The sequence below is a fragment of the Xiphias gladius genome, chromosome 10 (genome assembly GCF_016859285.1).
Source record: "Xiphias gladius isolate SHS-SW01 ecotype Sanya breed wild chromosome 10, ASM1685928v1, whole genome shotgun sequence".
Lineage (NCBI taxonomy): Eukaryota > Metazoa > Chordata > Actinopteri > Istiophoriformes > Xiphiidae > Xiphias > Xiphias gladius.
The window spans coordinates 6071286-6140149 of record NC_053409.1 but is presented as its reverse complement, the minus strand read 5'-3'; the positions used below and the strand labels follow the sequence as shown (position 1 = coordinate 6140149).

At 39.0% G+C, this 68864-nt stretch overlaps 4 protein-coding genes across 9 annotated transcripts; 2 read left to right on the top strand and 2 right to left on the bottom strand.

The window, feature by feature from the left end:
- Window positions 1-8159: 8159 nt before the first annotated feature.
- On the bottom strand, window positions 8160-27445 carry wdr43 (WD repeat domain 43). The gene is made up of 18 exons (XM_040137899.1): window positions 27149-27445; window positions 26110-26244; window positions 25457-25578; window positions 22591-22711; window positions 22196-22314; window positions 21959-22061; window positions 21506-21570; window positions 19626-19785; window positions 15956-16042; window positions 15660-15785; window positions 14908-15057; window positions 14432-14518; window positions 14233-14264; window positions 13967-14030; window positions 12835-12948; window positions 11473-11542; window positions 9267-9325; window positions 8160-9073 (listed from the first exon to the last, which is right to left on the bottom strand). The coding sequence occupies exons 1-18, from the start codon at window positions 27353-27355 to the stop codon at window positions 8918-8920; spliced, it is 1977 nt and encodes a 658-aa protein (XP_039993833.1). The 5' UTR covers window positions 27356-27445; the 3' UTR covers window positions 8160-8917.
- Window positions 27446-28487: 1042 nt separating this feature from the next.
- On the top strand, window positions 28488-33433 carry trmt61b (tRNA methyltransferase 61B). 2 transcript variants are annotated; one of them, XM_040137218.1, is made up of 7 exons: window positions 28488-29423; window positions 29541-29643; window positions 30697-30887; window positions 31058-31149; window positions 32793-33013; window positions 33118-33198; window positions 33293-33433. In XM_040137218.1, the coding sequence occupies exons 1-7, from the start codon at window positions 28695-28697 to the stop codon at window positions 33325-33327; spliced, it is 1452 nt and encodes a 483-aa protein (XP_039993152.1). In that variant the 5' UTR covers window positions 28488-28694; the 3' UTR covers window positions 33328-33433. The 2 variants fall into 2 exon arrangements, with proteins under 2 accessions (XP_039993152.1, XP_039993151.1); XM_040137217.1 differs by having other exon boundaries at window positions 33115-33198.
- A 66-nt stretch (window positions 33434-33499) lies between these two features.
- Window positions 33500-38322, bottom strand: spdya (speedy/RINGO cell cycle regulator family member A). Of its 3 annotated transcripts, none has more exons than XM_040137220.1 (6): window positions 38054-38322; window positions 37884-37942; window positions 37703-37788; window positions 37390-37561; window positions 35929-36305; window positions 33500-34204 (listed from the first exon to the last, which is right to left on the bottom strand). In XM_040137220.1, exons 1-5 carry the CDS (start codon window positions 38301-38303, stop codon window positions 35934-35936), a joined length of 939 nt encoding a protein of 312 aa, XP_039993154.1. In that variant the 5' UTR covers window positions 38304-38322; the 3' UTR covers window positions 33500-34204; window positions 35929-35933. The 3 variants fall into 3 exon arrangements, with proteins under 3 accessions (XP_039993154.1, XP_039993155.1, XP_039993153.1); XM_040137221.1 differs by having other exon boundaries at window positions 33500-34208; window positions 35948-36305; XM_040137219.1 differs by having other exon boundaries at window positions 35948-36305.
- pcare1 (photoreceptor cilium actin regulator 1) lies at window positions 38304-47167 on the top strand. 3 transcript variants are annotated; one of them, XM_040137214.1, is made up of 3 exons: window positions 38304-38369; window positions 41225-44770; window positions 46159-47167. In XM_040137214.1, exons 2-3 carry the CDS (start codon window positions 41388-41390, stop codon window positions 46280-46282), a joined length of 3507 nt encoding a protein of 1168 aa, XP_039993148.1. In that variant the 5' UTR covers window positions 38304-38369; window positions 41225-41387; the 3' UTR covers window positions 46283-47167. The 3 variants fall into 3 exon arrangements, with proteins under 3 accessions (XP_039993148.1, XP_039993150.1, XP_039993149.1); XM_040137216.1 differs by lacking the exon at window positions 38304-38369 and adding an exon at window positions 38971-39155; XM_040137215.1 differs by lacking the exon at window positions 38304-38369 and adding an exon at window positions 41052-41105.
- The last annotated feature ends 21697 nt before the right edge of the window (window positions 47168-68864 follow it).

Below are 68864 nucleotides of genomic sequence, written 5' to 3'. Positions count from 1 at the left end.
ACACAGAAATGCTTTAATATTTTCACATTTGTTTCTAAGAGATGATGTATTTTCCATCTGTTTGGCATGGCTGCTGGCACTAAGTCCTACAATACACATGAACCTTGGCTGTTGTTGCTATGGAGAGGAAGCCAGTCAGAGGCACAAATCGGAGCTGTAGAGAATTCAAAATGCTTCATCACTGCAGTTGGGACAAACTGCCACATTTGTCAAATTCATCCAAAATGTCAATACATTTGTAGCTGCAGATTGTTAAATTAGTCTTTCAACAGTGTAATCTTTACCTTGTGTCTGCCATTTCTGGCACACGTAACAGAATTTTAAACTCTGTGAATGGATGTCCTACCAAAATTCACCTTGCTTGTGGTTGTAGTTATTTGTAGAGTTGTCGTTAACTTCTCGTCTCGCATTTTTATGTCCTGAGGCTTGTATATTTGTCTTTTTTTCTTTATCTGACACATTTATTCAGCTTTTGTGCTGATGATTCAATCAAGAGAGCTTTGTGCCAGTCCAAACTGCACAAGTGATTAAACTGTGAGTCATCTAAAATTGTCAATGGAGAAAATGAATAGGACTTTTACGTCTGGAACCCAAAATGGCTCCTCCGACTTTGCAACTCTACTCTTACTCCTAGCAGTTTAATTCAGCCGTGGCTACGGTGTGTCTGAAAAAACAAATCAATAAGAAATCTGGTGTCAACAATGTAATCATGGAATAGTCAATACAGCCAGAGCATATATGGCCTAAAGCAAGAAACCTTTGAGGCACCGGGGGATCATTTCTCCTCTTTTGTTGCAAGTTTTGCAACAACAAATTTATTTCTTTGAAAGTCGGATAACAATTTCATTTCATATTGTCATTTTTTGCTTTTATATTCCCAGGCTTTTTTTTTCTCCTTTTCCTCAGAGTTTTACTCAGTATTTTTCACAGTTTCATTCAATACTCTCAAACTTTCCCTCCATATCTGCATGCAGTGTAACAGTTCAAGTGTTTCTCTAACCTCTCAGCTGTTGCCTTGTTAGAAGGGTGGTGGATGTAACTCATCCAGATGCACCACTGTGGGCGGACTGATACTTTTCCTCTCTGATTACGCAGACTTAATGCATAACATCATCATCGTGTCAAGAGCCAGGTCTCCAGGCCAGCTCACATAGTGCTTCTAAAAGTTTCTGGTTTTTTTCCACAGAGAGCGTCAAGAGCTGTTCTCAGTCCACCTTTCCTGCAATCAGTGACAGAAAATGTACAGGCACAACACATCCTGCCTGTGTTTTTTCATGCTTTATATTGTTGTACTGTTAAAAAGTTTGAACTATTGTAGCTGTGCACTGAGTTATGCATGCCATTAATTATTCATGCGAACTCATAAATGCATTATTCAATACGTGAAAAGTCTTGTGTTCATTCATAAAATTATAGCTTTAGTGGAACACTTACATTTTATATATCAGTTCATGAATGGTTAACCACCAATACTGGCGGCTCCGGGTAACCAGTCACCACCAATCATTTGGAAAATTACACAGTTTTCTGTTCCTTCGGCTGAGTTTGTCTAACCAGAGTTCAACCACAACTTCTGTTAATGAGCTAACATCTCCTCTATCCATTATCCACAGTTATGGCCCAGGAAGTGGTGCGAATAGCATGACAGGAAGACATCTGTCTTGGGGACTGTAATAAGTGCTTTGGACAGCTGTCCCTCCTCTTAGCAACACTGAGGGCAAATCCAAAGACAAATAAAATGTGGCTTTTAGCCACTAAATCTGACAACAGTTAAGCCCCATGGTTGTTTCCATTGAGATGAATTTATTGCCATTTACTCCAAAACTGTGCCCCTGCAGGCTTGAACTAAGCCAGTGAAGGGTTATGGGTTATGACTCTTGTTGTGCATAAAGGAGGCTCAGTAAAGTGAAGCTTAGTGTAGCAAACCAAACCAGGATTAGACTGCATCTTAAAGCCAACTCAGAGAACAGATCACATTGATTCACAGTAAAGAAAAACAGATAAAACTGATGTTACAGCTACAGAACAGCACAAATTAAAAATATAATTGGGAGAATAAAATAAGAAAACAAAAATTGGCAAAATCACTGCAATTAACAAAGCAAAACACAACTTTTGACACCATGTTGTAGAGCAACAGTATGCATAGACTTTGACACAAGTAGAGGTGAACTCAGACCTGCTGAACTTGTGTTAGCTCAGTTTGTTGCAATGCTCTGCGTGGAATCATGTCACTGTGGGTTCAAGCCCTACATGAGTAAGTGCTGAAAAGGAACGTACAAGATGTTTAAGATGCAACATGACATTAACTACTTTTAAATATAAAATAGGACCCCAGCCAGGTCATTTATTTCACCGCAAAAAAAAAAAATTAAAAAAAATTTACAGTTTCAAGGAAATCAGTTTCATACTTGTTCAGGTGAAAACACTGTTTAAATAGTGGCCTTTTTCTTTAAAGGGCACCCGATTGTAACGCTGGTTCAGCCTGAGGTGAGGCTGATCCGGAGGACGGCCAGACCAGGACCAGGTTAGTCCGGAGGGATAGCTTTCCATGGTAACTTAGGTCAGACTTGTTCAGTACTCCTTTATGACACAAAAATTCCAGAAAATGAGCCTTCAAATCACCCGATACTTCTTATAAACCTCAACTGCTGTGACGACGACTCAGATGAGCATTTTAACATGCTGATCAACTTAGAGCTTCTCCCATCTGGACTTTGGCAGTTGGGGAGTGTTGATCAACTTTACAGAGAATACATCTGTAGAAGCGTTGAGCACATCTTTGGCTGGAAAAACGTCTTCATCTTCTCATCGCCGTGGAGCCCCACTAGGGGAGCACTCATGCTCCATCATCTCCGTCATGGCTGACTCTCACTCAGTTGTTGTTTTGCACACATAAAGAGCTAGATTTGATTCATTCACTCAGGTTAAAGTTCCTCATATACTGTATCTCCCGGCTAAATCCAGTGCTACTTCCCTAAAAGAATGATACAAAACTATATCCAACCCAACACACGACTGCACTTTCCCATATTCTCTGTTTTACTAGTGCATTCATGACCTGAGATGGTTGGTCCACAGCCCAGGCTCCTGGGAGAAGAACAAAGAACAACACCAGGTGAATGCAGGATGGATATTCGTCCTATACTGTAGAAAATGACCAATACAAAAGAGGCACTTTGCCGGACATTAAGAGCACTGCACCTGTCCTGTCGGTGTAAATCACAGAGTGGTGCTGCAAAACAGGGGAGCATCCCTCTCCCCTCTGATTCAGACATCATAAATTCACTCCATTTTCCTGATTAAATTCCGATATTGTATACGAGCACTGACAGGTTAGTACACTTACAAGAAATAATGAAGAAAACTTTAGGGTTAAAAGAAAAGTAAGGGCAAAAACAGTCAACAACAACCAAGATAAAGATGATTTCTAGGTATATGTATTAACCCATATAAATTTTAGTCTGCCTGTGTATCTTTAGAGTCACCTTCAAACTCTTCACTTTTGATTCATTGGATGTCGTAATATACATTTGTTGAACAATAAGTAACATTCAGCAAGATCTTTACACATAAATCCTCAAACCGCATCCTTTTATTTCCTGTGAAATCTCTTTGTGTAATAGTACTAACTGTAAACCCCCAGCAACACTGGGCCTTTTTCAGAGCAGCGGGAAAAGCACAGATTGAAGCAGTAACAATAATGATGGCTCCGCACATAATGCACAATACAATGGAATGCAGCAGTTGATGTTCATAAGGCATGCGCAGCATCTACAGTAGATGTCCCTGTCTTAAAATAAAATAAAACTGCCCTCACCCATTGATGTCCTATAACCAGAAATACGTTATTTACAGTCTAACAGTTAAGGCTTTGCAATGTTTTATATTGGGTCAGTTTTTGAAACATCAGAAACTGCAGCTCAGGGGAGTGTCCTCATCCCCTCTGACCATGCAGTGAGTTCGGAAGTGACCAAAACTCTGGCGGTCACTCTGGCCGCACTCCAGAGATCCTGTGTGGACATGGGATAAAACTTCCCAGAGGACAGCCATCACTGCACCGATCTGGGCTTTATGGCAGAGTGGCCAGATGGAAGCTTCTCCATAGTGAAAGTTAGCAAAAGAGAAACAAAAGGATTCTCAGAATGTGAAGAACAAGATTCTTTGGTCTAATGAAACCAAGATTGCACTGTTTGCCCTCAATTTTAAGTGTCATGTCCAGTGGAAACCAGACATGATGCTTAGAATTGGTTGTCCCTCTGGAAGTTTCTCCCACCTCCACACAGGATCTCTGGATCTCAGTCTGAGTGAGCATCGGGTTCTTGGTCACCTCCCTTACCAAGGCCCTTCTCCCTCAATGCTCAGTTTGGCCGGGAGGCCATTTCTAGGAGAAGTCCTGGTTGTTCCGCACTTCTTCCATTTAAGAATTATCGAGGCCACTGTGGAAACTTCAATGTAGCAGAATTTTTTTTGTAGCCTTCCCCAGATCTGTACGTCGGCACTATCCTATCTCTGAGCTCTGGAGGCTGTTCCTTTGACCTCATGGCTTGGTTTTTGCTCTGATTTGCATTGTCAGGTGTGAGACCTTATATAGACAGTTGTGTGCCTTTCCAAATCATGTTCACCACATGTGGACTCCAATCAAGGTGTACAAACATTTGAAAGATGATCACGAGAAATAGGAGGCACCTGAGCTAAATTTCAAGTGTCATATCTTAGGTTCTGAATACTAATGTCAATGTGATATTTCCCTTTTTCCTTTTTAATACATTTGCAAAAATTTCTAAAATTCTGTTTTCGCTTTGTCATTATGGGGTATTGAGTGTAGACTGATGAAGGGAAATGATTTTTTTTATTTTAGCATAAGGCTGCAGAGAAACAAAATGTGAAAAAATTGAAGGGGTCTGAATACTTTCCAAATGCACTATTAATTTAGTCCTTTTTTTTTAAAAGAAATGTTGCTGATATTGTATGTAATCACTTGTTGGACAGTACACATCTTGGAAATAACAAAGTTAAATTCTTTATAGATTTTTTAAAGGAAAATCAAATATTTGATTTCTGAAAAACATCTGTAATAGTGGGCCATTACTGTAAACCCCTAAAAATACCAGACCTTTTTCACAAATGAAATTTAAGTTGTAATAGCAGGAAAAGCACAGAACTAATAATGCTAATGATGAATCTGCGTAAAATGCAACATTTAACGTCATTAATGACCCCTGTGGTTTAACAATGTCCGCTGTGAATAAGGTCGCTGTCTACTCAAAGCTGTCCAACTGGCCCTGGAGAGTGAGAATCAGCAACAGAATATCATCCTCACTAACCATCAGTGCCCTCCCCACAGGGCTGCTGCCTTAGTCCCTTGCTGTACGGCCTGTATACTGTACCTATGACTGTGTGGCGAGGTACCAGGCCAAGCCTGACCGTGATTGGTCTCGTCCCTCTCCAAATATCTCCAAGGACATGGAACGTGAAGGCCTCACATTGATACACAACAGCTCAATCTGGAATCCTGCTGTGCCTGATAGGTCCCAGATGACTCCCATCCGCAGGAGCCATGGTAACCAGTGTTCTGTAGATAAAATGCACTCAAAAAACAGGTGATCATTCACAAAGGATACACAGACTCATAATCATGCAACAACCTTAGTTAGTAAGCAATAAGTCAAGATGTGCGTAAGCAGGACTTATCTTTACGTATCCAATTTAATCCTCACTCATACATGTAAAATTGAACCACTGACCCTATTTGAAAATGGTACAAGAGATGTGTGCTCAACCATCTGATGCTGAGTATATACGCCCGGTTAGAAAGGACATCCTCAGAACTGGTGTGGCATTACTCCAGTTTACTTGCTTAACATTGTACTGATCATCCTTTTCTCCTTGACACGTCAAGCTTGCAATAAATATCTGAAGTCTCCTGGGGATCTCCTTCCTTCAGCTCACATGAATTCCCACTACAAACATGGTGCCAGGCCAACAACCTGTCTTTCAACATTGTTCAGACAAAAGAAACCAACTCACCAACTCCCTCTCCTGGTCCCTCAACTCCAGCTGCATCCTCAAGAAAGCTCAGCAAAGACTGTTCTTTCTGAGGACGCTGAAGGGCTTTGGGAACTTAGACTCTGGTGAACTTCTACTGCTGCACTGTAGAGAGCATACTGACTGGATGCATCTCAGTGCGGTTGGGTAACCTGTCTGGCAAGGACTACAATCTTCTGCATAGGACTGTCTGTACCGCCACTAAAATCACTGGTGCAGATTTCCCCTCCCCTCAGGACATTCAGGGAAGAACTAGGTCGAAAGTAACACAGGATATAAGGAACTCAGCGATTTTCTCAGAGCCCATACTCCACTTCCATTTAAAGTCAAATTATACTGAAGCCGTTTCACATTTTTAAAAAATAGCACCTGGTATTGATAAAACACGAGTTGTTGATCCCAGTTAAAATTAGTTTCTCTCTGTAAAATCCACTTTTAAAATGGCGTTTATCTGAAAAGCCATACTTTCGGCCCGCCACTTTGCCTGAAGAGAGCTGAGTCCATCAGACACACCAAGCACCCAGCTCATGCCGTCTTCTCATTACTGCCCTCGGGCAGCTGCTACAGGAGCTTCTTTATCCGTACCACCTGTTTAAGAGTTTTCTTTTTTTTTTTTTTTACACAAGCCATCAGGGCAATGGACAGCAAGTGATTAACAATCATAGCTCCTGGACTTGCACACTCCACTGAATTTTGGCACTCCAAGCTCATTTGCACAGCTTACATTTTTAACATTGGAATTGGTCTTCATTACACTACCTGCACATAAATTATATTTGTTATACCAGGATTACTTATGGTTTTCTTCTATTTTTAATTCTGTTTATTTTGAAATGTCTTCAGTCTTTTAACCCCTCCCTCCTCCTGTAACTGCAGCTTAAGAATTTCATTCTTTCTCACGTCACAACAAAAGACCTGCATTCATTGCACTCCTGCCGTCTTTATCGGAGACTTTACCAGACGTACACTTGCCAAACCAACAGAAAAATACTTTTAATACACTTTTGATGAAACATGGGTCTCAATGCGTCTGTTTCGCCTCATCCTGGTGCACCAACCCTCGAGGCCGGAAAACCTGCCGCCACCAGAGGGCTGTTGAAAACAGTGCAACTCATGGTGGGTGTTTCCCCCTTACAGCCACAGGGGGGCAACAATAAGCCCATTCCACATTGAAAACCTTAGTCTGACAAGCCACAAGAATGTGATATTCATGCTTTATCAGAAGTTGTTTTTACACAATATTTTCAGTTTTACATTAGAAAAGCATGAGGAGCAACTGGTTTCCTTCAAAAGGGCATTTACCTACTTTACAGCACAGCAGAAACCATTATTGATTTAAATTTTATGAGTCTCTGATCCTAAGTTTCTGATCCTAGATGCACTCTAAGTCTGAAAAAGAGTGGAGCGATATGACAACATATACTGAGACAACAAAGTTATCACCCATCAAGACATTGTCATTTATCCTTTAATATTTCTGGTTATATTAGGCCACCGTGGGTGTTGTTGCAAATCGCTTAGCAGAATTGCTTTGTGGCATTATTGGATTTTTATAGTTTTTCGTATCAGTGCAATTACGCACCTTTGCCAACAAACAGACATTATTGCCTGGTATTTTTTTCCATCAAATTTGTCAACTGATTTTTTTTTTTAATGTACTATAATCACACTATCTATCTATATCTATCACGATATGAATTAACATTCTATGTTAGACAATTTTATTCATATCACCTACTCCAGGCCTGAACCCATCAGACCTTAAACATTTTTAAGCTGCCTGGGAACACTTAAAATATGCCCATGACGTCAAAAGATACACATTTAACTGTGGTTATGTAATGCCTACATCAGGAAAAATTAAAAAGGACTTCTCACCCCCCACCACACACAGTAAGCCATTTTGAAAACCCATTTATTCACCTATTTGAGCAAAGTTCACATTTTCTCTCAGTTGCCCCTGTGACTATGGGTTCAAGGCAGTGGACATCCGGTCATGCCCAGAAACTAAACTCACAAAAAGAACAGTTAAAACAAGAAACAAGAGGGCTGCAGCAAATCTGGAAACAATTTAAAAAAAAAAAAAAAAAAAAAAAAAAAAGCATTCAGAAGACTTTACAGGAGTTCATTTAATCCCAAGGATTTCTGGGGGATAGCTGTAGAGGGAAGAGCTCATACAAACACTTCACTGTACATACAGATTTACATTGGGTGGGAACATGATGTATAGTCTTGCCTGGCAAGCCCACCTTCCGATCGAGTCTTCTGTACAACAAACAGCTGTGGGCCTTACATCCAATTCTACACCTGAGCTGTGTTTGCATCTGTGGGCTCTGTCTAAAAACAACGTGGAGTGTTCCAGATGGCATACAGAGTTGAGTTAGAGTAAACCGATTGCAGACAGAGTGCTGTCTCATCTACTGTTAAAGCTGGACATACAATATTCTCCAATACTATTTATTACATAATGACACAGAATTTGGAATGCAAACTGCATTGTAGGCAAACTGGAACACCACCAAATGATCTTTTCAGTCATTTTCAATGCAAACTCGGGCTATAGAGCTGTTATGCAGACCGATCTGACAAAGCAGGAGAACTTGCATCAGTTTCGTTTTGCCCTCCTCCCTAAAATGTTTCATCTGTTCCCCAGACGGGGGAAAGACGGGGAGCGTGACATCACCAACCTGGTGGCTGAATCAAGTTATGACGAGGCAGGGGGCCCAGCTGCCCACATTTCAGCGAGTGTCCCTTGATTTTGTAAAACCATACTTTGTTCTGATAATAAAATCAAAAGCATGAAAATAAAATGAAAGTATATATAACTCTTTCGGGGTCCATTTTATCTGAGACTGGCATTTTCTCTCATTCATTCTTCTTCACTCTCATTCTCATGCTCCATGTCTTCCTCTCCGTTTGCTTTGGATTCCGTTCTGCTTTCTAGATCCTCATCTTCCTCATCTGCTTGTGACTCCTTGTCTTCTTCCATCGTCTCCTCCATCACCTCCTCCTCCTCTTCCCAATTCTGAGGACACAAAAATGAACATCTCAGTGCTCAACTGAAATGGACAGTGTGTAAACATGCACTAATTTATTGTTGTAGCACTAGTAATCTATTGGTTAGCCAGTTCTTCCAAATCCTTTGCAATAATGTTGCTGACTCCTTCTAAATTTGAAGAGACAGTTTGATGACATCTTTCTGACAGTACCATACTTACATCAGAATCATCATCGGGAAGACCTTCATCACCAGAGGCTTCATCTTCATCAGATGATTCTGTAAGTGGCAAGTAAAGAAAAACAAATCCATCGGATGATGCTGCAAAACTGTTTTCATTACATCAATACCTGCTAGTGATGCGAAGGTCGACTCATTGAATGAGTTATAAATAACTTAGAGAAACACTGCGTGCAATAAGCGAGACTGATTACTAGACCACCTCCTCTCTTCCCGCCTCTCTGTGTCTGTCTCTCACATCGCAGGGTCCAGGTCCTCTTATGCCCTGGCTGTCAGTAATCTGTATTACCAAACTATAAAGTGTATCATACTGTGATGTTTGGTTACTGATACCCAAGTGGAGCTTTGTTGTGGTCAGATCTGTTTATTATACATCAGATGTGCTCACATGGGCCGAACATAGTTGTCGCTATGAATGTTTCTTTGCGACAAGAGTTACAGTCTGTCCTCCCGTTGAGGCATGTGCAAGGCTTGGTTTTCCTTCTCGCCTTTGTAAAACAAAATAAAATATTTGACCATTGTATGAACCGTAGCACTCAGGAATACAAAGGTCTGCTTATTCCACACAGGAGGGTGGATTAGTAAAATGGTATCCCTCCCTCTCTCTCAGCTATGAAGTGTAATCTACTACTGTTACTACTGAAATAAACTGTCTCTCTCTATCTCTGTGGTGGTGAAAGATGCACAGCAGGCAGCAGCAGCTACATTTCATCTGTTTTCTTATTCTTATAATTAAGATCTCATTAATAGGAATAATAATAAATAAAAGCTAAATCAAGCGCTCTATAAATGTTGTATGAAAAAGAGAGAGAGATAAAAGTTGGCAGTTTGCAGGTCGAGTTCGGGTGGCTGATTAATGTGTATCTTACATATATCTTAGCGGGCTAAATGACATTTAAAGGCCATTTTAGCAACAGCACATGTTACAACCATTTCAAGACAGGGGCAAATTGTTTTTAAAAGTGTTGCTGCATGTTGTGAAAAAGCAGCTTTTATGTAACAAATTGACAAAATTGTACATTTTTGAAACTGGCAGCACTATTACCGGCATCTCCCCTGGGTGACTGCTGTACACATAGAAGCCAAGATCTAATTCTATATTCTGACAGACATTTTTGCAGCTACTCTAATTCTACCAGCTCATGCTACAGAATTGTTAATGTATAATTAATGTTACCCATACAGGCAACAACCAGTTCACTTAGAGAGCACAACAATTGTTTGCAACTGAGAGATCAATTAACACCCATTCTAACTCTACAGCCTGTCCACACAACCTTACTAAACTATGATTCACTAACTAGTCTGACAACTCTGAAGCGTCCTGTCAGATTCCCATGTTGGATCCATAATAAGCCCAGTGCACAGCAGCATCTAGCAACCAACAACCTCCTGCTCATCTGCTACCTTTCTCAGCTTTTTTTCCACATCTTGGACCACTGACAGGGGTGTTGGAACTCAAGGCACAGCTTAATTATTTCATGAAACCCAATTTTCTACATGGTTCAATAAAGTGTTTTCTACCGTACGGTAATGAGAAATGAGAGTGAACAGAGTGGGGCCTTGTTGTTCTGTTCAAAGGGGACGATCTGAACACTGTCGGTCAGGTTGCCAGGCAACAGGAGTCATGTTTGCGTGCGGTGCATCGCCAAGAGTTGCTGCATGATAGACAACATTGCCTTCATAAAACATAACCAATTTAGTACAGTCTTCTTGAAGAGACCCAAATCAGTTAAGGTGACAAGATAATGAATGCAAGTCAAAATTGTGAAAAAACAATATTCTGGTGGGGGGTTTCAACAGAACGTGAGTGTGACCTGATGCACTACAGCATGTTTAAAGAGTCTCTACAGTTGATCATGCTTCTGAAAAGTGCAACTGATGAGTTAAGAGGCTGAAACAAGATCATTTTATTCCTGTCAGCTGCCAAACATGCTGCTCGTCACTGGGATTCAGAGACAGACCGAGGTTAAGATGCTACACATGCGATTTGAAGGGCTTAAGAAACTGTGACGTCACCAAGGGAGAAGGCCTTGAAGAACAAGGGCACACAAAACTAGTCAGAAAGCATGAGAAATCAGATGTCAATAAGACACTGTTTAACATGATAACTCAGTTTTTATTCAGTCTAAAAGGATATTAGTACTGATCATAAAGAGGGACACTACAAGAAGAACAACACTTACCCTCTTCATACACCAGCTTAGCTGTGTGGTCAACATCTTTAACTGTGTTACTGCTGTCACTTGTCGCCACCTTGTGGTAAAGAGGAAGACAGGCATTAGAGAGCCAAGTAGGGATTAGTGCAGATGATTTTTTCTTCTATTCAGTTTTTATCCAAAAGTTGCTCATTTATTAAATGCATCTTCACATAAAAAGGGGCTTGTGATACAATATGGAGCCATGTCTAGTTTTCGTCAGTCCTCTTGCTGCACAGCTGATCCAATTAGGGTTTAAACATTCAGATGAAACCTTTATTGGAGAACGCACATCCGGGCCTTTGCAAAAGTGGAGCAAAAGCTCTGATGTGCCATCTTTCTGAAATAAAGCTGAATAAAAGATCCTGTAATATCACATCCTGGCCAGAGATTCCTTTAATGGTGACTTTGTTCAAATAAATGGCAATTCCTTATTTACTTTAGAATGATCCATCACATTCATGAAGTTCTGTAGCGTTACACGGCTGGTTGAAATGATTCTCAAATTTCGTTGGGACAATTTACATCTGTGACTGAAATGTGTGGATGTCTCACACAGCCTATCTGACAATAAGAAAGCAGTGTGTGCACTAGCAGAGTGCCCTCTGACTACCTTAACCTCAAGGTCAGGAGTATGAACTTTGCATTTCTGTCACTGATAATCATACATGTTGGAAAATCTGTCGATACATTGCTGTCTGAATGTATTGTGTTACTGATGTCAGGAACGTAGCTGAAATCTGACAGAAAGAATCTCTGTTCACTTTCATGAGCAGATTAAAAAAAAAAAAAAACTTCTCTCCACAAGGTCAGTATCAACTTTGCCTTTTTTGAACTGATAATCGTCCCTGTAGGGTAGGTCCTTTTCAACTCAAGGTTAAAAATAAATACAAGTAGTTGACTTAAAAAATGTATCATTTTTCAAAGTTGAATTAAAATAAACTTTATGCAGTCAAGTCAAGAAATGTACCGCAAACATCTTGCGTAAACCATCACATTGTTTATTCAACATGCATTTCTCGCTGCAGCAGATTTGCACAAAACAACTCACTGCACTGTACCAGTGAATGTATACTGTACAAACAAATGCATTAGCCATTATAACGATCTCACAAAGACAGTTTTGATACTTTATACCCTTCCACAGTAAGCCACAAGTAATGATGCAACAGTGAGCTGGGCAACATTCTGTATTTTAAGGGTGCTAATGGGCTCTACATCTTAATCAGGGAGGGCGTCTAACCATTCCCTACCAGCCAATTCATACTTCTAACACTGCGGAGTCCAGCCATTTAAAAACACTTCAAGGCAAAGATACTGTGCATATTTTCTGTACATGATGATACCCACCTGTGTCATGAGGAGATACAGTTTCCCATGTAGCTTTGTTAGCTTGTGGAACATCTTCACTCTGCTTTCAATCATGTGATAAAGCATTCCTAGCTGGGTAACCAGGTCTGGCAGCTGTTGGATACACAGATGGATCAGTTGAAGGTAAAAACATTTCAGCAGCAGACTAGAATTACCGCCTTGCGGTTGTCTGCCAACCCAGACCCATATGTAGTGAAGACTTTGAAGGAATTTAATAAAAAGGTATAAAGTGCATTTTATGAGAATTAGGGTATGATTTCTTGAGTTATGGCCAGAATTCTTGAGTAATGTAATGATATTCCCTTCAGGTGTTCCTGAGATATCATGTTCAAGAGCATGGAAGGGGCAGATGGAGGGACAACACGAAAACGGAATGTCTCTGGCCACAGCTATCGCCAGGGCGGAGTCATAAAAAACACACAAACAAGAAAGCACTCGATAAGGAGACCTCTGCCAAGGACTCATCTCTCCAGTTTACCACTGCTTTCATATAGTATATGCATTCAGCTTTTAAGATTGTAATGGGTGAATGACAACAGTTACATAGATGGTTAAGGGGAAATGCTATGGGGTCACCAAAAATTTAGGTTCTCTCTGAAGATCAGTAACAGCAAATGGTCTGTCTGTATGTATGACATCACGGGTCATGGGATATGTCATTTGAAAATCAAAATATTAGTCGGTTGATGGTGCTATCAACAAAAATAATAAAATAAATAATTTTCTTCATCTTACGTGCATCAACTGCTGCTGGTTATGGAAATATTTTGGTTGTAGTCACACAAACAGGCAGACGCAATCATAATTTCTGCTGTGTGGAGGAGGTAATGTCTGTAGATCTAAATTAGATTAAACATGAATGTTGACAAAAGGAGGAGATCTGCCCAGATGGGTGCCATGTGTTTGTTTGCATGCTTGTGTTATTTTAAACTGCTGTGTGCGGTGCTTAGGGGTAATCGCAATATTGCATTGTTTGGATCATGGAGAGCCTAAAGTGTATGTCTGTACAGAAGTAAGTATAGCAGAAGTCAAACAAGCATTAACAAACTAGAGTTTGATGGCTTCGTATTAGCAGTACAGGCAGAATGTGATGTTGCTAAAGCAGACTCACCGATGCCAGGTATGACGTATGGTGCATAAGTACAGCCTTCAGCCACCGTACCATTAGAACTGCCCTGTAGGAAGGAACAAATGTATTTGCTGTCAAGTGGGAAACTTGCATGCTGATTGTATATATATATCCACAAGATACACTGTTTTTATACTGGATAGTAAAAAGCAGTGGAACTAACATAAGTATGTGCATTATCAATAGTTTTTAATCTGGTAAAAGACTGAACTTAAGCCAATCAAATGATCTGTCAATCTTTCACTTACGTAAAAGGGTGCCCTTGGAGCCTCTTTGTGATCTATAGGAAATAAGGGTTGATTGAAAAGGTGATTAAAAACTGCAATTAACACAACCTGACTGAGAAATCCTGACAGTGTGACAAAAATGTATGGGCAGACTGGTGTCTCAAAGACAAGCTACAACAAAAAAAAAAAAAAAACATTTACACAGAAAACTGACACTCACCTCTTCCACCAATGGTAAAACAGCAGGGAGGGGTAACCGAGCAACCGTTTTCTTTATTACCATGTCTTTGCGAGTCTGGAATACTTTCTGTGAGACAAAGGGGAAAAAAAAAAAAAAAAAAAAAAAAGTTATTAAGATTAGACAAATTTAAAGCCGAGGTTCACGTTACATCTAAATAACATGGATATTCAGGATATTTGGGTCAACTTGTTTAAATGTAAAAAACTGTCAAGGTTTGAGCTTTTGAAAGCTTAAACATTTAGACTTAATTTGAAAGATGTGTTGGGGATTGAGTTGAAATTTTCACACAAAAATCAGTTGAGATTTTGGCTGGTATTACATTTTGCTTTTAACTTTCTGAATGAAAAATGAGCAGAAGCTTTGGGCAAAACAAACTTAAGAAATTCCCTTCGATGAATAACCAAACTAAACTGAATGTTTTATTTCCGATATCGGATTCTGAGAAAAGAACTTACATTTAGGATGTTGGCGTCGTTGCTCTCCAGGCCCTGCACCAGCAGCACTGCAAAATTGTCAGTCTGTAAAAAGGCTGTCCCTTTAGGAGCTCCCTTCTCGGTGGAGACTGCAGACAGATCGATTTCACCTAGTCGCTCCGCTATTGACATCTAGAGAAGAACAGAGTTATTATAAGTCAACAGGAATTGGCTCATATCTGTTCACATGCTAACTTTATCCATCTTACCCAGGGCTCTACCTTTACCACATCACATTACACTAGTCTGAAAGCTTGAAAAGTCAAATGTCAATATGATACTATGTTTAATATGTTTTCATGCTTGAATAAGTCAGTTTTTTATTGAGTCCAAGTGGAATGCGGAAAGCATTTCAATGATAAAGTTAAGTTTTCTCTACTACATAATACAGTTTCTACATCAACAAAGATTTAAAAAAAAAAAAATAATTAGGTCAGAAATTAATGTGTAGGTTGTCAATATTAACTACTAATTACGTGAACGAATGACGATGTCTCCAACTACTGCAAAAATCAAAGGAGCGATCAGATGCGGACATGCAGTGCCATCAAGCATAGTGCTCTTGCAGTTGAAACAGCGATCTGATCACACCATCTACAAAGAACATCTACTGGCTGATTAGGATTGGTGTGTGACTAAGTTGTTTGGAGTCTGAGCCAAAAAGCTATCATAATGAGAAAAAAAAATATGCAGTGAGCCACTGTTTGGTGCATCATCATTAACACTGATCCCACCTCTTTGGTGTCTGTGTCTTTTTTCCTCTTCTCCGATCCCTGTGAAGTTCCCTTAACTGGGGCTTGGTGGCCAGGAAGCCCTGGGACCAACACTTTGCTCTTGGTGTTGATAATTGGGGTTTTCACCTGGAACCGGCAACAAAGTTCATATTTTTAACCTCAGTCATTGTTAGAGTGTGAATTGATGTGAAGTGCTCATGGATCAGCAAATGATACCCCATAAAATCTGAAGAACCTGCCCAGAGAACGTTGATCTTCTTGACTTTTATTGAAGAAAATGAAGACCTAATTTTTACCTTGGAAACAGTGGATTCCATGGAAAGGGACAGGCTGGTCTGTACATCCCGGGTCAAACACACATGTCTCTCTGCTGTGTTGATCTCCTGTAACGATAGAAGGAACGTGGCAGTTGAATACAGAGTGTGACCAACACCAATTTTTCAAGGCTGACAACAATACCAACATTATTCCTTTGAAATCAACAAAGCTGGGAAAAAAACAAAAAACAAACATAAACAAAACAAAAATCAGTCACTTTCATCACGTCATTTCCCCAGGGAACAATTTGGTAGCTGCGTTCTCAATTGTCACTCAAACATTAATGTCACCATGAATATTATTCAGAGAAAGCTTACTGTTGCCTTGCAGCAAAAGTAGTAAATGCAGTCCTAACAATCTAACATACGGAAATCTTAATGTGTAACGTAAAATGCAAGTGACAAGCGTATTTCTGATTTACTGGAAGATTAAGATCACTTTTCACTTTTTTCCTGCCCTGTTGCTTATATAGTACAAGATACACCAGGATAATCAACTCTTCTACATTAACTGCCTTAGAAAAACGTTTTGATCAATATTGATTATAATTCTTTAGGAAAATTTTACACTAGGGTTGGGCTGATCGCCAATGGCAGACAGTCATCATGTTGAGCTGTATATGTAGAACCTCTGTCACATCAGCTGTAAAAAAACAAAAACAAAACATGGCTGTGTTTTCATTTTTTCTTCTTCCAACCACCCCCCAGTGATTCCTTTATATATACTGCCACCCACTGAATTTAATACACATGGTACTACTTACTATAAAAAAAAAACCACACACAACTTGCTTGCGCTTACACTCTCTGCTCACTCTCAACTTTCTTCTTTCCCCACCACACAGGTTACAGTTGTTACTTGATTGTGGAGTTGGCACCTATGCACTCTTTCCCTTTTGAAACAAAAACATGGCTGTGCAAGCCATTTCTTCACAACCCCCTAACCCCCATTCCTTATATTCCTATATACTGCACTGCCACACTGCTTACACATATCATCTTACTAAAAATTAAAAACCGCACCACTGCAACACACTCTGCTTTTGCTCAACTCTGCCAGGACTACTCACTACTTTCCACTGTGAACTTTCAGGCTTTTTTGGACCTTCTCAGTTGGTTGCACCTGCACCTTCTTGTTGCACTTTTTTTTTTTTTGTTTTTTTTTTTTTTTGTTTTGAAGGTGGTTTTGAACTTGTTGGACTGTTTCTTCTCTCTCATTCTTTAAATCTAATCGCTGAAAGAAAAAAATAAAATCTTTCCTTTTTTTGTTTTTTTTTTTTTAAAGTAATCAGCTATAGACAGCTTCATCTTTAGGACACAGTAACAGCTAAATGGGTTGTTTTGCACGTTTCATCACAGATGATGAAAATGCAGGCAGGGAGAGACCACTTGAGCCAGTGAATAAGAAAAAGTACTACTTTCAACCACAATAGCCGTGCTGGAGAGGCACCAAAACAGCACTCACGCGAATGCAACCACGTGAAATTTTTACTCGCGCACACTCAAAAAACATGGTCACATACAGTTAGGTCCATAAGTATTTGGACAGTTTTTACAACTCCACAATAGATTTGAAGTGAACCAATCAAGATGTGACTGAAGTGTAGACTTTCAGCTTTAATTCAAGGGGTTTAAATAAATCAGAATAACCATTGTAAGGATTTACAGCCATTTTTATACATAGTCACTCATTTTCAGCGGCTCATAAGTAATTGGACAAACTTACATTATAAATTTAAGGATTATTTTTAATATTTGGATGAAAATCCTTTGCAGTCAATGACTGCCTGAAGTCTGGAACCCATGGACATCACCAAATGCTGAGTTTCTTTCTTCGAGATGCTTTGCCAGGCCTTTACTGCAGCCAACTTCAGTTGCTGCTTGTCTGTGGGTCTTTCTGCCCTCAGTTTTGTCTTCAGCATGTGAGAAGCGTGCTCAGTTGGGTTGAAGAATATTCCATTTCTTTACCTTGAGAAGCTCTTGAATTGCTTTCGCAGTATGTTGTGGCCAAAACATAGTTATACTGTGAATCAGTGTCCCCTGAGTTTTGCAGCATTTGGCTGAACCTGAGCAGATAGTACAGCCTTGTACACTTCAGAATTCATCTTGCTTCTTCTATCAGCAGTAAGATCATCAGTAAACACCAGTGACCTAGTTCCATTGGCAGCCATGCATGTCCATGACATAACACTACCTCCACCATGTTTGACAGAAGATGTGTATGCTTTAAATCAGGAGCCGGTCCTTTCCTTCTCCACACAATTTTTGTTAAACCCCTTGAATTAAAGCTGAAAGTCTACACTTCAATCTAATCTTGATGGCTTTGTTTCAAATCCATTGTGATGGTGTACAGAGGCAATATTACAAAAATCGCGTCACCGTCCACATACTTATGGACCTAACTGTATGACCATTTTAGTCGCAGTCTGGAGCCCTGCACTGCGCAAACCTGACTGGGGCTGTTATGAAACAAAGGGGACACTATCACACAAACACAAACAAATGCAGAGGCACCATTTACCAGTCCAACACAGTCTGTTCGTGACTGCGTGTGCAGCAGCTGGCCAATTCACTAAGGAGAAGCTGCATACGGTGACACATAGACCTTTCAACTTCTCCTAATGGAACATCTTTCTCTTACCTAACTTGTTTGGCAAAGGCAGTAGAAATATAACGCATGTATCAGAATTGGTGTCTAAGGCGAAGAAACAGTTAGTTAGAAATCGGTTATTAGTTAATCCTGTTAGAGCATGCATTACAACTTTTACGCAGCCTATTCTGTACACTTCCATGACACCCGCACATTTTGTATTACTGACGTCTGTAGGAAATACTACTGAACCTTGTGCAAACACTGTACCTCAATGAGTTTGGCACCACATGTGATCACAATATGAAAAAAAGTATTTCATTTCATTTGTGCACACAAAATAAAAATTTGTGCTCATACCATTTGAGAAATTGTATATTAAAATTTTAAATCATAGGCCTATAATGTCAGCCATCCATTACCACCCAAATGACTCCAATCTGGTTCTTGTGCAAGCAAAAAAAAAAAAACATCTGTGTTTCACTATTTCAGGTTATCAGAATTAATTTATCTGACTTGTAATGCTCATAATGTAGTGCTCATGTTTGTTTTTCTTGCACCAATGCTCACAAACGATGTGCAAATGAATGTGTCAGCACTTTGGGGTCATTTGGACATTAATGGGGTGCTGGGGACCTATGCTTAAAAATGACATTTTTACTTTTGAATTTTGGCTGCACAAACATATCAAAATGATTTTATTAATATCCTGATCTTATGGAGTACCAGCTTCAAAGGGCTACAAACTTAAACTAATCTGAATTTTCAGAGGAGTCTGAAAAACTGACTCATTAAGTTTATGAGGCATTTCATTCTTCAGCATTTATTACTACAGCTGTCTCGGCCACCAGAGCCCCTCAAGCGTCAAAAGCTCCTAGGAAATGAATACACGCGACAAGACAAACATGAATAATCCCGTCTATAACAATTCTAAGGTTGTTTTAAGTTATGGCTCCACCGACGCGTAAATGCTGGTGGGGGTGCGCATAACAGCACTGCTCCTGAAAAAAATCCTAGCACGCTGCTCACACCTATTTCTGCAGCCTCCTGTGTACTCACCACTCTCTCCATCACAGGCTGTAGGTGGTTGCCGTAGGCCAGTAGCACAGTCCGAGTGTCAGCTCCGAGGGCTGTTGCCAGCAGAGGGATCGGCACTGGGGAGTCCTGTGTGTCTGACATCTGCACCGTACACGAGGGTGACAAGGGCTTCTTGCAGGGCCTGTGGGGACAGACGTTTAGACTGGCTATGAGCATGGGAAGTTTCAAGCTTGCCTGAAGGACATAAAGACCTGGACTTTCTGCTGTTAAATTCAGACAAAACTGAAGTTATTCTGCTTGGCCCCTAACACCTCAGAAACATTATCTAATGATATAGTTACTCTGGATGGCATTGCCCTGGTCTCCAGCACCACTGTTAGGAATCTCGGAGTTCTCTTTGAGCAGGATATTTCCTTTAACTCTCACATATAACAAACTTCAAGATATGCCTTTTTTCACCACCTTAACATTGCAGAAATCAGGCACATCCTTTCTCATGGAAAAACTAGTCCATGCTTTTGTTACCTCTAGGATGGATTATTGAAACTCATTATCAGGCTATCCCAACAAATCTTTAAATACTCTCCAGCCGATCCAGAATGCTGCAGCGCGAGTACTGACAAGAACTAGGAAAAGAGATGGTATTTCTCCTGTGTTTGCTTCTATGCATTGGCTCCCTGTAAAATTCAGAATAGAATTTAAAGTCCTCCTCCTCACCTACAAAGCCCTTAATGGTCAGGCACCATCATATCTGAAAGAGCTAATAGAACCCTATTACACCACTAGAACACTGTGCCCCCAGAACCCAGGCTTACTTGTGGTTCTTAGTCTCTCCAAAATAAGAATGGGAGGCAGAGCCTTCAGTTATCAGGCTCCTCTACGGTGGAACCATCTTCCAGGTTCTGCCTGTCTTCCAGGCAGACAACCTCTCGACATTTAAGAGTAGGCTTAATACCTTCCTTTTTGATAAAGCTTATAGTTAGGCTGGCTTAGGCTTGTCTTGAACGATCCCCTAGTTATGCTGCTATAGGCCTAGATTGCCGGGTGACTTCCCATGATGCATCGAGCTCCTCTCTCCTCCTCTTCCTCTCCATCTGCATGCATTCATGGCATCAATCCTCGTTACTAACTTGACTTCTCTCTCCCATAGTTTGGTGCTTTCTCGTCTCTCTCCTCTCTTCCTGTCGCCTTCTGCAGGTATTTCTGCCCCTGGTGCTACAAAGTCTGGATCTGTCACTGCAAATCACCTACTGCCCCCATGATCCTGCACAACACCAACTGCTTCAAATTTTATGATTATCGTCTATTATGGTATTTAGTTATATTGGTACTCTTATTCACCCTATTATTATAATTATTAGTTTTATTATTAGCCTCATTATTGTTACACATCTTTATGTTATACGTCTACTGTGCCATGGTGAGATTTTATATGAAACAATAGTATTCCACATAACAACAAAATTCAGAATTACAGCATTGGGGAGAAAGTAAATTTCTCAGTGAGTGTCATCTGTTGGTGCCATTTCCCTAGCAGCCAATAGGGGGCAAACACGCCAACTATGAGTGTGAACAAATATGAAAATTACTTTCCGGCTCAATGGAGGTGCTCTGGATCTAAAAATACACCTGTTTTAACTGTGCAATTCAGAGTTGAGCTGTTACAGAGGACACCGCACCCTTTCAGTTGTAACGCTGCAGCTTAATTGAACCAAATTTTAGTTTTAAATTATGGACATGCCCAGAAGAGTGAGCAAGAGTCAAAACTTTCAAAGTGTGGAATAAAAACTGACTCTTAAAGAGCAGAATGTAATTGCTTTTCCTGAGTGCTCAAAAGCTTCAAAGTTACCTTCCAATGGCAAATGTTGCCTAATGCAGTATTCAGTGCTTTATGGGCTTACCCATTTAAAAAGTGCTCAAAGAGATGCAACTGCCCATCCTTACACACTACTGCCAGCTTCACCGCCTGTGTAAAACAAAACAAACAAGCAAACATTTTCACATGATAAACAGGCAATATAAAACAGAAATTCCCACATAATCACACCACAGGGTCCTCCCCACCTTTGTGAAAATGCCTAAATTGAATGTTCTCTCCAATGAAATGACTGCTTATCCACAGTTACGAACACTTGTTTAGCCATTTCCAAAGAATAACGGTACCCAAATTGGGTTCAAAAATGTCAGAACAGATTTTAATCTAACCTGTACCTTTTGTTCAAAGTTGCTATTATTTGATACAGTTTTGAAAATGTCAAGACTGCAGTTATTCAATTCACATCGTGTAAAATTTCAGTACAACTACAGGCAACGTTACACTCCTAGTATACATTAAGATGTGTCTCCCTTCTGACCTCTTCCTTGCTGTTGGATGTGACAAGATCGATGTGTTGTGGTTCGTCAGTCAGTGTGAAGGACACCACTGAGTTCTTGTCCTTTCCATCTTCTCGTACTTGCCTACATTTAGACAACTTCATATCAATACAACGATAACAAGAGAATGGCTGATCAAAATCAGCAAAATAATAGCAGAACAATTTACATGACATGTAAAGATTTGGCATCACAAACAACTCAAAATGAGCACTCACCATACACTGAGCAGTCGATCATGTGCAGCACCAGACAGGAAATAGAGGCCATTGCTGTCAGGAGGTCGCGTGGTGGCAAAGCGCAGGGTCGTCACCGCTGTGGAGTGGCCTGTGAATTTCTGCACAGAAAAAAAAAAGAAACAACAACAAAAAACCAGACAGATCAGTCAATTCTGCTCTAAAAGGTCAGAACCATGTTTGACTGATTTGTAACGTTCACTGTTTTCTCTGTGGTTACACTCAACTAACTGTAGTTGGAAACTTTCCCTTAAAAGCACTAGTTTTTCAAGAATGTTGCTAACATATTTGCGTGAAAACAGAGGCTATTAGTTGACCTTGGTCTAATAAATCAACCAATTTTTAAAGTCACTCAGCTGATTAAACAAGACACTTACCCTGTAAACTTCCTTGGTGTCCAGGTCCCACATCTTGATGATCTGTCCAGCTGAAAGCAGCAGTTTGCCATCATGGCTCACACACAAACTGGTCACTGCTGCACGGTCTGCCTTCCACTTACTGTGTCAACAATGAAGAGACGATGACAGTGGTTGGTAAATGTGTTTATCCTTTTTGGTAAAGGTTTATATTCTGATTACATTTTTATTGGATTCTATCTTTTCTTATTGACAGTTTTCAACAGGACCAGGTGCATCAGCAGCACCTGCACTTTCTCTACTGTGTTTAACTATCACAGTATTTTTCATACTTAAGGGCCTGAAATATACTATTTATTGTTGCACTCCACCTGATATCAGCAAGAAACATACAAACCACCACTCAGCACTGTCTAAAACCACTTTGAGGACCACAAATTTGCTTGACAGTGCATCGAGTGAGGATTCATGGTGACATTAAAGGTCACGATTGTACCTACTGACTATGCTAGTACTATCGGTCACCAGAGAAACAGTCCTCATGATGAAATACAGATACTAAATGCATGATATAGTCTTCAATATGGCTTGTTGCTGTATTTAAGTGCTTGCAAGTGAAGCGTTAAGTCCTGAAGTCGGTGTTAAAGCTGTCTACTTAGAAGTATTAAGTCACTTCAACATTCTGATCTTTCAAACTATCCATGTCTTTTCTACATTAGAAAAAACAATGGAGAGTCTGAGACAATAAGTGACCACTTTGGCAGGGACTAATTTAACATGCCGTTTAAAGGGTACAACAGTTCCATTTTTAAGAGTGGTATTCTTACAACATACAACACTTTTTTGATGCAAATACAAGCACATTCAGAGTTGATGGTTTTGACAGTATGAAAGCAGCTGAAACGCTGTAGCGTTATAGAACAAGACTAGATGGAGTACCCGGAGAAAAGTTGGTTATTATTCATACTCATAAATACGACACCCTTGTGCAAACGAGATATGCATGTGTGAAAGAACAAGTTAACTCAAGCAATGACCTGAAAATGTCTCTCACAGCCAGTGTGTTATTTTCCTGGAAGGATTTTTACCCACTCCTCACAGAACTATGCAAACCCTGTGATTTTTCTTCTCCTACACCTCAAATAGATTCAGGACTTTCATTATTAACTTTTCTTAACAGTGGACCCCAGGCAATCTTTGGTAGATTTGCTTATATATATGCCTGGAATGACTCTCTTACTTGAACACATACATTTACTGGTAAGTTTGGTGAGAGATGGTTTGAGGTTGGTCTTTTCAGATGGGACATGTTTCTACTTAACTGTGCTCACACAAATGCTTTTTCCGTTAACAAGGACATTAGGTTGTGTTACATTGTACAAATTGTAAAGCCGGTTGATCTGAAACAGATATTTTCCACAATGTTCATATGAAAAAACACTGGAACCTAACACAGTATTATGAATGAGCAAACTGCAGAGCAGCAGAAATAACTACAAAGCAGCCAGCAGTTTCAATGAATACACTGACACTGACAGTGAGTAGGGTTAACAGAGATGCTTTGCCTCTGTTTCGGCAGCATTTTGCATTTGTACCACGCCTGTAAAGTCCTGCTGTTGACTAAGTACTGCATTTAGACTTTTGCTGTTGATCCATGTTTGGGTTGAATGGAGGTCTCCCAAAATCTTGTTCTAAAACCTTTTCCGACAAAAGCTCCAGACCAACATTCCTCTTTCTACAGATATTTTACACAGATATCTGTGACTGATGAAGACATTTCGTGTTTCTCAGAGTTTTAGAGTGGTGGAACCTGCTTTGCCTGAAATAAACTGCACCCCCAACCCATTTCAGAATTAATTATTACACTTTTACAAACATATCAGGAGTGAGCAGATGTTTTACAGTTAGGATCTGTCTGATTCAGCTCAGCAGTTGACTGACAGATCAATCACATTGTACATTTACTATGCTGTAAGTGTTTAGAGCAACATGTGCAGGGTTGAGCAAAAAAAATGTCTTAGTTCTTAATTTTTTGCAAGTGGGAAACAAGTGGGGCAAATGGCTCAGTCGGTCAAAATCATGTGGGAGAGAGAAAAAAGCCATTGCTGTCATCCGATCTGAAGTTTGTTTAAGGTCATCAAAGAGTTTTAATCAACAAGATTAAAAATTTGAAAACATTCAACTACCAGGCTTCTCATTTTAAGCAGGCCCTGACTGTCACTTTCACCCGTTACAATGACAAAAGTAACAGGCATAAGGTCATCAGCTGTCACTAATTGATGGTAATTCTCTAAAAGCCAAAATGAAACTTGGCTGTTGTCTGGATAATGTGCCCTCTGCAAGCAGGTGTCTATACCTGTCAGAGATCATTTGTGATTGTAAAAACATCCCTCTGCAAATCCCCCGTACAACTGTGAGTGTCTTTATGTAGTTTACCAAGACGAACAGAGAGGAGAAAATGACAATGAAATGTGAAAGAGGCATGAGATGATGTGTGTATTTGGTAACAGTATTCTACTAAAGAACATGATACAGAACATCTTCACAGTCTGAGACAGACTGAACAGAAAACATCTTCACACTTTCAGATGGACTAAGTGGTTTAAATTTTGAATGAACTGAAGACAGACCATTATTTGCCTCACAATTTCATCTGGCTCTGTAGTAGTCTACAGCTCTTTCTGGGTGTGAAACATTATTTCTCTTTTTAAAAAATCTAACATCATCCCATTTAGATTCTGAGCATAACAATGTGACTCAATATATCTGAGGTGTTTTGTATGGTCCATTGTGGCCATAAATCTCATTCCCAAATCATATTAAGAGGCTATATTCCTTTTCATGCTGGTTTTTTAAAACTATCTTCACTGACAAAGTAGATACTGACCTTCGCATCTTGCCTGTCTGCAGGTCCCACTCAATAATGTTTGTATCATCTGACCCACTGTATAATAAGCCATCTTCAGGGTGCCACTGGACACAATTCACTCCTCCACTATGGTCTCCGTCCTGGCAGAGACAGAAAATTACAGAGTTAGCAGTAGTAAAAAAAAAATTGTCTGATTATTCAACAGTGAAGACTTTAAGGGTCCACAGTAGTGGCAATGTCTATTAATGCTGAATAGTCGAGGGTTTCCCCCAGGAAATTTTCTGTGTAAGTAAATATGTGTCAGAGGCGTTGATATATAGTATCTCTATTTTTGAGACAAGTAACTACAGCCTCAATAATGAACTTAAACAGGTTCAACAACAACTGAATATGATAAGCTACATAAAGTTAGGATGTGTATTGTATCATCGGCTCAGTGAAATAGTATGGATGTGGTAAAGCTTAAGATTTCTTACTTTGACATACAAATTAATTTGCAAATTACAGGTTCTCTGCATTGTACGAAAATATTTTAGGAACTGTATGAAATAACCATTCCCCGTTAGAAAAATGATTTTGTCAGGTATAACGTGCTTGTTATTGTACTTCTGTAGGATATAGTATAAAATATATCATAATACACAAATCAGTGTGACAAGTGTCAAACTCACCAGGGTACAGTGCAGTGCTCCCTTTACTGTACTGTAGATGAGCACAGTGCCCGCTGCTGTGCCCATCGCCAACAGGTCTGCCTTCTCCTCCACCTGCCCTGCCTCTGATTTCCTCTTCTTCCTCTGAGGCCCCTCCTGAAACACAGCACACTTGTAATGTTAACCCTAACTAAACATTATGAATACTGGTATAAGTATGAGCATGCCGGGTACACTTGGAGGCTATATCTTTTTATTTTCTCTGCCATTTAACACTGGCTGGTTTGAATTCTACACCAGCAGACTGATAGCTGATAAAAGCAAACACTGTCTTTGACTCAATGTCACTAATTCTAACGATAATTTATCAATGTGCTTGCTTAACCACCGGCAGGTAAGTACTGCTCATTATTAACGTAAAATATCATGGACATAAGACATATACCATACAGTACTAAAATGGTTATTTACGATTCAAACATTGAATATTTGTCATAAACTAAGCCACTTGACTAGTATTAAAGTGTTTACAAATTGACACTAGCTACACTGAGGTGAAAACTTTTTGAACCTCTCTTTCTATAAGTGTCATGGTGGCACACGTTTCTTAAGCTTTTATAAGCTAATGCTAACTTAAATAACGAGTTGATTTGCAGTACTAACGATCCAAAGACATTGAGAAATAACTGGTCGGATTAATGTAACTGAGATAAGTATTCTTTATAGTTAGTTCATCTTTAAAGGATAAGTTAAGAAATTGTCCATGTTTTTCTTGGACTACCATGTGGGGCTAACATGTGCGTCCTGCGCAGCTGTTGAAAGCTAGCTAACTGCTAACGTGGCTCCCTTCCTAACCTAGTCTGTTTCAGATACATTAAAGCGTCTGCATCAACACACAACCGAGGGTTTCAAGCTTTCTGGGCACACTGCTTTGTAAACAGTGACACCTTTCTTGTTTTAACGTGCGCACATCTATAAGAAACTCTCCCACAGACAATTTGCTCAGGCCTCGCTAGCTCATGTAGCTAACTGCAAGGAACTCCTTATCAGCCTCACGTACCTTGACTGTCCGGCATGGTCCCCAGGCTATGCAGGTACAAGTGGCACTCAAATGGGCTGAAGGCACATATTCTTGGTGAAGTGTTTTACTATCTGTGTTCCAAATGCGAAGTCTGCCATCCTGGGCACACAGTGCTAAGTACTGTCGTGATTTGGGTGAAAAAACGCAGGGTAGCTGCAGCGGAGAACTGCCAGCATCAGCCGCCATTTCTGAAGCGCTGCTTGAGTCTGCGTGCGTGGTTTACACAAACCACGTGTGGCCCTGTCTGGACATGCGCGTTAGCGGGTCAGGAGCACCGCCCTCCCATTGGCTGCTGCCAGACAACAAGTAGGTTGAATCATGGTTCCTTCAATTTCCCTTTTAGCAATTGAGGCGGCAGTATCAGAAATTGTAAATATAATATCACGATTTACGATCGGTTGGTGCATTTACATACTTCCGATCGAAAATAACCATAAAACTGACAAAACAACCGACGAAGTAACGGTTTGTATGGTATTCCAGTTAATTTTTTATCGGCATCAATAAATAATAGTTTGTCCGTATTTATCATCCCATGGGTAATAAAATTGCGCTCTGAATATAATAACGACTTTTTACAGTATTTGAACACAGCAATAACAAATGAAGTTTTACTGTAAATCCGTCTTTTGTGGACCTGTTGTTGATGTCAAAATAACTTAAGATTTTCAGTTTACATAAACCAAGCCAAAAAATAAATGTAAGTGGGGTAAATTTTCATATATCATGAAGTCAAAAATCTTCGAGATCTTCTTTCTTCGTGAGAAAGACACCATTTCCATTTTGACATTCTGGGTTGTTTTCCACCTTGAAATTTTTAGGGTGCAGTTTACACGAATTCATTTAAACAGACAGAGTTTCATGGACTGTATTGAATTTGGTTGGCATTTGAATAAATGTTGTTCTCTTGACAACATTAGTCATGCAGGCTGCTAAAACGGCAGGATGTCGTTTTGTTACGACGGAATATTTAAACAAAAAGAATACAGAGACTAATATCATCAAAAATAGAACATGAGCTTCCTGTAATTTTCTCAATTTCCAAAACCCAGGAAGCATTACAAATGTAAAGAAAACCACAGATATCTTTGAATATGATTAATATTTACATAAACTGGCATATGTCAGGGATGAACACTTTAAAAAAGAATCAGCCAAACATCTATAAATATATAACAAATCAACTGTCACTGTCAAGCTCTGTATATATTTTTTCATATTGCATATTTGAGCTTTGAACGAGACATAAACGTCAATACGGTAATTGCAAATATATATTTATGATATCACCCTCTAGTGGTAGACTTAAACTACTACACCTGTCGCTCGGTTATGACGTCATTCACATGTGTTTTTTTCCAGCATGGTGACCTTTCTCCTTTCCAGGCAGCCGGCTTTAGCGGAACTGAAGACATATTGTTTTTAATAATTGCAGCTGTAATTTTTTTAGGTCTAGTTCACTGAATGGGGTTCTCAAGACATCGCTTTCAATTTTTGTTCACATTTTCAGTTATAATCTGAAGTAATGGCTGTGCAAATGCCCTTTGGTGGATTTCTGTTTGTGCAAAAACTGTTGAGATTTTGCACTTCCAGTCAAAGACATCTCAGACACAGGGACATAATTGTAAAACTCATTAAAAGTCAAAGGCAGATGAGAACTTTCTCAGCTGGTTGTGTAAAATGTAACGAAAATGAGAGCGAGGACATGGACTCTTCACGCCTGAGCACCAAGCTAACATCCAGACAAGCACTGCTGGCCAGCAGGAGGAGACCCCTGTCCCCTCTGGAGAGGATCAGTAGTCTGCTGCCTCAGGATGCCCTGAGCCCAGAGGTGATGCAGCTGAGAGGGCAGAACCAGCAGGAGGCTGAAGAAGACACCAACATCTGGGTATCAGCCACACAAAAGGAAAGTGGACATCCTGAGACAGTCACAGGAGATGAGACAATATCTATCGATGATGAATCAGATAACTACCATGCCACTCTCCCAGGGGAGAGCTTGCTTGCGTTCGGGGAGCTGCTCGTCGCGGAGTATTATAAGAAAGGGCGGGTGGAGTTCAGGAAGATGTTCAAGCTTCAGACAGGGACTCGTCTGCAGAGCAGCTGGGGGGTTATCCTGCATGACAACATAGCCAGGCAGCCTGCAGGTCAGTTCCTGAAGACAAGCAGGGGGGTTCCCATCCTCATACGGCGTGCCAGTCTGGAGGATTATGTGCTGTATATGAGGAGGGGGCCCGCCATCGTCTACCCAAAGGTATTTGTTGTTGCCAACCCTAATGCATGACAGTTCCAGTGTTTCAGGGTTGCACTAATCATCTGTTCTTCTTAAAGACATTGTGTACTCTGTTTCTCTCTCACCCTCTTTTCTCAGGATGCAGGCACCATGCTGAAGATGATGGACATCACAGAGGGAGACTGCGTGCTAGAGTCAGGCTCTGGGTCCGGGGCTATGTCTTTGTTCCTCTCCAGAGCAGGTCTGCACCCACTATCCTGTCTCACTTTGGCTTTCTTCCACTAAGCACAAACTTTAATTTCCTTATTAGCGTTTAAGGTTCAAGTTTAGAGGTTGCTTTTACTGTCTCCTGAAAGAGAAACTTGTCTTAGATTTAAAGGAATTATTCACAAAAACATGTACATTATTAAAAAATACAAGAAATTCCAAAACATACATCGCTTGGAAAGTAGTGTCACAGTTGCTGCCGGTGATTTAAAAACCGCTTACTTTTTTTTCCCTGAAGTATTGAATAACAGTGAACACTGCTCAATGTAAGAGCTGTTACTTTGAGGTTTTGCATCAAAACTATAATTTTAGTTGTATAACTAATGCTTCTTTAAACTAAATAATTATCGATATTGTTTGATTAAAAAAAGATACCAAATTAACTTCTAAGAGTTATACACTGCACAAAATAAAAATGATGCTGACATAAAAAAAAAAAGAAAATCTGGCACAAGAGATATTCAAAATAAGTTCCATAAGACTGATGGGAAAACCCTAATGGGAAACATGGCTGGAGAACCATTAAATGAACAATTTAAAGTGAAGTGAACTAACAATGAAGCAAGGATAGAGGTTAACAAAACAGTTACAGTTGAGAAGGTTTATAGTTTATGGTTAAAATATTAGTCTGAACTTACACCCTGAAGGATGGCTCAGACTCTTCCCATAAGGGCTGACAAGGAGAGGCCATGATACGGAGGGCTTAAAGGAGGTTTTTAGGAGGTCATTTTTTAGGATAAAAACTTTTAAAATAATTTTCATGCTGCTTTCAAAAGACCGGTCTTTTAGGATGTATCGCTTTGTGTACAAGTGTGTGATGAGGGAAAGTGTCTGAGGTCAAATGTCACATATTCTTATGTTCTTAGTTTCTGCTGACTGAATGTCACACAAAGTGATCAGAAAAGGTTACCATATTTGTGCAAATCATTCAAAAAGCTGTATGTATTGCATTTCTGAAGGTTACAATGAAATTTCTGTCTGAGGGTAAGAGAACTGACATTCCACTCTACGTTTTTGTTTTTCCCAGTTGGGTCTAAGGGCAGCGTGATGAGTGTGGAGGTCAGGGAGGACCACCTCAGGAGAGCCATTTTGAACTACGAGCGCTGGAGGACATCATGGAGTCTGCGGCGAGGGGAGGACTGGCCCGACAACGTCCGGTTTCACAACGCTGACCTCTGCACGGCCTCCTCGCTCCTCGCTGGTCAGGGATTCCATGCGGTCAGTGTCTGGTTTAAAGGTGTTGCTACACAGAGCAATTTATAAAACAGAAACTTAGACAGTGTAGGTACTAACAACAATGCAGCGCAACATGATCAGATATATTAAGGCTCTGGGAATTGCGCTTCATGACATCAGCTCCTTCACCAAGTGGATTATGTGTGTTGCAGATTGTTCTTGACCTGACGAACCCTCACCTGGTGTTACCCACTGTGATTCCACATCTGCACCCTGGAGCTGTATGTGCTGTTTACCTCGCCAAGTGTGTATAAATACTGTTTCATTGTCTTTCAGAACAGATCTAAGATGAGGGGTTAAATCAACTTGTACACCTTGTATATACTTCTTATTTATGTAGAAGTAGTTAATTCATAGTTGCTTAAAGAAATAGTTTAACATCTTGAGAATTAGACCTAATCTTTTTCTTCCTGAGAGATAGCTGAGAAGATTAATTCCACTCTCATATCTATGCAGTAAATGTTAAGCTAGAGCCAGAAGCTGGTTAGCTTAGCATGAAGACTGGAAACAACTAGCCAAAATCCATCTTCCTGCCTCTAAAGCTCAAATATTAACACATTACATCTCATTTGTTTAACCAATACAAAAACCATATGTAAAGTGTAAAAACTACAAATTGTGGTTTTATGGGGTTTATGTGCCAAACTATCTCTAAGCCATATGTAGTGACTTTCTGGGTGCTAAGCTATACTAACCGGTGGGAGCTTCATATTTACTGTACAGACATGAGAGTGGGATCAATTTTCTAGACAGTGACAGTGAAAGACAGCGAAAAAGCATATTTCCAAAAATGTCAAACTATTGCTTTAAAGTGGGATATGTCTGAAACATTGGTCAACATGTGAGACTTTAATTGTTTTGAATACATAAAATGAGGAAAAACAACAGGATTTAGGCAGAAGAAAAGAAAATGGCCGCCAGGATAACTAGTGTCACCACAGTGCTGACCATGCTCATGCTGGCCTTGGACACAAACACACTGTGGGCAGAGTGGTGCTGCACTGTAGTTTTACTTTATGCTCATAAAAATGTTGTGTTCCCACATTCTTATTGTTAACGTTGGTGAGAGAAGTTTTCAGAACATTTAGTAAAAGTAACAACGCCACCAAGTAAAAGTACTCCATTGCAAGTAAAAGTTCAGAGTTCGAAAGTTTCGAGTTTTTTATCAGCAAAATGTACTTGAGGTGGAGCTAATTTTAACAGCTTTATATACTTTGGGAAGTTTAAAATGTAACAGTTCATCATATTTTAGAAGTAGGTATTTATTAACTACAGCTGTCAGATAACTCTAGTGGAAGTACCATGAAACGGAAATACACAAGCACAAGTATGTCAAATGAGTGCTTATGGATATCATTCTATGGATCCAAAGTAAGGACTGAATGCTTCACTTATACTATTTAGAATGCAGAATTCAGTACGTGGCTCATACCACATACCATCTGACTTCCACATTCCATCAGAGGCCAAACTTCAAACTAACTTCAAACAGTTAATAATAATGCTCACAACATATTGTATCATGTCCTTGTTAAAAAAAAACGTAACCAAACTAGTCCGCCACTTTTCATCTAGGCTGAATGTACTCTCCAAACGTTTCCCATACAAATTTCATACTTATTCAGTACATACAGAAATGAACATATGAGAACATAGTAGTTTTTGGTTTGAACAGATTTTAACAGTAACTTTCTACAAGTGTCTAGTGACACAGGTGCAATTGTGTGAGTTTATTAATACTTATATGGCTTTTATCCACCTTCTTCCTGATGTCATATTTTTAAAAAACAAATAATTTTTTCAATTTTTTTTTTTCTTTTTTCAAATTGGCTGATATCTGCAGAGCAGAGAACTTAACTGCTTACGGACTCTCCCCCTGTAAACCAGTATAACACAGGTCACTGACCTGCTGGAGGGCATCCGATGGTTGGCACTCCCTTTATTGTGTGAATGCATCGTTGAGGTTCCAATCCGACACTGGTTGGTGGCCCCAGCCATGCAGAAAAACGGGCAGTACTGCACCAGGAAAGCTCCGATCCTGGATAAAGACCACAGTGAGGAGGAGGAGGAGGAGGAGGAGGAGGAGAAAGCAGATGAGACTGAAAAAGGTGATTTAAATTAACATCACACGTGTGGTTTTCATTATCTGATGTGGATCCTGATGCTTTTGAGCATCTCCTTCACTTGAAATTTCACTGATATATTTCAGAAGAGTTGGCCACAGATGAGCACCCAGCCTTTGGGAGTATCCCCTACATTGCCAGACCTCACCCTGAACAAATAAGCCACACAGGTCAGACACATTTCCCATAGTCCCAGTGTAAATGTTTATATATGATGATGATGTCAATAAATGCAATGCTCATTGTCCACTTTTCCATTTTCAGCATTCTTGGTGAAACTGAGGAAGTGTGTTAAGTAGCTGCTCTGCATTTAAGGAACCCTGGACAAAAATAATTGTTTTATGCTTAATATGTTAAGTAAATTACTCTAATAATCTGGATAATAAAAAAATACTGACATCACGATATCAATTTTAGTGTATTGTGATACGTGTTTTATTGCAAAAAGCATGCTGTAATAACACATCTCAGAATGACCGATTAAAGTTCAACCCTTTATTGAAAAATCAAAAGGAAGCATTGGATCATTAAACAGGCACAGTGGCAACATTACTAACAACACCCAGTTTAATCCCAGTATGTGACAGACTATGTTGAAGACATGTATCTATAAGTGGCTAAACTTCAGTTCGGCCAAAGTGTCTAGAACTCATTTACTGACAATTTCTTTTACAATCTGTGAATAAGTGGTCAGCAAAAAAATTCCTTCAGTAAAACAGTCCTTCAGTAAGTCCTTCAGTAAAACAAACAAATATATAAATAAATAAATACTTGTACAAATAAATAGCAGGAACTCAGTGTAAGTTAAACAAACCGTTACAATAATACTCTTTGGCATCTCACATTAATCTTACTGCACGTTTCCATCAGAATATGATGTATGGAATAACATTAGCTCATTCTTACAGTCACTTGAAGAGTTAACTTTGTTCTGACCAGTTATAAAATCAGTACCATGTTTGCATGGGAGATAAACACAAACTAGTGAGTTAACCTTGCGATTCAGACCTTTACTTCAGAGTAAAAGTGATATTAAAGAGAAGAGAAGATAATACACAGAACTGAACCATCAGTATAAAGAGAGTAGTAGTAAAACTGCTGAGGTGGTGACGCTCTACTCCTCACTGATCCAGTCCATAGAAGGGTCGTATGCGGATCCACAAGAAGATTCATCCCCTAACAAAGATGGAAGACACAAAAATGTAGTTTAGTACAAGTGAGCTATCCTGTTTATATCCAATCGTGTTAGTTTTGTAAAATTAAATAGGTGGCCTAAACAGTAGTCACACTCATTAACATAAGGAATTTGTTGTGTCAAACAGCACCTCAGGTCTTTTTCCTCAAAGGTAATGTTTTATTGCATAAAACTGTACACTCAAAGAGCGCTTTATTAGGTACACCAAAATACTGGGTAGGGCCTCCTTTTGCTCTCAAAACAGCCTAAATTTTTCGTGGTAGGGACCCACAAGATGTTGGAAACATTATTTTGAGATTTTTGGTCCATGTTGACATGATGCATCACATCATTTCTGTCAGCTGCACATTAATGCTCCCTATTTTCCCATTTTACCACATCCCAAAGGTGTTCTATTGGATTCTGGTGACTGGGGAGGCCACTGAACTCATTGTCATGTTTTTGATATCAGTTTGAGATGACTTTTGCTTTGTGACATGGTGCATTGTCCTTTTGGAAGTAGCCATTAGAAGATGGTAAATTGTGGTCATAGTCTTCAACTGTCCAGTTTTGGTGAGCCTGTGCCCACTGCAGGATCAGATTTCTGTTCTTGGCTGACAGGAGTGCAACCTGACATTATCTTCTCCAACCAGTTTGGCCATTCTCCTCTGACCTATCTCAACAACAAGGCGTGTTTCCATCCAGAAAACTGATGCTCACTGGATGTTTTTTTTTGTTGCCTGTCTGGCACCAACAATCATGCCATGGTCTGACATTACGTTTTTTCCTCATTCTGATGTTTGATGTGAACAACTGAAGCTCCTGACCTGCATCTGCATGATTTTATGCATAGCACTGCTGCCACATGACTGGCTGATTGGATAATTGCATAAATAAGTCGTGTACAGGTGTTCCTCATAAAGTGCTCAGTGAATGTATCGTGTGTGAGTCTATAAAACACCAAAGAAAATTTGTTAAATATCAGAGGGCCCAAATATTACCCGAGGAAGACAGGTTCAGCAGTCTGGCAAACTGACTCCATTTCAAAGTTTATAATGGTTACACAAAGGTATTTCAGTGGGATCTCTCTGTAGGCAGATTTTAGCAAGGTAACTTTGAAAAGAAACATGAAAAACTGTATTATAAGCAGTCATCAACCTAATAGACTAAATTCTATTCATAAACCTAGCATTCAAGCTATTTTTCAAATGTAAATCAATGTAACTGGGATATGGCACAATCTCTTCCAGTTTAACTTTCTAATCCCGCTTTGTGAAATTCCTCCCAGGTGTAATCCAGATAGATCACATCTACATACAATCCTGATACGGACAGCTCTCATTTTCACCTTGTATTTAAAGCTAAGTTTCCACCCTTTCTTGTTAAGGGCCTTATTTCCCGATAACACTGATAGGTTTTCTCAGAAATCTCTTTATTTTTTTTTTTATTTTTTTTCCCTATACACACTCTTCCAACAGTGGCACATAAAAGTTTACGGCACAGAGAAATGTTTTATGCTTAGAATTGCTCAGTATTGAAACAAAGCTCAATGTGCAACATTTGAATCCAATATTTCAACAGACTGCATTGGCCTCTCCCAGGGAAAAAATATACAGTTTGGGCTTTTCCCCAAAGGTTTTGTGTAGGGTAGTTATGTGACCAAAGAACGGAGTAGTGTACATAGTACACACGGTCACAACTAGCTATGGCTGGAGGAGAAGCACACCTGTATTAGTGAGACTTACTAGGAACCCCCTCAGCACAGCAGCAGGAAGACTGCTGCATGTGGCTTTTCATCCCCACCTCCTTCCTGCAAGAGGCTGTAGCCCTGGGTGGAGTGGTCTCCAAAGTCAGCAAGGTGGCGAACGGGTGTGGATAGGTGGTGTTTGGGGTCTGTGCAGAAGAGCCTCTATAGGGAGAAGGGGAGCTCAGGCCATGATCTAACCTGCTGCCGTGGTTACAGAGGTTACAGGAGACCGGGGAGGCAGAGGGCCCGCGGGGAATATGGGCGTGGTCTCGGTCACCGTACTGCCGCTGGGCGCCGCTGTGGTGCTCTGATCTCTCTCGCTGCCACACAAAGTGAGAGGGCACAATAGCCATAACCTACAAGGAAAGAGATAGGGACACACAGACCCAAGAAATAAATAAATACAGCTCCAACAGAAATATAATTACCACCCTGCGGTTGTATGCCCCCGCCAACCGGTCAAGTTGCAGTTTACATCCATGTCTGTCCAGAATCATAACAAATGTAGTGAAGACTTTTAAGGAAGGAAATAAGTTAGCGTTTATGCACTTAGTTTCCTCGTTCATCATCACGCCTAACACGAAAACCGATCTACTCACCAGTCTCCCTTTATAGCCTCATTGTGTTTATACTCGTTCTCATGCAAACTATTACTAACTTTCTAAGCGGAAAGGCGTATTGAGAAGAGGTAAGTGTGATAAATCAAATTACAAGTTAGAAGCTTAATGGGGGTGATGTTGAAGTCATGCAGCAGTGGTGTAGTTCGTTTATTGCTCAACATTAGCTTTCTACTTCTGGCGATTGTATTTAGGCTTAAAAAATCATAAAAGTGGTGTTCATTTGTGAAGATTATCTTGCTGAACCTAATATGAAAGGACCATAATCAAAAATCCAAAAGCCAATAGAAAAAATCCCATTGGATTTTTGTTGAGGGAACCACGGTGATGCTAACTTCTGGGTTGGCCTACGAAAATATTTCATCCCTGCACACTCTATAAAAAGGTATTGAGTGTATTTTATCATAATCAGCATATGTATTCTTGAGTTATGGCCAAAAAAATATTTTGTGAGCTCAAAATGACCTTGACCTTTGACCACCAAATTCTAACATGTTCGTCCTTGAGTCCAAGTGAACGTCTGTGCCAAATATAAAGAATTTCTCTCAAGGCGTTCCTGAGATATCATATTCATGAGAATGGGACACACAGACTGACAGACACCCTGGAAACATAATGCCTCCGGTCATTGCTGTCGCTGGCATGGAGGCATTAAAAACCTTTAAAAAAATTCTATCACTGCAAAGCAACAGAACACAGATGGAATTCTTGCATTAAACCAAAATAATAAAAATTGCACTGTGCAGCAAAAACAAGACCCTTACAAGAATTCCCGGAGAAACACCATTTATCAGTCTCCTCAGGCAATTTTACTTGTGTGTACCTCGTCGCAGCAGCGCCTGCTGACAGCAGCTCTGTACTCGATGCGAACCCACAGCTTGTCTCGCTGTTTGAGGAAGCGGGGAAACTGCTTCCTCCAGTTCTTGCCCAGTGCCCATGGAAAAATCTCATACTTACTCTCCTCCTCATCCTCCTCCATGGTGTTGGCAAGATACCTAGAGATTAAGCACATGAGCTAGTTAAATTTTTGCCAGCAAATCAACAACGGGGGTAAAATCAGTGGCTTACAAGGTTTGCGTTTCATTTTAATATCAGGATAGAAAAGCAACAATTTGAGTCTTTCCTCTAAAACTTACAGTGCAATGAAAAAGTTCTTCCTGGTGTATTCAGCAATAGTGAAGCGGGCCCTTTTGAAGTACACAAAGGTCATGGCTAGAAGGTACTGATGAATTTGTGAGACAAATTACAAGTCAGTTAATAGTAAGCATCATAAACATTAGAAAGAATTTGAAGCTCTCACCAAAATAATTGCTTTACCTTGTCTGTCATTTTACGGCAACAGTCCATCCACAGGAAGTCATGAATAAGGTCATCATCTGTAACCAAACAGAATTAAGTTAAATTAGCCTTTTCAGTTTATTTTAAAAGTTAGATTAATCACTTGGATGCAACTAACTTAAAACATGCTGTTATTGATTCTTATTCACCAAAAAGCCTGAAGTATGATGCCATTTCCTGCCGGTGGATGATAATAGTTGGAGGCATGATCATTTTGGCATAATGCACTTCATCCTGGCGCTGGCTCGACTGGCTCTTCCCCGCTGGGCCCTGGGCGCTTTGGCCACTGGCTCTTTTCAGCCGGAGATCTCTTCTGATTTGGCGACTGTGAGCACTGCTGGGTTTGACCCGGACAGTTACTGAGGGGGGAGTCTGGCACCACCTATGTGTATGTTTCATCGTGCTGAAGTCTGGACCATCTGAGGCGAGGAGGTCTGTGGTGTGTCCTGAAGGGTAATGGAGGAGGTATGAGGTTGGGAAAATACCACGTAACAGCTAGCGCTTAGATGAAAACCCAGGGAAAGTTCCCTCATATTGCTTGTTAAACATACATAAAACACAGTTCGGTCTGTTCATCCTGATTCCATCGTGGCAACCAGACACTAAGCTAGCTCGCAAAATAGCGGACAATTCCCAGCCCTCAGGAAGCTAACTTTAACGTTATTTCATTGTGTGAACTGTGTATATTGTATGCTATGACTCCGTGAACATGGCAAACGGGTCTTACAGATTAACTGTTATATAAATGGCAGGAGGTGCGGCTGAAGTGAAAGTTCACTTTAACCTAAACACTACGAACGTCCTCGACCAAGTCCTCACCTCCGCGGAGCTTCCTTCTGCCTTCGTTGGGTGAAGCAGAGTTGGGAAACCAGCTAGGAAACCGATCAATTTGACAGATATCAGTGTAACTGGCAAAACGGGACGGAACCTGGTGTCGCTAAAAGGTGAGGGGAATAATGTCCTTGAGAGCCGGAGAGAATGTTAACAGTTAAATAGTTTTTAAAAAGCTGTAACTGAGAATAAAGCGGTCATCAGTTACGTAACAGTCGCGGACCGGAGAGGGAGGTAGTTTGGGAACGCGCTTTGTGGGTCCGTGCCAATCTCCCAGCAGCTCACCTGCACGCGGGACCGACCGCGCCGTTCTTCCTCTTCCATCAAGTAATGGCGAACCACACCTTCTCTCTCCGGTCTGTGTTTAGTCTCGAAATACTGGACAGGCACAGACACAGATTTAGATGAAGACGCGTTCAGGTAAAGACAAAACTAAGAGAATATAAAGGTACATAAGTCGTTTTTAACATCATTACCAGCAACAAATTCTCCAAATTATCCAAACAGTCTAATGCTGCGTATCAGATATCCTGCTGATAAAAATTAAATATCAGAATTTAATAATTCAGCTTGGCTATGATTATGGAAAGTACATTTCATATGCCACTTAGGTTATTTAGTAGTCTAGTCTTACCACAATTCACACTCAAAAAACACACAATTTTAGTCCATCCTTCACTTTTCCACCTCTCCAAATTAGACATACTTTAAAAACTGTTGAATCTCTATGGGCCAAAGATCAATATTTTCACTCCTGTAAATGTTATGTTGGAGTTTATAACACATTGTGTCATTTGCAGTAAGTACATAAATAATCAGGTGTACATAAAACCTGACTGAATTAGTTCATGTTATTTTCAGTGACATACAGTATAAGGCTATAATATTGTATGGAAGAACAAATCAAACAGACTATCCAGTTAACTGTGAAAATTTAATCTCTGTACTGACTGAGCATAATTTCATACTTAGTTTTTAGTATGAAAGTAATAACTTTTGAAGGTAAAGTTATTAAGGAGAGTGCAGCTACTGTATAATTTGTGAAAATGGGCTAACCAGCTGGTCCTTTTTATAGTTTGTGCAAAACAACAATACATGAAATGGTGACTTCACAGAGATTACAGAAATCATACAAAATATCAAAATAGAGAGAAAAATACAAATGCAAAATCATTACGTCAGTTTAAATGAGTGTAGGAATAAGAAAATGTTGTGGCAAGTTGATTACATAGGACATGGATAAGGGTAAAACAGTTCCCTTTGTGACCAAATAGTCTTCTCCACCGTACATAATGCAATGCTGGGTGAATTTGTACACACTGATTGAAACTCTGATTGTAATTCTTCTTTTTGGTCATGGTATTATCTTCCTCCATGTGTGAGGTACGAAGTAAAGGACACATTACGATTGGTGTGCTAAGCTTTGGCCATGCTGAAGATGTTCACTTTGTACTAATTTATACAAAATGATCAAAACGTCATATTTATTAAAGGGCAAATATATAAACACTTTACATTAAAATAAATCACCAAAAATAACTGGCCGACAGAGCAATTTAGGCCTTTTGGATAATATGGCCAATGAAAACATCACCATAGAATCCGTTAACAAATTTATAATGAAGTGTATTACATCCCTGGGAAGATAATGGAAAACTAGCCTCTTATAAACAAAAAGAAGCCGTTTTTTAATTAAAACTAAAGTAAGATACTGATCATGGAAACAAACAATAACCACCCTCTCTTCAAAATGGGAATAAAGCTAGCGATCTGGTTGCACCACACTTGAGCTGACACCAATACACACACAGTCTGGACACTGCTAAATGGTCCACCTGCGCTGGCTGCATCCCCTCCCCATTCTTTATACGCTCGACCCTGCTGAGCAAATGGAATCAGGTCCACTCAACCACCTGCTGCAGGAGGGCGGTACCTGGAGCAGCACAGGGGGCAAAGCAACAAAAGCACAACAAGAAACACACACGGCACAAACATGTAACACATGATTAAAGTAACTATGTTGCTTTATGTCATAAAAGTGACGATAGAATAGAACTATTAGTGCATGTTTTCTGATGCAATTCATAATGAAACACTCTCACCTGTATTTTAATGAGTCCTTTTTTCACTTTTTGCTATGGAAAAGGCCCAAGGGCTAAATGGGGAGATATTGTTTTCTCGGCTATAAAAAGCCACCTGAGGCCAGCCCTCATTAACCAAATGAGCTTATGGTCTTACAAGTAGGCGAGTTTTATATGCTTTAACCTGACATATGTGCACACTGAGGAGTTCACTGAAAGCCTCACTAATCCTCTCAGCTGCTCGTCCTTTGTAAGGTGTATAAGGATGTGTTTCAGAGGATTCTACAAGGTAATTTTTCTAAAAATGACCACTAATCTGTGGATTTATTTTGCCTATCTATGACCGGTGGAAGAGATTCGTAAAATGGATCTATCTTTTTTTTGTTTTGGTTGCTTCCCCCTGGAAAGGGATCTTATCAGACTCAACAACCTCCGTCATCTGAAAATGACAGATACAGCAGGTGGCTAAGGACCTTGGCTATTCTTTGCATCATTCACCGCACTGTCTACTCTGCTGTGTTGGTCTCTCTAAGAAGATATAAAAATCAGCTTGTTTTTGAAAACATCTAAAATGGGCTGCTCACCATCCAAAGGTAACAATTTTGGGACTCTGGGTCCTGTGAGGAAGAGCAGAATGCTGCCCCCTGCACTTCAAGAAAGCCCTAGACAGTCCCCATTTGAAGATGGAGAGAATCGTAATTCAACTGCATCTACAGATGGGGATACAAAGGAGAGGAAGACAGCTGGACAATCCCAGGTAATTCAGAAAGAGGCACATATGACACCACAAAAAAAGAGATCTGTGACTGAACTCGCCCCACAAGCAGTAAACACGGATAAATTTGGGAGTCAAGCAGTGGACAACAACACAGTGTCCCAGAAAAAAGAAAAAAATTATGACAAGCAGGATATAACAGAGAAAAAGTCTGGCAGAAAACCAAAGAAAAACACCAGAGGTGCAAAAGTTCTGAAAAAGAAAGAAAAAGACAAACTAACTTCAGAGCACAAAGTGGATTTCCCAGAACCCCTGGTAAAAGCTCACCAAGCTGCTTATGCCTTTTTGAATCCAAGCATAAACAAATATGACGTTCTGCTTGGACTTTTGGAACAAGCAACTCAAACTCAGGTTTCTGTGCAGCCTATGGTTGCTTTTATGGCTCTACGCTATGAGGAAATAATTCAGGGACTGGAAGAGATGGCAGATGAGGGAGAAAAAGTTTTCAAAGAAAACGGAGAACATCTTGCTTGGCCAAGTCAAATGAAAAACCTCTCATCTTCCACTCTGAAGTCTGGCTCTGCTAATATTGAGCCCCCACCGGATTTGCTGCAGCAGCTGCTTCAGTACACCACACAGAGAATGCGAAATGTGAGCCGGACTGTTGGTGGAATTGGGGACTCTGCTTTGGAGGAGGCAGTGGAGTTCTTTGCCTCAGTCTCAGAGCTATTAGAGGAGAAACTGAAAGTCAAACGTGCGGTAGAGACTAGACTAATGCAACTCTTATCCCGTATTGAAATGGCCTCTCTGCGCAAGCCTGGGCCTGAGGACTCTGCTCTGTTTAGTGAGGACAGTGGTATTGGGGCTGAGAGTGAATCCCTTGCTGGATCTGAAAGACACTATAGACGAGAGAGTTGTGAGTCTACTGCAACAAATAGAACTACTCCGGTCAGTCCTATTGGATACACCTCCATGAACACTAGGCAAGGAGTGTCAAGGCAAAAGCTTCTAAGTCAAATAAGTCCAAGTGTTTCCCTCACCTCACTCAACTCACTAGGTTCTACATGTACCATAATGGCTAATGAGCAAAGAGACTCATTGCTTGGATCAGTCTCCTTAGATGATGGGGAGGAAGACGACAATGATGATAATAAGGAAATTGACAGAGGCATGGGAGATGTGCAAGTACGGTTTAGAAAGCAATCAAATTCTTCACCTGTAGACCGTGAACAACAACACCCATGCCGCCTACCCCCAAAGCGAATAGAGAATCCTCAAAATGTAGAAATGACTCTCAAAATGAAAAATGCTATAAGTGGTAGGATACAGTTTGTCCCATCACAGAACCCTAGTGCCAAAACAAAAGTAGCAGGAAGCCCAAAAAACAGTAGACGGCAGTGGATGGATGAGGAGGAACGATCTCCAAAGAGGCCTCAAACAGCAGCACCTGTTCGGAAGGCAGTGGTAAAAAAGAGCCCAGTGGGTAGAGAGCAACGTTCTCGGTCAGCAGAATCCCTGCGGAGCAAAGGTGAAGATCCTACTCTACTTGAACTAGAAAGGACTCAGAAGGATTTAAACCAGAGGTTGCAGAGGATGAGTAAAAGCATGGCAGGTGTAAACACGAGGACTGCTCCATCTAAGCAAAATCAAGGAAGCTCACCGGCACAGTCTCCAGCAATAAATCGCAAACATCCACCACTAGAAAAGAACAGCAATCCCCAACCACTTAAAGACAAAGCAGACATAACAAAGCACAACAATAAAAAACAGGAGGTAACCACTGATTTTGAAGATGATAAACAGAAGAACAAGAAAACACCAAAGGGTCCTGTAAAAGCCACCCCACCCCCTAGCCCTCCTTCATCACCACTGCCATCGTCAGGTTTTCGCAGAGGTAGGAATTCAGTCAAAAAACTGATTGATACCTTTAGTCAAGGAATAGAGGAACTTGACAGTCCTACAGTTCTTGGGCCTCTCAAAGGAGTACGGAAGTGTGGTGTTCCTGTGTTACCTGGTTTAGGAAATGTGGAAGCCGTGCTTAGTGCTGGGATAACCAGCTGCAGGCCTGAATCCAACTCATCTGAGAAAACTGGTGATTTAGATCTGGATAGTCTTCCTCCACCTCCACCGGAAGTATTAATGGACAATTCCTTTGAAGGTGCCCAGAGTCTTTCAAGTGGTGTAGCAGATGATGGGACTACAAAAGTTGGCAAATCACCAGTGTTAAAAAGGACTGTGGTATCACAAAGACTCAGGGCCTCAGTTCATTCAGTGACAGTGCTGCCAAGCAAAGGAGGCTTGCGACAAGCTTCTAAGGTTATTTCCCTTGCTAGAGCAGATCAACAAGAAACATCTGCTCTATCGAAGGTTAGCCAACCAGATGCTCAACTGGAGGCAGACCCAGGAAAGGAAAAGGATTCTTTGTACCAGCAAGCCAGAAAGATTATACACCTAAGGCACTCTTCAGACTCTCAAACAGAGAAATCATCAACAAGTTATTTAGAAGCCAATCCACCTACCAGTCAAGAAGAATCAGCAGACTTTCAAGATGGTGGCAACTCTTCGGTGCCTGGAACTAACACTACAGTGTCTATATTGCTTCCTTCAGCAGCAGTCACTAGCCAACCACCTGCCACACCACCTAAGTCTAGGGGTCGCATGTTACCGTCCACACCTTCAACACCTAGCAGCTTACAACGAAGACTTCCCAGTCCCCACAATTTCAAAAGGCAACCTACTCCACCATCTTCAGCTAGCCCCCCTGTTAACAGGAAACTCCCCACACCACCAGCAGTTCAGAGGAGACTCACCAGCTCACCTGTTGCAAAGCAGAACATCTTAAACTCAAACTCAGCTTCGTCATACCCTTTCAAAGCACCGTCTCCACCAGCCTCGCCAAAAGTGCAAAGATGGTCAAGAGAGAACAGCAGTGAAGACTCATCTAGTGCTCGGATGGTCAATAATGCACGTTCAGTCTTCTGCCCTGCGTCACCATCCCTGTTTGAGGCCCAGCCTTGTTCAGTTCCCCGGCCCCCTCAAGCATGGACCTCTACTGGGGTGTCTTCTTTCTCACGGCCTTTGGGAACTCATGCAAGGTTTCCTGTATCTTTTCAAGGACCTCGACCCTTCATTCGACGAAGTCATTCAGACCGAAGACCAAGTCTAAGTCTGCCACCAAGATCACCAGGGATCTCAGTGGCTGAGACTTGTGGGAGTGAGCCAGCAATATTTTCACAGGGGTGAGTGTTTACATTGTTTTCATGTTACACATTATAAATCCTTCAATATGGCATTCTCTTCCATCTTTATAGTGTTTTATTTTACAGGTACCTTATTTTCATATTAAGTTCCTGAAAATTGAGTGATTGAGTGAAAATTTGTAATTTTCTGGTACCTAACAGTTCATTCTTGGGAAATTTCCCACAATGGGCAATGCGATTTGGTACTAATTATGAGGAAAATGGAGAATATCTTTAGTTTAGTTGGTAAGTAGTCGCTCATTAAATTTAGCTATTTCAGAAAGAACCAGGAAATATGTAGGTTGGTGGAGTTTATAAGAAGCAGTTAATATGATAACTCAAATTCTTAACAATTCTTTAACTGACAAAGATCCACTGATCAAACAAATGTTAATTTGTAAGTTCACAGTTGTTTAATTATATATTTACGTGTAATTTTCAACAACACTCGAAATTTATTTTTGTTCCTAGTTTACTTAATTAGTTTTTATTTTTTTTTAATCCATGCGTGATTAGCTACCAAATGTACCACCTGACCATTTTCCCCATTCCCCATATACCGTCAAATTACAGAACTGTTTCCAACAAATATCCAGCTCCATTCTAATAAATTACTGGGAAAGTTTCCTGAAATTTAGTAGGAAATTAAGGGACCTCTCACACAAACTTTTTCAAATTTTTTCAGTCATACATGTATTTATTTAAGAACTACCATGGCAGACATATTTAATTTTTACTAAACATAAGTAATGTAGTATAGTAATCAGTAATCAAACTGTACTGCAATTAGTTCTGAAGGTGACATCTTCTGTACATACACAATATAATCAATTAATAACCATGTCCACTGTGACATGACTGTGTATGACTTAAGCAAATGGCAAATGTAGCAGCCACATAGACAGTATCTTATTTAAAGAGTCTAACTGATTTGACAGTGCTGTTACACAACATTAGTAGACCATCATTCAGTGATTTTTTTTCTATGCTTTAGTCCAAGCTGGACTTCAAGATGACATGTTATCAAGATGTAGTAAAATTGCATCAAGGACAAGAGAAAATATTCAAATTATAGAGAAATCAGCTGGAAAGCATCATATATACAAGGTATAAAGCCAATCGTATGAGTCTCTCTGGATTGGATTCTCTCTATTACTTTATCGTGTCATTGATGTGTTGAATGCTGCCTTAATTTTAAATATTAATGGTTATTTTTCACTACTAACACTCCAAAAATCTTTAATGACCTTACATGTTTTCTTCCAAGGTCACTGAGTGAATTTATGTTGCTAATCACAGTAATGCACCAGTCCTGTTTACAACTGACACAAACCCACCTGGCCACTTCCCTAATTGCTAATGACAATATTCTCCATTCACTCTTATAGGCTGGAAGATGAACCAACCAGGGACGATGAATTATGGGGTAGCCAATCAGACCTTAGAGCTACACCACGCTCTGCATCACACCCAGATCTTTGTGTTGTCGGTCAGGCCTTGCACAGAGACTAAAGGGGCCAGTGAAGGGCCAGCGGGATTATGGATTAGCAGGCCTTACCAAGGATTTAAAGTGATGGTGTTTATTCCACTGAGAAGAGAGAAGGAGCTAATTCTATCCACTCGTTGCAGTCACACACCTCCAAAATGTTTATAATTACACTAAATGTGTTTCAGTGTTAATTTCTTGTGTATGTGCAACTTTGCATGCATACGTGTGCGCATGCACTGTGTTTGTGCATAAACATGCTCTTGAATTTTTTTGTGCATAGCATGTATTTCAGAGAGGAATAAATTTTATGACACAACTTCATGTTTACAATATATGGACTTATCTTCTGGCTTCATAATGATTCCACAGATTTTCCATCCAAATCATCGAGATCATCAAGAGGTGGTTCAGAAATGAATCATGCTTTAAAGTTGCATGAGTGAACTTTGAGTTCACTCAGATCAGTGTTTACATCATCGAAATGAAAATACAATGTAGTGACTTGGTGGCCAAGTGATCAAAAGTGTCCAGCCTTTATGTATTAAAAAAGCAGAAAAAGTCCACAAACAAAATGTGTTAATATGTAATGGAGTTTTATTCCTCCATTACTGACAAATTAGCTATCTCATTGAATTAAATAAAAGTAAATACATCACGTCAGTGGCATGAACTATTCCAGGAATATGTGTCTAGGGTTTTTTGAAATTATGGTCATCATCAAAAATGGAATATCATATGATTGTTATTAAGTATATGTTTTAATTAATTCAGTGAGACGTCAGTTCTGTCTTCATTTGCTGCAAGCTATAATGTACCTGTCCGCCATTATTTTCAAGAAAAACTTTTTTAATCAATTTTTATTTTTCTGTGTTTCATGTTTTCTTTTTACTATTTTTTTTATTAATAAAAGGCACAAACAATCATTTCATCCTACCAATTTGTATGTTTTATTAATAGCAGTTGGGTCAAACCTTTATTGACTTTGATTTATCAACTTGTTTTGAATGAGTATCTTATGCAATGGTGAAATGTAAATAAGTATATTCACTCAAGTACTGTACTTAACTACAAATTTGAGTTAATTGTACTTTACTTGAGTATTTTCATTTCATGCTGCTTATGCCTCTACTCCATTACAATTAAAAGGGAAGATTTGTATTTTTTAGTCCACTACATTTATTTTACAGCTATAGTTACTAGTTACTTTACCAATTAAGATTTGCATACAAAACAAATGAAGAATTTATAAAATATGATGCTGTGTGTGTTATAGATTAAATTACCCAATAGTATATGAAATTAAAGATGATGTGAATAGCTATTAATTCGATTAGCCAATCGACAAAAAAGTATTTTATTTTAATACCTAATTAAAATTTGCTTCTAAGAAGTGAGGATTTGCTATTTTTCCTTGTCTCAAATTACAGTAGACAGGGATTTTGAAGTTTGACTATTGGTCAGACAAAACGATTGATTGATAAAATAATAAGCAGATTAATCCATAATGAAAATAATAAGAACTGCTGTATTCCTCACATGTCCAGTATTGGAAAAAAGGCTTTTAGGTCTATGTTGACTTCCACTAACATTTATTTGCCAATAAGAAGCAGATGGTAATTTATAAAAATTGTAAACAGAACTTGTTGGATCTCACAAGGCTAAAGACTTCCACAAGCAAAGTGCTGTGAAAATGACGTTTTCTTCAAGATCCCGAACAAGTGGAAGCCTGGTAATTTGTTTTCCATTTTCTTGTTCCTGGGAGATGAGTTATTTATGTTGAAGTAAATGCCAGCTTTTTGTTCAAACATATCAAATCACAACACTTTTCCTTCTGTTTCTTTGGTCATATTTGCTAATTACCAACAGTGGTCAACAAAAGCTCAGAGTGGCCAAAGCCTTCAATCAAATCCATTAAGAAACAGAGCACTGTGCCCTTTAACAGCAACCAGTTAAATTACTGCCACTGTTAGAGAGAAAATCTCAGTACGTGGTTCATCTAATAGCACAAGGAAAAGCAATAATTGTGATCCAAGTCCACTGGGCAGTGGTAAATGTGGTACAGACTAAATCATCATCTCAAATATCAGGTGTATGGGGGAAGCATGAAAGATTGTATAAAGCTGGAAATGGGTTGTTATAAAATGTCACAAGGAGTTAAGGTTAGAGTTCTTGAGTTCCCTTGAGAAACTTTCAAGATTATTTCTCATACTACATCAACAATATCATCAACACTTTCAAACCAGAAGTCCCCACACTGTGACTCATCATTTTACACATGCAGAGAGGTTCTCACAAAAAAATTGAAAGGGGATTACAATAATGTCTTCAACTTGTTTCGTGCTGATGAAGAACCTGGAAGTGGAATTATTTCTTGTCCAGCACCTGTGACTGTGTCTGTATATTTTCTGTTTTTGCCTTTTGTCATGCATTGAAATGAGGCCGCACTGAAGATTATTTTTCCTTTATTGAATAAAACATCTGCTTCCTTCAGACAATTTCAATCGGTAATGAAATAATACCACAAAAGAATAACGTTGGCAACCGAAAACTCAACATCACTTGTTAACACTTTGATGTGATGATTAAAGGAAGTGAAAGAATACATAAGCTTATACTGGTTTATCACCAGAGCCAATAGTTTATTTATATAGCATTATGTTTGAACTTGTGGCATACTGTACAGTATGTAGTATTTGAATTCAAAAGTGACTTCAAAACAATGATAATTTTTAGATATAAAACTGACAAATGAAACCTCCAGAAATTCAATTGAGCCATTTCACATCGGAAACTTCTACTCAAAAAAAAAGAGTAAATTCCAAATAGGCATGGCGATAATTGCAATTGTTATTGTTCCTTTTATTGTTGCTTTTAATCATACTTTCAGGGGTCAAAGTTTCTGAGCAAACATCCTGAGAATACTTTCATTTCACATTTTTTAAGACAAAGAATATTGTCCCCTCTTTCATTTTGTCCTTTGAAACCACTTTCTATTCATTTGGATTTTGCTACAAGGCTGCGAAGAACTTTGGAAACACTGTTTTATACAATTGTGCTCTTGACAGTTTTGAAGAAAGCGGCAAAGATGATCTACTGAAAACAATCCTCTTGAGAAGTTCCCATCATGGGAACTAAAGCTGTCAGATGATGAAAACTGACATGAGATACAAACTCACACTATATGCACTCACTTGACCCTGACGCACATCAGTCAGTGGAACAGTTCGAAGGTGGTAGAGGTTTGCTTTTCTCCTTACAGCAACTGAATTGATCTCCTCTCCCTGAAACATGCAATGGATGTGCTTATGTTTAGTCTTTCAGGTCACTGTGTGTTTTCATTTACTGACACCCTCCTATTTTTGTATCAAGAGTCAAAAGCAGTGGGATTCATGCAAAAAGTAAACATTTACTTATTAAGAGATACCTGGGTCACCGGAACATACCGTACATTCTCCCATAGGTGACCTATAATAGAACCAATGGCTTTTTTTATTTAAATGAATGGCATCTTCATAATTTTGCTCAAAATATTTATTTGGGTTTCATGCTGAATCATTAAAGCCTGTACTTACCTTTCTGAAGACATTTTAAAAGCATAGAACAAAATACATTTATGCAGCCTTTCAGTATTCTTTAAATATAATTAAAGTTTTCAATTTTTAATCAATATTTTCACCTCTTAATTCACATCATTCATGTACCCTCAACAGTTTCTCAAATTTCTATTCAATATTCTCAAAACATAATTTGATGTTCTCAAATTTTCATTCAGTACTTGTTGTGTTTTATTCTTTATTCTCCTTTTCTAAAACATGGCTTATAAAAGTCATTTTCTTACAGCAACTGACATTTCTCAATACAGATTTGCTTTTGTACAGCGCTTCCCACAGTTTTCTTTACTGACATGCAGCTCAGCACAACAGGTAATCTCACATCCAAAATGCACTTATGCAACCAAAACACTAGATCCACATCTCAGGATCAACTCTTGTACCAGAACACTGACAACATGTCAGCCATTTTTATAATAAGAGTAGATCTAGCCTATTATCAACATAAAATTTAAAAACATTAAGTCTAGACTACAATGAATAAAAATATACAGAAGAATAGATTGGTCACTGCAGCAGTAAGGACACTATAACACAATACAATGTTTCTAAGTATAAAGAAATAAGAAATACAATTTTGCACAAAAACAATTTACATGAGCTCTTTCCCTTAACTAAAGCGGCCCTCTACAGTAAATGAGCTGCAGTAATCTGACCGGTGGATTAGAAACTATCTGTCCTCGGGCTAACTCGTTTGGTAACGAGGACAGCCTGCGTGAAGCCATGCCTGCAATGGAACCTGTTCTCCAGCAGAGGAGTATCTCGCCCCACAATCCATCTCCCGTCATCCCTCTGCAGTCAAATGAGACTGAGTTAGGATGCAGAGACACAGGTGGAATGCAAATGTAATGCTGTGTAATTTCACTTTCTTATCCTTAGATTATGAGACTAACATATTACATTATCAGTAAATTCTCTAATGTGTCAGACGATACACTGAATGAGATATACTGATTCTGGAGCAAAATTTTCCAGTGTAGAGAATTTAAGGATGACATGGGGGAATATGATACGTCTGCTGAATGTGAATCCTCTCCTGAGGGGCATGAACACAAACATTTGTGGATTATACTAAGGAATCACACTGAATAAAACAATCCTCATAAGACTACTCAGTTTATTAATGGTGTTGGTTATATTCTCTTTGTCTTCATTTTCATACTCTACATGTTTCAATATTGCCTCGGAAAGTGAGAGATAGAGTTTTTTAAATTCCCGTTGGGTTCCTCTTTTATGCAGGACAATGCTTTAATTATAAAAGAGCTGAAATATCTAACCCAATCAAAGAGAGAAAAAAAAAACAATATTTTAGTCATCATATCTGTTAATGAAGCCATAGTAGCCCTGTATTTATCCAATGTTAAAACACTTTAGTCGAGAATTAAGGTCATACTCTTGCTTTTCAAATTCCACCGCAGTCTTTTCTCTATAAGACTAAAGTGACATTAACTTCATTTTTACATTTGATAATTTAGTTTGTTGGTTAATACATTATTTTTTAGTGTATTGTGTGTTGTGTATTCAATATGAACATGTTAATTTCTCCTCTTGTATGTTGTGTTTGTGTGCTTTTTTTCCCTCTACTAAAATCAAATTTCCCCTCAAGAGACAATAAAAGATCTCGGGAACATCACAGATTCATGAAAACCACGCTTTATATGATTTACTTTTGATTTTGTGTGATTATGGTCTGCCAGTGCTCTCTGGTCCATGCATAGTTTCTTGGCTAGTAAGTTTCAGAGAGTGCAGTATTGTGATAAAACCATCTCACCAGCCTCCATTTATTACCTTTTCCCTATGAAATAAATAAATAAATACATTAATATTAATGATAAATCTGATGTTAGATGATAAACCCAGTGGTGGGAGACTAAAAACTGCTGTACCGCCTCTGTGTATAATTTGACCCTTTCTAAATTTTAAGTTGTTTTTATTACATAAAGACTGCGGCTGGGATCAGTTATTGGAAATAAAAAAAGGGGGTCATCAAGACACAATGAAAAAACACAAATGGCAACCTCAGCGCTGAAGAAAAAGTAAAGAAATCAGAGAGCATTTCCAAGTCTAGAGCCATGCCTTCTATGTGCAGTGTGTACATCTAATACATGCTTCAGGGCAACTGACCCACATTGGTGTGTTGAAAAAAACACACATGAACGTAGTCTTAGGGCCTTTAAGATGAGGTAATAAAGCAGGTCTCACTTTACAACCCTGTCTCCTAGAAAGTAACGTAATTTCTCGGACACAGGGTTGCAGTTGATGTTGCTTTTTTAATGATAAAATTGCACATTCCCAAACACAATTTCAACTAAATTTTCTAAAATCTGTGGAACAATAAGCCTTGAGTTTGGAGCCTGGAGTTTACACATTCTGAAGAGTTTCACGATCCAGTCAATTTAATTTCAGGGATATAAAATGAGGCTAATCAATACACCTTTTTTTTTTTTGCCCAATGCAAAAGACAATACATGGCTTTTCACCTTTCTTTCAAAGTGAGACCATGTAACTCAAGCTAAACAGTTGGCACTGGGGCCACAAGTGGCAATTATGGAAAAATGCCAAATTCTGAAAATAACGCAAGTTTCAAAAAGTCATAAAGTTTATTGAAATTAGTTACAGTTTATGTTATTGCTTATGAATTTAAAGTTTCATTTGAAAAAAAAGATTGTGTTATTTCTTCCTTCTCACTTTAAGGACAAACAAAAGAATAATGTCACAGTAGAAGTAACAGCTGTTGATCAGCAAATGTCATGTCAATGGACAACTGAGAAGAATTAAGGCACCAACTGTTCTAGCTTTATGACCTACGTGGATGGTTCACTTACTAATGCAAGAAAGATCCTGAAGTTACAGATCAAAGTGAAAATGCAACAGTTTCCTTCAGAATGGTTTTCCATGCTTTGACTAATCAGAAGAAACCATTGTACAAAGCCAAAGGAGACCAATCACCTGAGATGAGGTACATTGTATTATGCATTGTTTACTTAAATACACATATCAGTGGAAGAGGTAGTTATTAGTGTTAGTGATTGAAAATTATCACTGATTGGCTTATAACAAATGAATGTTCCTTCTAATTTCTGGAGTATTGGAACGGACCAGTACAAAGTGTGATTGTTATTTTGAAGGGTAAAAAACTTGTCGCCAGCCTCAGAAGAGTACCAAACCTGCTGTGAAAGCCATGCAGTTTGGGAACTACACCTTCTGCCTCTTCCTGAGAAATGTATTATTGTCCATGCTCTCCACATTCAGCTAAGCAGAAACAGTTCTCAACCTAAACACAGCAATCGGTGGGCATTTTTGACCTCAGCATGGCATCACTGATCACTGGCTTGAGCATGATAACTACAGGAATTTTATAACAAGGGCGACTCACAGGCCGCCACAATGTGTGGAAGCACAGTACTAAAATAGTAAAAACAAAGCTTGTTGAACATTGTGTGCCTACCGGTCCGAGTTCTCAAAATAATAGCTATGCATAAGTGAATCTGAATACACATACTGTATGTACATACGTAGCAATTGGCTGTGAGAAAATATTGAAAAACAATGATAGAATTGTCAAAATGGTATATTTGTTGAATATGTAGCCTACTTAGCATTTTCTGATTATTTAGCAAGACTGAAAGCCTAAAATGAGCACTAAAATGTTTAAAATTTGTTGCTCTTCATGGGTGTCGATGGGGAGTGGACGTTAAACACATACTCCGTGCTGACGTGCTGTTCCATAGATCTGAAAATAAATGTTTTGGCACCTTCTCCCATCTGAGAATACCAGGTACAGAATAGCATTTTTTGTTACCGAGGTTGGTTCCCAGAAAGTTTACAGTGCAGTTACCATCATATTTACACTCCTTAATAAAAATGTGGAACGTGCCACGTTAATCACTGGAGGTAAATGATGAGTTAAATGATGTATTAACGTTGTGTTATTTTTGGTTTATTTCTCTGTTAATGAAATGTAGCTAAAGTGATATTTACTGACTGAGTTCCTCTCATAATTGCCTGCTCCACATTGTTATTGCATGCTCGCTCAGACTGTCAGGAGCTGAAATCGGCATTTGCCTTGCTCTCCACCTCTTTGACGGACGTCATGGTTCCAACAATTGCATTTGTTGTCTGGAACTGACAGGTTCACATCATTTCACATAGGACTGCACCCATGCCAGTAAAACAAACACAGTAGACGTGCAGACAGTAACTAAGCATGTAGAAAACAAATCAATAATGACATGTAACTGAATATTAGTTCTAATTATTGTAGAACTGAACACATTCTGCTGTAAGTAATGTATAGTAAGCAGGCTGCCAGGTGATTCAGTGCCCTCAGGCTACCAGGCTGGAAGCTGATCCATGAATGGTCAATAATATATGCAGCTTTCAATTTTCAAAATCACATCTAAGAAGTCCAATTGTTCGAGGTACAGTATGTAACAGCATGGGTCCACCTACTTCCTTTTTGTTCAGACCATATTAGCAAATCCATCCTCTGACCAGAACATGGACTGTTTTGCTGCATCATAGGGAAAAAATAATATTTTCAGACCATTGACCTGGATATTCACCAACTGAATCTGTTTCTGATTTGTCTCTTTATTTTTAATGTGGCTATAATGTAGCAGTTAGTGGTGCAAAGCCAATCTGCACCCATGGTCCAATGACTCCTCCAAGATTTCCCAAGAGTAAGCCAAACTATCATTATCTAAAACTCTCCTCATCTAGCTGAGCTGGCCCAGATTCCATTCATTACATAAAATCCAAGACCAAAGCAAATACATAAGTCCACAGTATCTCTCTTTATCCCATTTACACAGCCTCACTCCTCAGTCTGGCTTGCAGCTACTGAAATCTGTGGTCCATTGGGGCTGAGAAAAAACATGACCCACCAGCTGCCATGGATGCCTCTTATCAGGCCCTGTGTGTGCTCAGTGTTAGTCCGGACATGATAGTTCCCAGAAAACACTATCTGATAACCGCTTGTGTCAAAAGGCCCTAGCCTGAAGGTGAGCTCCGATGCAGATGAAGAGATGCAGAAAACATGGCCTGATGGGAAGGTTGAGTGTGACGAGCATGCCGAAATTTTTGGCAAGAGGGCTCATTGAAACATCTTGTCTGCATGATTGAATGACCGATTACTCTCAGATAAAAGCATTTTTGTCTTCTGTCTTATGGACGCAGGGACTCAGTCAAAACAGCAGCAGCATGATGTATGTCTGTACAAGCTGTCATGTCACCAAAAATAGAGTTTATTTAACTTTATAGATACACTTGTTTATCTCTCAACATATTAAAATTTCCCAAGATGACATAAAACTGGCTATTACTTTGAAGTAAGCTGCTCAGTTGAAACAACATACATGACCTCATACCTTACTGCATCTATAAGCCTTGATAATGGCTGTTGGCTGGTATCCAACACATTCTGACTTACTTCTTTCATCCATTCTTCCTTGTTTTTAATCCTACTTTTTGCATCTCTCTTAATCTATTTCATCTTTTGTGAAGCATGATTTACTGCATTTTTAAATCTGTTATATAATATAATATATTATTATTTAAGATATGAAATGAGAACCACCAAATGTCACACTTAAATGTAAAATAATTCAACTTTACAACAGGCTTTATAATTTGCCTGAGAAACCACTCACGATCTTTAACTTGGACATTTTACATCTGTTAATTAGTGAGGTGAATTTTTTATTATATATGATTCCGTTTTTTTTTTTTTTAAACAGGTTACATTGTTATTAATCATGATGTTCAGTGTAATTTTAGGAAGGGAGTCTTTTTTGTGGCAGACTTTATTAGTCAATCTTGGGACATAAGACACGTAAACTAATTTAGGATTTTTATTTTTAAAATGACGAAAAACAAGAATTCAGTAATGACAAAGTTTCAGTGGTGTGACTGTAATACATACAGTAAAAAATGTTGCTCTCACTGAATATCTTTCATTCACCCTTTATTTACATTCAGAGAGATCGCACTGAAAAACATGAGCCCCTAAGAACTAAGTTTAATCATCCTCGTAATGAGGTCTCTTAAACTAACCAGGGGCCCCAGAGTATTGAGTTTCTAATTTAAATGACTCCGTAAAGATGTAGCAAAATATCCACAGTAAAAGCTGACTTTCCAGGCTCAGAATTCACTGTTCAAACATGTACCTGAAGCCAGCCTGCTGAACATATTTGGAAGTGAAGGTGAGAAATGTGGGTACTTAGAAGACCCTCATAAATAAACATGCCTGAATGAGCTCTCTTCTTACACGGAGAAGGGCAACCCACATTTTGATAGAATGCGTTGACGTGTAGCCTAAGAGTAACCAGCTATGAATCTAGCCCAGTTTCATAACGATTCTGGCAAAACAATATTGACAGTGTTCATTTCATCAGTACTGCAAAAATAGCTAAAGTGTAGTGTCAATATCTGGTGAAAGTAACAGGGATCCACAAGGCTTTTTCATTCACAACTATGAGTGAATGGACTGGACGTGAGATACTGAAACACCTCTGAAATATCGCTTCTATTACTGTATATACACTGGACAAAAAAGAAAAATAAGAGAGATTATAAAAAAATCACAACACATATCTGTGTTTTTTAAAGTATGTGAGTCTTCAGCTTTTATATTAATATACCAAATGCTAATGTATTCACAAGAGGCATCTACATACCACTCACATATACCACTGTTGGACTCTTTCATCTACTATAGATCAATTGCTTCTTGTTTTGATATCTGCGTGCCCTCAGGCCCTGACACTCTTTCATCTCTTAACACTGTTGCTCACACTGAGTCTCATGGTGTTATTTTTTTGCTGATTGCTTGCTTGGGAGAATTCAAACTGGTTACTCAACGTGTTAATATTTATGCAAGTGACTTGATCATTAGATTATATTCCTGCAAGTATCAGGTATTGGAGACAGGCAAAGTGTTTTTAGGGACTGTACACAAACTATTTGAGGTGGAGGGGAAGTAAAAAAAAGACTAGGTCACAACCTGGTATTTGTCTGGACCATCCTTTATTTGTTTGCTTCTCTCCTACTCTCTGTGCTCACATATACAGTAACTGAATACAACCGAATTCCCACTCAGGGAGAAAGTTAGAAGCTCATTCACGTCTATGTCACCTGCTGTGCAGTCCTTTGAGTGAGATGCATAGAAGTCTGCCTGCTAGGGAAATACCGGTGACTCTCTTCCACAGAAAGTAGCTAAGGTTTGACCAAAAAGTCGCTGAATTTGTCACTAGACGCTTTTGTGAAGAAAAGTCGCTGTGAAAAGATGGTAAATCTAGTGACAAAGGTGCTACGTTGCAACACTGCCTGTCAGCTGCCCCCTGATGATGTAATAGAAACTGTTTGCACCAATTCATTTTAAGAGCAACGACCAATGATTTACCTTCAGCGCTTAGTCACATGGCATTTGAGTGTCAGTCAGACAGTCCCCGCTGTTGTGGTCCAGCCAAAAAGAGGGTGGGGTTATGTAGTTTTCTCTTTTAGTTGAAGGTACCGCAGTCTGACTTTTTGGTCTTTTAATTTTTATTTCACCTAAAACTTATATTTCAGCCTCCCCTTAGAAAATTAAAACAAACAAACAAAAAGCTAACACAACCATACTGTCAATGAATCTTTATGGATAATAGTGACTGTAGCCTATCTACAGTCCTGGTTGAAATTATTGGCACCCCTAAATTTTAAGTACAGAATATACAATATCGTCAGAAATACATGCAAATTAACCAATTTTGTATGATCAGAATATTTAATAAAATGTCCAAGGTTACTGAACACAACAAAAGAATGCTTTCATATGCTGAAATAGAAATTACAGACATAAAATGTACGCTTGACACAATTATTTGCACCCTTTTGATTAATTTCAATTAGCTTTTGTCAAACAAGAAAAAAAAACATTAAAACTCAACTGTGCTTAATTTGCAGTGTTCACATGACCTGAATTACACAATGAATGATGGTTTTAGTGGTTAAAAGGGACTGATAGTTTCTATTTCGCAATGGCAAAGACAAGGGAGTTGTCTGAGAGCATCAGAAATGCCATTATCAAAAAACATAACAATTCCAAAGGCTATAAGGCAATCGCCATATATCTTGAAATCCCTGTTTAAACATTCATAATGTTGTCAGGAAGTTTCACAATCATAAAACTCTTTAGATGCTTCCAGGAGGTGGTGCTAAGAAAAAAACTCAATGAGAGAAATCTGAGAAGGTGGATGCCGATTGTGGAAAAAATACCAGGAAAGACATCAAAAGAGCCTCAGAATGAGCTGGAGCAATCTAGAGTGGTGCTTTAGCCTGTACCATACACTGCAAGCTGAACCAAGTAGAGCTCCAGGGTGAAGGCCAAGGATGAGAGCGCCATTGAAAGAAAGGCAGAAAAAGGCAAGACTAATGTTTGCAAAAACTTTCATAGATAAGAGACAGTCTTTCTGGAATAATGCTCTATGGAAAGATGAAAACAAAGTAGAGCTCTCTGGGAATAGAGTGCACCAGTTTGTTTATAGGCGACGAAATGAAGCCCATAAGGAAAAGAACACCCTACCTACATTAAAACAAGGTGGAGGTTCTATCATGCTGTGGGGCTGCTTTGCTGCCTCTGGTACTGGAGGCACTGAATGTATCAAAGGAATGATGAAGTCAGAAGATTACTGACGCACTTTAGAGCGAAATGTGTTACCCAGTGTCAGAAAACTAGGTTTTAGGGGAAGGTCTTGAGTCTTTCAGCAGGACAACAGCCCAAAGCACACATCCAGCAGCACAAAAGAAGGTTTGAAAAGGAAAAGATGGACTGATTTAAACTGGCCAGCAATGAGTCCTGACCTAAATCCCACTGAAACCCTTTGGAGAGAGCTGAAATCTGCCATTGCAAAAAGGACTCCTGTGAACTTAAAAGAGCATGAACACATAGCAATGGTGGAGTGGTAGAAACTACCAGCAGACATGTGCAAGAAGCTTCTAGATGGTTACAACAATGTTTAGAGAGTCATTGTTGCCAAAGGTTCTGCAATCAAATGTTACTGAAGGGTGTCAATAATTGAATCAGGGATATATTTAGTGTTTGTATTATTTCATTATTATACAAGTTTTGTTTTTTAATTTTCTTTTGTTCAGTAACTGTTCAGGTTGCAATCATTGGGAGGGTTCAAACTAAATATTTTTATTATTATTATTGCATTGTATTATTACAGTAAAGGACTGTATGCAAATGGAATACAAGTTATTTGTATTTTTTCCAAAAATGTTGAAATGTTAAAAATAATAAAAGCTTAAACAACAAAACTTTGGGGAAGCTAAAAAGTGAAGATTCAACACAAAAATGCTAAATCATTTTTCATTAAATGTAGGAAACCGTATATATTAAACCGTCATATCAATGTAATTCCAAAACGCGCTTACCATCTTCTGTTACATAGAACACCTCATGTAATTGCTATTTTGAACACTCAAACCTGGAATGTTAAATTGCATCAAATGGATTTCCTTGTTAATGTTACTAATCTCCTCCTTGTGTGAGATCATGTGTCACGATCATGTGGGAGATTTGTATGCTGTGCTCTGATATGTACTGTATGTGCACTCAGGCAACCTTGGGAATCGTGAGACTTCTAGAAGTGAAGGCAAGACTGTGCACATACATCAGCTAGGCAACTATAAACACATATACAGTACACGCCCTGTGTTGACTAGATTGTGGCTCAAAATTGCTATTACAGTTAAGCTAGGATGCTGCAAATAAATAACAATCTAACCCCAGCAAGTTTCTTTATATTGCATATGTGACTCGGTTTTCAAATACACTATGTTCAGTAAGGCAGGTTTGTTTGTACAGTGTTCCCAACAAAAGTTTGCTATATACTGAGCCACTGTCGAATTTCATGGGTCATTTGCATATAGATAGCACAATCAAAAATCTGCAATGACATGACAGTTAGAAATTTAAGATTGCTTACATGTCAAAGTGATGATTGGATGAAAACCGATGATTAACAGGAACAGGTTCAATCAGTTGCCTGTATTATAACGAGCAATAATGAAAATAAATACCAGAGAAGGGAAAGGGAAGGGCAAACAGGTCAGTGATATTGTTATTCGGAGCAGAGTGAGAGAGGAATCTGCATATAAGGGATAAATCTCTGAGCTTAGAGATGCCCTAACATCCTTCAAGACAAATAGTGTGTTTATATTGTATAGTCTAAGCTATTAGTTCGGAGCGTGTGCATACAACTCTGGGCTTTGTACCCACTCGCTGCATGAAAGCTGGGGTCCCAGCACAGTGCTGGCATGCTCAGCATCTCAATCATATCATTAGCATTCAAGGTGTGTACTCTGTTGGACTAAAAATACTGGCAAACTTAGAATGGGCTTGATTAGATAAATGCAGTAAAAAAAATGTTTACTTGCATACTTCTTTCTTTGGATAATGTCTGTAGTTACTCATATGTAGAATGAATAAAGCAGCTTAGGTGTGGCATAGTGGAGGAGCTGCATTATCTTTTTTTTTTTTTTTTTACCACTGTGGTACTGAAAAGTGGTATTACCTTGCAGAAAAATGGGTGTAGCAGTTTTCCTGTGCACTGGGTGGCAGTGTTAGCAAAAGGATTCTCGGCATGGTACCTTACACTTCTCTAATGTCGGTGATTATTTCCAGGAAAGTATCATTTACCGTTTCTTATGCTCACTCATGTTTTGCTGGCATTAGTGGCACATATTAACCTGCCCTTTATGAGGACATAAAAAAACCAAACCCAAGATTGAAGTTTTGCAGGTATAACAGAAAAGATGTTCCCATACATATAATATCTTCAATCAGCCCTCTATCTTATTTTTTCTATCAGATGGATATGTGCAAGACGCTCGGCAGGTGTTAAATTAAATAAACTTGCATGTACATTAAATCCTTTAGACAAGCACAAATTGAATTCTTATTAGAGATTGCCTTGTTCATGAGAGCACCTATGAGTGGCTCCTCCGACACAGTGTTGCAGGAACCTTTGTGAGAGGTCAGCTAAGCATTTGTGACGTTGTTCTACTCACCAAATGTCATGATGTCCCAGGGGTCGATGTGACTGACAGGGGACCTTATGTGTTGAGATAACACCACTACTGGTGGAAGAGCGTGCAGGGGTCGCTGGTGGTGCAGTGGAAGATAATCGGTGCTGGAGTGGTTAGGACTAAATATAAACCCCAGTTTTACAGTATAGTATCATTGGACCAGTATTTTATTTTGCCAATATATTAGTTCAACTTTTTTTATTAAAGTCAAACTGATATATGAAATTCTCATCACTTTTTGTGAAAGCAAGTACAGTATAAAGTGTACCAGTACTGTGGCTATTATCCATTTTTCAAAAGAGGACAAAACTGTTTTTGGATGTACTGATGTACTAAGCAGCAGCTAACACTTTACTTTGTAGTGTGTTAGCATCCAGACCATCATTATCATCCCTAAAGCAAAAAAAAAAACAAACAGTTTTTTTGGTAATAAAAATTTTTTTTGTCCAAATGAGTTATGCACCATTGAAATTAATCCCCCCAGCCATAAAGGAACAAGCTCTAAAAGCTGCAATAAAAATACGATTTTGTTCAGACATTAACTTTTTATTTAAAGTATGCAATGCAAAAAGTTTAAGGAGGTCCTTACTGCTGCTAGAGGAATTTAATTATTATAGGTTTGAATGGAGAGTTTTAATGGGTTCTGGTTGAAGAAATTTCATTCCTAGACAGTATTTACAGTTCTGGGGAAACTTTTTGTGTGACGAAATTGCTCAAATTCAGAAATTCTTTACACCAGGAAAATATAAGAACTATTGGTAGCTTTGACATAAGATTAACAGTTCAGGCACCAGCCTTCAAAGTCCCTGATGGAACCCAGTAACACATTAATGAGCAGTGTTTTGTCTGGACCTGGATCACCAGCATGCCCCCGCCCCCCCCTCCAGCTTGTGTCCTCAACCTTGCAGTAGCTGTCGACTGTTTGCGCTACTTCTTTCCTCTCACTTGTAGGGTCACTATTAAAACAATGTTCCAGCACATGTGACTTCCCTTCACTCTGCCCTGCGCACTCTCTCAACACATTCAGTAGTTTGCATTTGAATCACGTCTGAATCACGACTGAATACCTGATAAGAAAGAGAAACATAAAGAAGGAAACAGGGAATTTGAAAGAAATAACACTTTTGAGGTGTAAAAGCACCAGCCTTTAGATCTTTCAGTTTGATGCAGATATTCAAGCTTTAGCTGTATGGCTCTCCTCTACCCTCTGGGCATTTCATTAAAACAAAGCTGTTGGGAGGTATACAGCAATTTATTTTCATGTGTCCCCTCTGTGTGATATTAATGAGGCTGCAAGGCACAAATGCTTTTTGAGGCTGTTTGACTCAGTCTTGCAAATCTTGATGGTAGATGTCTGTCTTTTCATTAGCCACCAGTTAACAGACAGTGACCTATTCACACATCCAGCAGACATGCGGTAACATTAGCATGAAATTGGAGTCATGTTTCTGACCACTGGTGAATGGGGTAAGTCCAATATTCACCTACCTTTCCGCTCTGTTTTGTTCTCCACCAACTGCTGAGAATAAAAACATCTGGCTATTTGCTGCTAGCTGTAGAGCTGAGAACTGCAGATTTGGGTGATAGTCCTCTTTGGGTTTGTCTCTACAAGTAACCCCTTTCACATTAGACACAGTAATTTCACTCATTGTTACCATGAAAATACTGATTAGTGCAGCTTTAATTTTTCTTGTTTTTAAATTTATGTTAACCTGATAGCCTTATAAGGGGCACTGTTTCATTAAGTCAGATTTGGTTTGATGATATCACACTCACAGATCAAGCTATAAGGAAGATCCTCATTTTTAGAAGTTAATGAGCACACAGCTGCAGCCAAACTGTTTTCACTCACTCTTTTATTTCCAGCTTTCTGAATCAGACATGTGTGGTGAGAGCTCATACCAGTGTTTCTGACCATGTTGCCCCTGTCCCCAGGTTAGTGATGAAATCGGCCCCTGCCAACTTCAGATGCACCCACTATCTTCGCAAAAATGTTTAATTAGAATTGATCTACTGTACCTTGCAGCATCATTGCTTCCATACTGCAATTTAACCATTCTACTTGGAAAATGTTTTTCATCTCCCTTTTTTCATCAATCATTGTGGCAATATTACCATTCCTCTGCAGTGTGATACTTGCTTATAATGTGGCCATTTCTTGGATGTCCTTATGCAAGTAGAAGATGAAACAGCCGATGCCCCAGTGGGATCTACAACATAAAGAAAATATGGTACTAAAACACCAATTTGCAGATGGGCAAAGATGACCATGAGGAATTTCTATGATGTGCTCTTTTATTGTTAGCAGGCTTAACATTCCCCTGTAGGCCGGCCTGTGGAGCTTTCAGTCAGAGTCAAGTAATAATGTGGAAGTAAAAGTCACATGTTACTGAATTATATAAAGAATGAATAGCAAAGTGACCTGTTTAGAATCTGGAAATATCTATGATCAATAAAAACCCCCAAAATAATCATTATAATCAGAATAATAATCATTTGTCTTTAAGATTTAAAGAACTAAGTGTTTGATAATGATTCCTAAAGAACAGCTGTGCATTACTACACATGAGTCTAAGTGTAAAAGTTAAATATATTATGGGGACCATGGAAAATGGATGAATGAGCTGAATAGATTTGTTACTTTCAACAGACAACGTATTTCCATAAAACAGAGAAAGACATCCATGATTTACTTAAAAATGATTTTTAAACCCTCCTCTGTGCTCAGCCCTCTGTGTATGTTAACAGACTTCGAAATTTCCTTAATCACAAATTAATCTCATCAGAGATGATTAACATTTTACACAATCAGAGTTCTGGTTCCTGTTTAGCATGCACTTCCTGCGCCCTGTGAGGCACACATAATCGCTCAGCTTGAGACAGTCTCCCTAGATAGTATCTGTAGATACCTTCAACAAATTAGTACTTGCCACTTAAGCAACATTCCGGCTATTCTACACTCTCAATGCCAAGCTCATTATGGGGCTCCCTTTCAACAGTAGGCCCCTCTTTGTTCACTCTCATTAATACTTCTCTCAGCTCTGGTATTTGCCCTCAGCCTTTTAAAGGAGCAAAGAGTAAAACCTTGCTCATCCTCGCTCCCAAAATCCTTATCAATCACAGGCCCACTCTTAAGTCTCCCCTTCAAATCCAAAGTCCTGGAAGATACCCACTTGACTGATGATCGAGCAAAAGAGGGTCTTCTATAGGGAAGGTGTTGTGTGGGTACTGTGTTTGGTTGGTGGCTTTACAGAGATGACAGTAAACTGTTCAATGATCAATTGGGAAAAAATGAGTGAATCCTACCTCTTTGCTCTATCTGTACAGCAGATGATTGTGTGGATGTTTGCAATAGAATAGAATAGAATAAAATAGAATAGGTGTTGTTCCAAAAAGAGGTGCTGCTCATAATTTTGTCTTCAGTTCAATTCTGTAACATGACACATGTACATCCTTTGAATACTGTCCATCATATCATGAGTTGATGCTGTATAATGACCATGAACACAGCTCTACATTGAAATTCCCTCTTTCTTCTCTTTTTTCTCTCTCTTTCTGCTTGTACAGGGCAATGGCAACAGTTGTGAGGAAAAGGACAGCTGTAGCCTCTCAAAGAAAGTGACAGAAAGGCAGAGTTCAGATTCTTGCCCAGACGTTGCTCAAATGAAAGGACATGACATCTGTTGTCATGCTCAGAATCTGACTTAGATTTCCTGATGACTTGCACAGTGAAATTACATAGGTGCCAATGCAATAACAAAATGCATCCTTGTAGTGTTTGAATAGAGACTACACAATGAAGATGTAGTATTTGTCATACACGTTTGCATATCAATAAATAATTTTGAATGAATGAAGTTATTTAGGCTTGAATTAGCATTAATAGAACAGTACTCTTACTGTTGCATATTAAAAAAAACATATATACATTCAAATATTAATTAATATACATGCAGAATTCACTTTTTTGAACACAGTTTTTTTAAATGTGGAGATCATAGGATATTTTTCTAAATTAAATATTCATCTTGAAGGACATCAGGTCTGGAGTGGCATAACAAAGTGTCTGAAAATGATATTGGTCTGATGGCAGCACAGCACAGTAATTTCAGCCATGAAACGCTTTTAATTTATTGTACAGCAAACAATCATTTAGATTACATCAAGATAGTTTTCAAGTTATCAAGTCGTCAAGTAATATTTGACTTTTAGATTATTGTCATAGGCCATTTACAACCATAAATACTGATTTAGAAATGCATCCAGATAAAGGTACCTAAATTCTTTACTCATGGAGTATGTGCTTTATGGGTTACAGTGTACTTTATAAGATATCAGAGCTCTGATTGTCTTTAAAGCAGTTGCAAAATAAAATACAAATATAGACACAAAACTGCTAAAATTACTTCTGCAAATTTTTTTTTTCTTCATTTGAAAATTGAAATTTTTAAAACAAAATTACACATGGGCCTCACATAATCCAATTTCTGTCTTGATTTACATGTCCATTGTTTTGGACATCAAAAAGTATATAATAAAGATACATGACACATTTTCATGTGGCCTAATATCTTCATGGGAGACAAGTACGAAAAAACTAGGGAAAAATTACAATGAAATAAACATACAGTTTACAGCAAAAATGCTATCTCTAGCACCTCCGAGCATCAACCAGACAATGTGCTCTCCTCACGACAAAGACGTGAGGAGAGCACATAGAAAAGGGACTGGGTGAAGATTAAACACCAGATGACAACTGACAACACCACAACCACCAGTTTACCAATTCTGGTAAGCCAAATCTATCTTCCCAGAATATGATGCACACATGTACGGATGACATTAAGTCATTAGCACAATCAATTACTGCTGTTGATTACATTCTTTCCTTCTTCAGGATGCAAACTCCAGGTAATGTTTTCGTCTATTCTTTCACGTCCCTGAGTTGCTGAAAACTTAAAGCACACTACTGTGGAACCAAATGTCGTGAGTTTTCACCAGTGTGTCCTCAGCTCTGGAACGGCAGCAACACAAACAGGAGTAACAAAGGATGACGTAGCCTTCCCCAGGGCACCTCGCTATACAACGCACATATAAACAAACTGCAAATTTTGAAGATCTATTTGACCCCAAGCTTTAACTTAGATGTGTTTTGTAAATAAATTGACACCCACGGATCGGGAGTTTTGTCAACCGCATGCCTGGAAGATATGGCTGCGTGCTGTTTGTTTTCTGTCCGTGGAGATATTACTTCTGTTGTTGGAGCTGACTCTGAGAAAGTGGTGATTCGCTGACAAAAGAATGCTTCAGATCTGCTATGAAAAGATGAATTAATGCATGAATGTGCCTTTGGAGAATTCTGCGTTAAATCAAAGGGTAAATGAGAACAAATGTGATTAATATTTCATTTAATCTACATTTTAGGCATCTACATTTCAGTGTATGGCACAGGTCAAAATTTCAAAAGCACACTGTCAATTGCATTACTTTTTTCATATTTCAACGTAGAGCAAAACTGAATTCTTACCACTACATTTAGCTGAGATATTTAACGATCTCTTGGTTTTTCACTAAGAAGCTTAGTGTCTTACAATGCCATGCCCTAATCTGTTGATTGAAATATCAAACAGGTTTACCGCTGCTCTGGCTTTAGATTTATGCCTCATCTTTGTCTTTCAGGTCTATTAACAACATTTCACACAGTGGACGGAGTACAGCTGAGAGTCCTGTCTGAGGTATCAGATAATCCGACTGCAGAGATGGACTGTATGAGTTACAGATAACATGCTTCACTTCTCAGCTTGGCACCGCGTGCCAGTGGCTGAGAAGAGGACTGGCAAGCTCTGATGGCAGGAGCTGCCAAAATGACTCCCCGTGTGACCTCACTATGTAAGACAGACTACTGCTGCCAAACCCAGGGGTGGAGTCCTCAAGAAGATGAGGGGGAGCAGCAATAGAGGTTTCAGCAGGTAAAACAGGTATGAAAAATAACAGACTTTCATATATTTGCTGGTAACAGAACACTCTTTAGTGAGAGTTTGAATTCATCATATTTTCATAAGAGACAAACATACAAACATTTCTGGGGACAGACAATCATGCAGTTTGAATATAACAATATGACAATCATACAAATTTAAAGACAGTATTTCCACCAATAGCCAATAGAGAGCTGGAGTGAAACCTAAGCTTCCAGGTTCTGTTCCAAAAGTAAGAAAACTTCATTCTGAATCTCACCGACACTTTTAACTACACTAATAACTAAAAATCCAGGCTTGGAACAGAGCCTTTGTCAAACAGGATATTGTGTGATTCACCCCATACGTTTATTTAAGGACCGTAATTACAAAAAATGCAAAAAAACAAACAAACATCAAAAACAAACGAAAAAAAAGTGATTTTTCTTTTTAGCTGTCTTTAACACCTTTTCCTATAAGCCCTAGACCATTGCTGGTTAAATATCACAACAAACAAAAATCGCCTCGATGTTTTGTGTTGAAACAGAACTTTGTCATCAAGGTGCTGTAAAAAGGCGAGTAATTACCTATGTTGTTTATTGGTTAAGGTGTTTCTGTAAACTAGTCACACATGACATTTTCACACTTGACCCCTTTTGTAGACAGGTCAGTCCAATTTGTGTGATTTGAGTATAACCTGAGCAAAAACAGTTTGTTTTTGCACTTTTCATTGTTCACTCTTTGATTATGAGGCTTTTGTAAGCCCTTGTTTGCAGCCAGGGTAACCAAAAACCTCAGAGATTTCACTGAGTAGTTGTGTTAAAGCTCTGTAATGAGCTGCTGTATTTGACACCATCAGACTTTGAATAAAATGCATTTTGTAACAGACATTTTTTAGGCAAATCTAAATCCATGAAATGCTTTTAATTTATTGTACAGCAAACAATCATTTAGATTACATCAAGATAGTTTTCAAGTTATCAAGTCATCAAGTAATATTTGACTTTTAGATTATTGTCATAGGCCATTTACAACCATAAATACTGATTTAGAAATGCATCCAGATAAAGGTACCTAAATTCTTTACTCATGGAGTATGTGCTTTATGGGTTACAGTGTACTTTATAAGATATCGGAGCTCTGATTGTCTTTAAAGCAGTTGCAAAATAAAATACAAATATAGACACAAAACTGCTAAAATTACTTCTGCAAAGTTTTTTTTCTTCATTTAAAAATTGAAATCTAAAGTCTAAATTTATATAATCCATCATAAATGTTTAATGTAATTATTCACATTAAATATTCATTTACATACAGCCTTGGTTAACACATCTCTTTCAGTCCGGGGCTGAATGGGTTAATACACTTTGCACAACCCTTCTCCACTGCACCAAGCTGTATAAACCAAACATTTTTGACTATTTTGTTTCTGGTTTCTATACAACCATATGTAGAAAACATATAATATTACAACCATCTTCTCAGAATATTCTTAAGCAAATGCATCTTTTATCTTTACCCATCAATGAGCCAAGGGATTGAATCCCCATTTTTCAAAACTCTTTCAGCTTCATCTTCTAAACTAATTTTTTGAAACCCATTATTCTCAAATCTCTTCCATCTCTCAATATTTATATAACACAAACTAATTCCAAAGATGATCTATGGTTGATCTAAACACTTTCAACTCTTGGCTATACTTTGTGTTTTGTTTTCAAAAAGTGTGATTTTTGTTGAGAATCCATCAGCCGTGAGCATCTGAAGTAAGTGTCTATCCTACTGAAGTGCCTGATGGGCATATTCCTAAAAATCTGAGAGCTGTTACCTGGATAACAACAGTATGTGGCAGGGAATCCAATCTGTCGCTAACTACAGGAGAGACACAAACAGGGCTGACACCGAGACACCACCCTACCAGACAAACTTTACAGTTTGTATTCCAGATTTGACAGACTGAACAGAGA

What these genes read in the sequence shown, in the direction of transcription:
- wdr43 (XM_040137899.1), bottom strand. Translation starts at nt 27,355, where the DNA reads ATGGCGGCTGATGCTGGCAGTTCTCCGCTGCAGCTACCCTGCGTTTTT. An exon ending in GACCATGCCGGACAGTCAAG is followed by an intron (nt 26,245 to 27,148) that starts GTACGTGAGGCT and finishes GCTGTGTTTCAG; the next exon opens with GAGGGGCCTCAGAGGAAGAA. An exon ending in TTCCCGATGATGATTCTGAT is followed by an intron (nt 9,074 to 9,266) that starts GTAAGTATGGTA and finishes TTGTGTCCTCAG; the next exon opens with AATTGGGAAGAGGAGGAGGA.
- trmt61b (XM_040137217.1), top strand. Translation starts at nt 28,695, where the DNA reads ATGGCTGTGCAAATGCCCTTTGGTGGATTTCTGTTTGTGCAAAAACTG. An exon ending in CTGGTCAGGGATTCCATGCG is followed by an intron (nt 30,888 to 31,057) that starts GTCAGTGTCTGG and finishes TGTGTGTTGCAG; the next exon opens with ATTGTTCTTGACCTGACGAA. An exon ending in TGAACAAATAAGCCACACAG is followed by an intron (nt 33,199 to 33,292) that starts GTCAGACACATT and finishes TTCCATTTTCAG; the next exon opens with CATTCTTGGTGAAACTGAGG.
- pcare1 (XM_040137214.1), top strand. Translation starts at nt 41,388, where the DNA reads ATGGGCTGCTCACCATCCAAAGGTAACAATTTTGGGACTCTGGGTCCT. An exon ending in CCAGCAATATTTTCACAGGG is followed by an intron (nt 44,771 to 46,158) that starts GTGAGTGTTTAC and finishes TCACTCTTATAG; the next exon opens with GCTGGAAGATGAACCAACCA.
- spdya (XM_040137219.1), bottom strand. Translation starts at nt 38,303, where the DNA reads ATGAAACATACACATAGGTGGTGCCAGACTCCCCCCTCAGTAACTGTC. An exon ending in ATCATACTTCAGGCTTTTTG is followed by an intron (nt 37,943 to 38,053) that starts GTGAATAAGAAT and finishes GTTTGGTTACAG; the next exon opens with ATGATGACCTTATTCATGAC. An exon ending in AAGAACTTTTTCATTGCACT is followed by an intron (nt 37,562 to 37,702) that starts GTAAGTTTTAGA and finishes CTTAATCTCTAG; the next exon opens with GTATCTTGCCAACACCATGG.